Below are 66,669 nucleotides of genomic sequence, written 5' to 3' on the forward strand. Positions count from 1 at the left end.
CCACAACATAGAGGCAGAACCCAAGCCCACGCCTCTAGTCCCCCGATGATGAAAAGGGGAAGGCGGATTTAAATCGTATAGGTAATTCCATCGCACACTCTCCGTAATTAAATCCTGTAAAATACCGATAAGCTGGCAACTTTACGGCGGTGTTCAAGACTTGGATATAAATAAACAATAATATTAATGTACATAACGTACCAGAGAACCATATCAATTACCTGGTCTCTAATTAGAGAATTCCTTGTACTGTGAGTACCAGAGCACAGGATACCTGAGAAAAGTTCATTTCCCAAATTGGTCCTAGCGTTAATCGAACCCTTGGACCTCTTTGTTCAGCGTTCACTGTGCAAACCGTTGGGCCACCTAGCTAGTGATCATAAATTGGTAACACGGTACTGTCTACATACATGTATAGTTATTATTGCGTGAAAATAATTAATGTTTTTTAACTTGTCTACCGAGCGAAGGGTTTACTAATTTCAAAATACAAGCTTAAGAATTAGCTGCATAATGTATTTAAATAATTATAGTAGGACATATGTTGTAATATGGACGTGATCTGTAGCGTATCTAGAGTAAGTTTTGTACCTTGTAAAATAAATTATTTAACTGCCGTCGTGGCCGAACGGTTACCATGCTGGACTGCCACACAGAGGTCTCGGGTTCGATTTACGGGCAAATACTTGGGAAATATTTCTATGTTCCACATTTATTTCTTTCATGAGTTTGAGTGTAGTGTGTGGATGACTATGTGTGTGTCCGTGGCATTTTCTAGCAGGTTTTTCTAGTGCGGGGCTTTAAAAAAATATTTTAGGTATAAAATTATTATTTAACTTGGCCGCAAACATTAAATAAAACTCTACATTGTAAACTATAAGACATAACTGGTTTGATGACTTTAACATCTCAGTCACCCGTGACTATGGAACCTGCAAAGGCCCGAAACGTTAGTTAGTTTGAAAAAACAAATGTATTCGATTTAGATTCGGAAATTAGTTTCTTTTCCTGTAAAATAATAACACAGTTTCATTATTAAACAGAGATCGAACACCTAAAGAAAATTTCCTTCGATCCGGGTGGTTTCGATACAACGTCTCCCAGCAAACCATGCCAAATGCTATGCCAACTAAGCCATGGACCGAACCAACAGATCTCACAAGTTTTTCTGTGTTTCTATCTTTGTGTTATAACAAACAAGTGGAGTAATAATAACTGCCTCTGTGGCCTAACGGTTCCCATCCCGGACTGCCACGCAGAGGTTGGATTCCCGGGCCGGGAGAAATAATGGTATGGCCTACATTTATTTCTCTCATGAGTTTGGGTGTAATTTGTGGTTGTCTATGTATGTGTCCATGGCACCCGCGACACAGGGTTTCCTCGTGCGGGGCATGTTGAATTATTATTATTATTACAATTTCACGAAAACCAATTTATTATAATTCTGGTGAAATATCCTGACATTCAATTAAAGAAATATACAAAACTGCTTAATTAAAAAAAACAGTTTCATATTTAATTTACAACTTCATTATGACTGCAATTTTTGCAGTCGACCGCACTCAGAGCAGACTTTGCAAATTAAATTACTCTACTAAGTCGGAAAGTCATACTTTCAATGAGGAGTTTAGAGTTTGAATTGATCTAGCTATGGCCTACTGTTACTACCTACAAAATGATATACAGATAAGTATCCATCGGACAAGATGAATAGCCGATTTCCCGAGCGGTGTCGTGACGCGTAGCTATCTCCTCGATGCGAATCTAAGGCGCGGGCGCACAATTTGTGGCTCGTGCGCGCAAGATAACGCGCTTGAATAATACATTCGCTCTCATTGTGTTTATACAGTCCTAATCTACAGTCACTGGAAGAAACGTCAGATCAGTTGGTAAAAATATTTTTTGGAAGTGGTATGGAACGTATAATATGTCTGAATTTCTGTTTAAATTGTATGCGTTGTTGTAAATATGCGGCTCAGACAGGAAATCAGAGTCGCAAATGTCGGTGGCGGTGGCAGTTCACGTTGCTCGAAAGCATGGCTCCTGGTGGAAGGCGGTCCTCGAATGGAGCCTTTGGGGAGAAAAGTGCCCCAGAGGGAGATCGCAGACGCGTTGGAAGAATGACATAAAGAAAGTGGCTGGGTTGAATTGGACACAGGTGGCACAAAACCGAGAGAAGCGGCAGAAGCTGAAGGAGGCCTACACCGATATGGCTGAGAACGTCTCGAAAGAAGGAAAGAAGAAGAAGATTGTACTTATCTACCAACCTATGGTAGCCCAATGGTTTGACTTACTGCCTCTAAAGTAGAGGACGTGGGTTCGAATCCGGGATCGATTTCGGAAATGGTTGATTTGAAATTTTTTAATCTGCGTCATGTTAGCCTACATGACGATAAATAAGAAAAACCAACGAGGAGTCGCCTTGAGCGTGAATTTTGGTCGAATATTCTGCGTCATCAGCGGCGACGACCGTTGGGTCGCTCACCCCGCGTCTCTCGCTACCCCCGCGGACATCCATTCAACTTTTACGTTTGAATCAAATTTTAGTGGCTATGAAGGAAAGCAATGGCAAAGTTTTGAACTGCCGTAGTATATAAAATTTTATTACTAAGAAACTTTTCACGGTTTTTTTTAAAAAAAACGTTAATTATTTACAAATACTTGTAACGATCCGTTACAACATCTCTGTATTTCTAGAAATTTATGTGCGAAATTTAATTTGACATTTACTATGAGCTTGTCAGTAAAGGAAATCATTGTGATCAAACCTGCACGTCGATGAAAGTTCACAACCCTCAGAAAAAGTGTAAAGTTCCCAACCCGCATTAGACTAGAGTGGCAAACTATGAGCTAAACTTTGGCGTGAGAGGAGACCCGTGTCCAGTAGTGGTACGTACCTATGAAATGGTTGATGACGATGATTGTAGTTGTCTATTGTAAGCAGCTTTTTAAAGATAATTTTACATACATTTCAACTTTTTCATTATTGTCGAGTATCGTGGACATTTCCTAATTAACCTTTTTTTAAATACGCTGATAAGTTATTGAGAGCGACTGTACCAACTTTATTGTATACGACAGACTTAACTAAAGCTGCTTATAAGGCATTTTAGTTTTGAAATCGAGACTGCTTTTCTATTTGAATCACCTGCTATATGTATTGTTGATGGTTATACATATGTATGTACATTAAGTTTCATTTTATAATTCTTATGCTACAAATGCATTGAAATGTAAATGCGAGATACGTGCTTAAATGAGCATCTATCAAAGAATTCTTAGAGATTCTCAATGCAAGTCGATTACTTAAACTAGGTGTCCCACAGGGTGTTTCACTGTACCCTGTGTCTTTTACACTTACTTTCACTCTCTGTTTATCTGTCTTCCAACCAGTGTTGTCTTGAACACGACTATTAAATCGTACAAATGCCTAAAATCGAGTACCTATAAGACAAAACAGAGATCTGGCCATAAGCGTTTACCAAGGCAGCTACTGATCCCAATTGGTCTTCCCACACCCAAACTCTACCATACTATTTAGATCTGTTTGGTGGAAGGTCTTTCATTTAAATATTGAATTGCATACATGCAAATTGAAGTGCAATTTTTTTTATTATACCAAGTGGAGGGATGAACAAGTCGTGCACCTGAGGGTAAGCGACACGCCTGTTCATAGCAGTGACAGTTTACTCAGAGCTTTAAATCGCAAAGACCTGAGGGGCACTGCCTTTGCGCCTGTCGCCCTGGGACATAAATTGAAAAATCCCTTGTGCTTGTAATTTCACTAGCACCCTTATCCTTCAAAACCGGAACACAGTAATGCTCAAATTATTGCTTGGCGGCAGAATAAGATAAGATGGCTGTACTTCCCTGAACATACTTTTACAAGGAGCTTTTCTACTACTAAAAATATAAAATATTAGCTGTTTTATACATTTTTGTCGAGTTAGGCGTATATAATTACAAACTTAAATAGGTATATTTTTTTTTAAATGCACTCATTGTAAGAAGAATTATCTCATACACAATAAATTTGCGACAATCATATCGCCGTAATCTGTCATGCTTCACCGATTATACAAATTATACTTTCATATTGTGTCCATGGCAACACACGATTTGTCTGGTTTACATTTAATTTAACTTCAAATTTAATTTCACCGTATCAATCAACAATCAGGATATTATGCAACAGCACTTTACCAAGTTTCATAAACAATTACGTTTATTTTTATATTCTTAACGAACATTTTCAATAAAATTGTGACTACTATTGACAAAAACCTAGTCCGAAAGTTTATTTTACGCTAGACATAGTCTGAAAAGGAGACCTGAAAAAATCGTTCAAAGTCTTTATGCAATGTTATTTACATACGCGACAATAATTACTTTTTGTGTTGAGGAAAAATTTTCAAGTGAAACACGGACTAACACTTTAGTGTTCCGTACTCTACACACAATAAGGCCTATAATCATATAAAGGGAGCCAACATTATTTATTTCATTAGCAGTTTACATTTAAATGTACATTTATCAGAGATAGAAATTATAGTATTTATCTAGAATGTAAACGTAATACATGTACACTATTAAACATAATGTAAATATGTCAGTGTAAAGAAGAAATTTATAACATAATACAAGTGTTAATATTAATTGAAACATAGATATAAATTTTATTGAACTGTTTTTCTTGTGGTATTCAAACTGGCATACCATTAGATAGCCCGCCTAAGGACATTTGCGATACTAACGCTACTTCCTTAGTTACGCAAATGTCTAGATTTACAGTTTATTTATATAATAACGCTTTCAGGATGCTATTACAGTGCATCAGGCACGTTCGCAGAGGCGCAAGTAGACGGCTTCCAAGCGGTAATGCGGAAAAAGTATCCCTAATGATTCGTGTCAGAAGTAGCCACAACATCATCCTAAAAATGGTTGCAGGTTGCAGCCAGATTTGATTGTCCAATTCTAAGGCACTGGGTTGGGCAAATCAAATCTGTTTTTAAAAATATATTTCATAAATATTATGTTGTGCTTACTAACCTATTCTGAAAATTATATGTGCTTACCTAACTTAAGTGAAAATGTTACTAACAAATTATATGAGTCTAACCTGAAATAAATAATTCTATTCTATTTTATTCTATTTATATATGGGGACCAGACCAACGTATGTGATGTTGTCTAATATAATATAGTCCATTATTTAATAAAAAATAAATGAAAATATCGCATTCAAATTTATAGCGCTATATATTCTTTAAGATCATAGGATATCTAGAAGGGACTTTACAAAATTTTGGTTCCGTTTTTATACAAACTTGAGTGCATCCTTTCTTGGGCCTAAAGCATGTTATTTTATATTTAAAACATTTTAATGTACATGCATTTAGCGTTTTAAATATTGCTAGTAAATTCTATACATATAGTAGTACTCTTAATAATAATAATGTTTATTTGCTTTAAAACAATAATGTACAGACTGTATACAAAATAATCAACTATAAAATAGGGCCAAGAAAAATTGTACATTGCAGTTTATAAGTTTACATAAATTGCAATGCCATCAGCATACAGCTCCTTACCATAGGAACTACATAAATTGTAGCCAATTAAAGTTGGTGATCAATCCGTACAAGTTACTAAACTAAAGAATTTGGAAGGTAAAAATAACATTAATATTAAAAATATTGAACAATTGCCAAAAAAATAATACAAATAAGGTTTTATTCTATCATCCTGTATGCATATCCCGATTCTGGGTAGGATTTCCATTAAATAAAGACTTCGGGTCTTCGAAATGCAATTGAAATAAATGTTGGTTAGAAGTTTCTTGTGGAACACTAAAAAATGTGCGTAACGTAACGAATGTTACAGTTGATTTCTTAGTAAAATCAATCAGGCGAGACCCAATCGCGGTTACGAAAAAACCTATTATATTATAATATTGTGGTCGCCTCTCACTCATCACTGAGGCTATTGTTGTGTCGGAATATTTCGATTACCATCGCTTGAACAGTTTTGGTGATCACGCACGACTGTTCAGCAGGTGCAATGGATAACCTGGTAATAGTTTTATTAACTAGCACTTATTATATTTATTAACAACAAATTTTGGGGAAGTAAAGTACGTCATGGACGTTATTTTCAAAGGTTACAGTCTTCTTCTTATCGTGGCCATGGCATACACTATAATTTTTGTCATCGTCGTGAAATCGGCGTAAGATTACTTTTGGATTGTGTACAATTATAGTTCTTTATGTCGAAAACAAAATCAGCTCTTTTGCCTCCTTTTCTACTGTTGACTAATATTAACGAGCCGCAGGCCGTCTTCTTCTTCTTTCGAGCCTAGGGCTGTGGCTTTCATTGACGTGCAGGTTTCATTACGATATTTTCCTTCGCCGACAAGGTCATAGTAAATATCAAATAAAATTATATATAATAAAAAAAAAAATTTCGGGCATAAATTTCGAGAAACTCAGAGGTCTGAGTCTGGATTCGAACCCATGTCCTCTACTTGAGAGGCAGTAAGTCAAACCATTAGGCTACCGCGCTATATAGGCTACGATCTTCTTCTTTCTTTCTTTTTGGATGTTGTCTACCATATCGGTGTAGGCCTCCTTCAGTTTCTGCCACTTCTCTCGGTTCTGTGCCGCCTGTGTCCAATTCAACCCCGCCACTTTCTATATGTCATCCTTTCAACGCATCTGAGGACTCCCTCTGGGGCGTTTTTCACCGAGCCAAACGCCTTAGGCAAGCAGATGAGTTAATAAAACCTTAAACCCTTCAAAAATTTGCAGAGCCCCAAGCCTGCACTATACAAAATATTAACCGTCTACATTTGAAATCTACGTATAACAATATTGACTGCAAATAAAAGTTTGTGAATTGTAATCTGATCCTAAAACACTTTTAATTCCGCGGCAGCCTTCAGCCGTCATTCACGCAGTGAAAGATGAACAATCTATTTAGCTACTTATTGAAGGGTTTCTGGTTCAAACCTTTATTATTGTAAAACTGTATGAGACCTATTCAAAATTAAAAAAAAAATCTTGCTAAGGTCCGTGATAATAAACGAATTTTTATGTTATGTAAGATCGTAGTTCATAAAAACTTCACTAAAACATTGTCGTCAACTGAATTTAAAATTTCAAAAGTTAAATATTGCCAAACTCTCATAACACAAACTTGAGATATGGAAAATTAATGTCAACCTCACAAAATACTTTTCACTATCTTCTTAATTACAATATTAAAGTCGCTAAGTGATAACAATTAATTTGACGGTAATGGCCGTGTGGTGCCATTTTGGATTATACAAGGTTAATTTACAAAACGAGAGCAAAGTGCAAACGCGGGGTGGTAAAACGGAAATATTTAATTGTAGCAATGCAATTTCGATCGAGGATAAAATGTGAAACTGAAATTTGAAATACTCTCTACACTTCAATTCTATAGTGTGAGGCAAAAGACAAAAACCACGCAAATTAAAATTTGCGTGGTTTTTAAATTTTTTATGCGTTATTTGTCGCGTCATTTCCGCTTAGATTTGATCCTAGTGTAACCAAAATTATGTATAAGCTGACCACGTGTTTTCTGTCACAATCATTTAACACTTACGGTAACTAATTAAAATATGGGAAAAATGAAACAAAAAAAAAGAAAAACAACATTACATAATACACACAAAAGAACCATTAACTAAAACAATAAATAATCAAGTGATAAGTCATAAAGTGTGCATGCTGTGCTGTAACAGAATCCGTCATCTACTCAGCTTGGTCTTATGACCATAGTTCACAATACTGGTCTAATTTTGAGAGTATCAGATCGTCAAAGATTTAGAAATAACGGTACGAAGAATTTTTGAATCATAAATATCCTGCCTAAGGCAAACAAAGCGGAATACCAGAACAATCATAAACAAAACGTGTGGAACTAAAATCCTTAAATCAAAATGAATTATAATAAAGTTAAATTTGTCTTTATTTTTAAAATTTTTTAAGAATAGCAAATGATCTAGATTAGTTAATGTAGTTATTTTCTTAAAATTTAAATTTGCATTTCCCCATATTTATGGTCTTTGAGTTTAGTTTCTTAGAGATTAGTACAATTTCGTATCACGCTACATCCAACTACTAAATAATCCTAAAACTCTAATAGCTTTTATCGACACCCCGATAAATACAAAATTACCATAAAATTGCAACACAGTATTTTAACCTCTAGACCTAACCTACCCGTATGTTGCTGTTCCGTATCACAGGAACATTTATTTACCAACACATTAATCGCATTTTAATTGCACCTACGTGAGCGTACTGCTTGATAATTAGTTGCTAGAAAGAGAAATCTGATAGCGTCTAATTTAAGTTGATCTGTTTATTTCTAACCAAAGTCGGTTACCAAAGATTACCAAGTTTATTTAGACCATTTACCAATCTCTTTAATTGGTCGGTAATAACAAATTTAAAAGCAATCCATTGTATATCTATTTCTTGACAGTCTATTTCTTGACTTTGTGTATATTTCTTCTAGTAGCAGTAGAGCTCCTTGTGAAAGAGTTTGTCCAAGGAAGTACTGCCACCTTACTTATTTCGCCAAGCACTAATGTGACCACTACTGCGTTCCAGTTTTGAAGGGTTGCTGGTGAAATTACAGGCACATGGAACTTGTCAAGTTATGTCGTATGGTGACGAGCTCAGTGGCAGTGCCGTCAGATCCTTGCGATTTGAAGTTCTGAGTGGCACTACAAATGTTATGGACAAGCGTATCTCTTACCACCAGGCGCACGACTTGTTCGTCCCGTAACTTGGAAACATAAACTTTTTTATTGTTGCAGTTCAGTATTTGGTTTCGCGTTGTATGTTATTAGTAACATTGACGAGGTCTACCACAGTACAAAGGTGTTAGGGAACAGAAATCAAGAAATCACATGCGCCATTGTTTGTGGGTTTCTACATCTCAGACGTTTATTTCTGCCGTAAATATTTAAAATTTCTACGTCGGATTAAGTAGTAACGGCGTATCGAGTGGTAGGGTCACCGGTACATGTGGGTGCGTCTAAATAAAAAAATATAATTCGATTTATGCAAGCATATCCTGTACATATTCGATGAAGCCATAATTAAACTCTTATATACCCATTCAGCTACTCAGCTGTATAATTTGTTTAACAACCAAAGATTTTCAATGTGGCGCTCATGAATAATCAACACTATTTTAGCATGCGTTTGTGCAGTTTATTTTTAGATTTGACGCCCTCGGTGGCTCAGCGATTGGCTCTGTGGGCGGTAAATGAGATCCCGGATTGAATTCTCTGTAGGACCAATTTGCAAAACGACCGTTTCTAATTTAGTTCTACTCTGAATGTTTTGAGTAGCAACCCGGAGTCAATTTCGTTGGTTTTGGTATTTATAGTACAATGATATCACCTAGTTAGAGATTAGGTGATTGCTGTAGTCGACGAGCACTCTATTATTATTGCTATAGTTAATATTGCATTGATAATAAATAGGTACTCAAGTAAATTGCTAACGAAATACAGACAGCTAGTATTAAAGAAACCAGGTATGTACATACCGTACAGTTCTAATTGTTACGCTTTACCTATTTAGTTCTTCTATTTACTATTTTAGAACCACTATGGATTTCTCTGTAACATTCCCAACTTCACGCATTACTTATTTAGTTGCTGTATTGAGTACTTTATTCTACTACTTCACACTACCATCTTAACCAAAAGTTATAAAAGAGCCGCAGTAAGTGTGGGCAGCTCAGTCCTGGTCCAGCAGTATACTCATGAATGTAACTTTTAGAGAATAGTCCTGAATTTTTCAGTTTGAATACATTATCAAATAAAGTGAAGAGAAATTGAGTTCGGATTTTATTTACTGTTGACATAATGTAATTTATTTATTATAATTGTTAATACAAAGACCGAACACTTAGAAAAAATTCCTTCGATCGTGCCGGATTCGAACCGACGTCTTCTAGCAAACCGTACCAGATGCTATGGCAACTAAGCCATGGAACGAACCAGTGGACCTCACAATTTTTTCTATGTGGTTGTTGTTGGATCTTTGTATTTGGCTTTCAACCACTTTTTAGCCATAGCGCAGTTTGCTAGAAGACGTCGGGTCCAATCCGGGCGGATCGAAGGAATTTTTTCTAAGTGTTCGTATATAAAAATCTCGAGCTTTATATGATTTCAAGATAACAATAACTGCGAGAGCACATTACCTGGCACACTCCGACCAGCTTAGAGAAGACGTATTATTTACTACTGTGCCTAATCTTGTGTTGTACGGATTCCCTGGACTGCACATCGCACGAACGTATCCGTGCTTGAGGAATTGCAGATGAAAGATCACTAACGGTTGTCCTCTGTCTATTTGCTCTGCATTCTATAGTTCTTTGGCCACATAGTACACAGAAGTGCTGACAATCTTAAAATACTAATTGTTACAGACTAATTGTTCAGGGCAAACGACCACGGGGACGAATTTCGAAACGATGGTGTGATCAGGTAGCTGAAAATCTGGCAGTACCGCTGAATGTCGCAATCGAGGAAGATTAATTGACGGTGTATTTGCTCAAAGTCACTATCCTCAGCAGTGAGGGATCCACGGAGGAGAAGAGAGAGCCTCATCTTGTACCGTATATTCTTAAGCTGTTTCAATCTGTTTTTCTGGTAAAAGTAGCAATAGTGCCTTCGTTTTACACTTATTCTATGAAATTCCAAGGAATTCTTTAACGCCAAGCGAAACACCATTGCTTTATTTTTAATATCAAAAATTTGTCGCTGTTGCGTCTTATTCTATTCACTCTGGAGGTTACGGATTGTAACTCTCTTTTATTTATCTTTTTGTGAACGAACACCCGTGAAGCGCTCTTCACGTATTCTTTGCGCAGTTTAACAATTATCTATAGTTTTTTTTTAGAATTCTAGTCTTATTGTGCAGAGTTCATATAACAAAATAATAATAAGAATAATGTGCTAGACAGCCACACCAATTACGTGGTCTTAAACTAGGGAATTCCTTGACTACGAGAACCTTATAATTTACAAATTACGTGCACATTGGACTTGTCAACTTATATAGATTTTAAGACAGATATGTCTGCTCTTAAAGCTGTCATCTGTCGCTGTCCAGTCAACCCGTGACCATGGAGCGTGCAACCATTCCGAAACATCGGGAAAATAAAAAGAAGTCATACCGTGGTACGAAACCAGATATTAGTGATAATCATTTTGTTAACTTATGTTTCAGGGTGATGGGCGCAGTGGCAATGCTCCTCAGATCTTTGTGATTTAAAGCCCTGAGTGGCACTGCAACTATTATGGACAATCGTGTCGCTTTACCGTTTGTGCCGTCACAAAAAAAAAATAGAGCAACAAAATTCGCTTCCGAACACTACCCAGAACACTCAGATCAGAGCTAATTTAGAAATGAAATTTGTCCTACCGCCAATCGAACCCAGGACCTCCTCATCTAGAGCCCACATGGCAAATCATTGGATCACCAAGATCGTCAAATAAATATATTTAAAATATATGTAATAAAAATATATAAATAAAAGGGCACAATGTATAAAATGAAATAAATAGGTTTTGTACCAGATTTTTTTGTAGAATTTATTTTTAAAAACGTTTAGTTTAAAAATTATCAGTGTCGTAGAAAACACACATCTTTCTGCGTTCATAAAAATAATCCTTTTTCAGCTCGTACATGAAGCAGCATTTATATTATAAATTAGGAGCGATTGTGATATTATTACATTACTATGATGAAGTGGAAGAGAATAGTCCAGAAGCGAGGTCAAGAGAGCGGAGGTCACGCTATCTGCCGTATCATGACTTCGCTGCCACGCCTGCTTTCGGTTATGATATTACGTACATACCTTATTGATGGTAGCGCCGTCTGTCTCACAATCCGTTTGCATAGGTACAGCTACCATACTCAATTTCTACTCTCTCCTTTGGAGCCCTGTTAAGTTTAATATCGAAAGGGTATAGCGAGCCAGCGCAATCACAGACACATAAGATTTCAGATTTTACACCGGTTTTCATAGAGTCGCCATCTCTGAGGTCCCGGGTTCTGTCGCCAGCCAGGTAAATGTAGAAACTTATAAAATATAAGAACATAAAAATATTTTCTCGGGTCTGGGTATTTGTTGCATCGTCGTTGTTTCCGATTTCCATAACACAATTGCTTTTTTTTACAAAATGTTAGAGCGCATTTGACCTCCAACTCATCTGATGGAAAGTGACAATGAGGTCGACGACGTAGCATGCACACCTAAATAATGCCTATTCAATCTCGGCCTTAAAAGGATCCAAGTTATAGCGTTCGGGGAACAAGTCCGCAGGCAGGGAGTTCCACTCCCTAGCTGCTCGCCATATAAATGTGGAAGCGAAATGCTTCGTGCAAATCCCGGGAATATCTACAACATGGGATTTAGTTACTTTGAGATTAGATCAACCGTTTGTGATGTTGTCTAATATTTACTTATTTATTACGTCATACAGCCGGGACCGTCATATTGTATAAAAGGTGACAGGTAATAAAATAAGTAAGCGTCACTGTGCCCGGCCAAACAGTGGGCATACAAAGCTATTGAATATTGAAGCACTATTGTATATTTACTCAACACATAACAAATTATAATCATCCGACTAAATAGACTCAAAATACGTTACATCTCCTTTTTTTTTTTATAAATATCACGTGTATGAGCATGCATACATGAATGCAATAAGTCTGTTAATAATTTACTTGCGGTGAAAGTGATTTGGGTCAATTTTAATCGTACTTACATGAACAATTATTTATTATAAAAAAAGGCATGCGATAATAATATTTAATTAATGTCAAAGTATGCTGTATGGTCTTTGCTCACTGTACAATCACTGTATTTAAAAATTTACTTAATTTTTAATATTTTCATGTTTGTTTTTCATGTTTTGTCAACTGTACATTATTATATATTATTTTATTTCATTTCTTGAGCTGTATGCAAGTTTTTTTATAATATCAAGTAACGGGACGAACAAGTCGTGCACTTCATACTAAGCCACTCGCCTGTCCATAACAGTTGCATTGCTAGTCAGAGCTTTAAATCGCAAAGATCTTAGGGGCACTGTCACTGCGCCCGTCACCCTGAGACATAAGTTCACAAGTCCCATGTGACTGTAATTGCACCAACCTTTGTAATTTCACCCTGGCCATTCAAGACCGAAAAACAGTAATGTTGGCATTACTACTTGGCAGCAGAAATAGGTAAGGTGGCAGTACTACCCTGGATGAACTCAACTCTTTCACAAGGAGATTTACTGCTACTAAAAGTGTAAAGCAGTCGTAAAGGGTTGTGCTGATAATGTTGTTTAAAGTAAATATAATTTCTGTATCTGTGATATGCTACATTAAATTAATAAATTGGCAAAATTACAGATACGGGACTTGTCAACTTATGTCCGACGGGCGTAGCGATAGCGCCCACCAGTGGCATGATTTGTTCGTCTCCTCACTCAGTATATAAAAGAAAATATTATCATTGCCCATACACGAATATAAAACTTGAAAAATATAATATTAGAACTTTCAAAGATTTCGATTTCTCGGTTATATATATTTTTTTTTATAAATTATAAGTGCGCATTTGACCTCCATCTCACCTGATGGAAAGTGATGATGAGGTCGACGATGGAGCATACACACTCCATATTTTCCACATATTAGGGAATTCCACTCCATAGCCGTTCGCCATATAAATGTGGAATCGTAACGCTTCGAGCGAATCTTTGGAATATCCACAACATAGGGGTGAAAGGGGGGAAAGGGGAAGGCGGAATTAAATCGTGTAATTCCATCGCACACTCTCCGTGATAAATCCTGTAAAATACCGATAAGCAGGCAACTTTACGGCAGTGTTCAAGGCTCTGCAGCTTCGCCTCCACTAATTCGGAGTCACCTATAAGCCTCTTGGCACGGTTGCCAATTGAATCCAAAGTGGCCAGTTGGCATGTAGCAGAGCCATACAAAAGGTATACACTGTATAGTACGTGTTATAAGTCAATGAATTGTTTAAATTCTTTTTAAGTATTCTAAAATTTTTCTCAAACCTTTATTATGGTATACTTTCGGTAAATTGTTGTATATTTTTGGCACCATAAGTTCTATATTGACATTTTTGTGGATAGGTTTCATAACAATAATTTTTGTTTTTTCTAGAAAGGAACCCCCTTCAAAGAATATATATCACTTAAATATAGGTGATATTGTATCACCTTAATATTTTAGTACCTTCGTTCAGGTGTCAACGCATCCTGTACTGTTTGTATTCTTAATTACATATTATGTTAAATGTCTTGAGAGACTGTAGGTTTCATACAAAACACTTACATGGAGAATAATTACACGTATTTTAATATTTTACTTTGGAATTTGGTTGTGCTTCTTGTATTAAGTAGTTATTAAATTTTTGTGTTACTATTTTAGAAACTGTTACTGGAACTATTTTATTATCCATGCAGTTTTACATTTATGAGCCCTTGATACGAAGGAAGAACAAAATAGAAATAGAAAGAAGTAATAGTAGTAGGAGTAGTTAATACACACACAAATTTTGGTAATTTTCTATCCTCGACAATATCGTTACTTGACATTAGGCTAGATTGTGGTGAAATGCTTATTGCTGCTTAGTTTTACATTTGAGTGTGTTTTTGAGATTGTTCCTAAATAATTCGATAATATAACAAAAAGAAAAACTGTTTTCAAGAAAGTTTAATTAGTCTGGAAAAATAGTTTGACCACCGAATAGTGTCCAAATTAATGTGAGTAGGTTCTATAAAATTCTGTATTAAGTATTTAGACTTCTGCATTAAGTGCTTATAATATTTGCAAAAAATCTCGTCTTCGCTAGAAAACTACCTCTAGTTTATCCCAATTACTATGTATATACCGTCAAAGACAAGTTTCCTCGCTTCACTTTCGTTTTCAATCAAACCTAGTAACCTATAAGAAAAAAAAAGGAAAAAATAGATCACTCTCTATAGGTGCGCGTGCGGCGAATGGGCGCGGCCGCCACTGGCACGCTTGCCTATGCATCGGTGTACTACGACAGCACGTTCTTGGTACGATGACATTTGTTTTATAGAGTTTTGAACAATTCTAAAAGGGTTCTAAAAGGTAATGAGATGTTAATCTCATGAAAATATTTACATTGTGGAGGAAGAAATAGACGCTATGACGTCTTGTTACAGAACTTCTTAACGCCATATCAGACGAAGGAAAAAACAGAACTATGTTGATCATACGTAATATTGTGGTGCATTCTTAACGAATTCAGGAATATGTATGTTCTAAATTAATTCTCGTCTGCCCCAGGTGCTGTTATTGTTACTTTGCTATTTATAGAGCTGACACTTTTTTGATAAATAAAAGATGTCTGAAATTTCACTGGGTGCCCTACTTATAATATTGAACATCCCTAAGGAATTCGTACCAATTTGCAAAACAATCAACATAAACTTTCCATTCGAATCGATAAATCAATAGATTGCGTTTTGCAATGGGGAATGAAAAAATGTGAATTCAATTGGTTGTGTGACCCCATGAAATCTAAAAAGTTCTTTTTTTAAGGCTATTTCAATATCCATAATAATGAGTAGCTGGGTGACGACACATCAAACTGATCAAAATTTAATACCGTTCGCCGAACTACGGTGTAGTACGAAGTTTACGACCAAGCGTTCTTGGTACTTGTTCGAGTTTATTAACTTTCTTGGAAATTGTACTATGATAGTGGAGGTGAAATTCAATGATCTAACGTGTCGGTAAGTAACATTGGACACGTAAGGCCCATAAAGTGCTTTATTAAAATAACTGCGATAGTCTGCCGGTCTTATGTTCCCCTGGTTATGATCCCCTTTAAGATATTACGACATAAACTATCCTATATTTATATAGTTCGACAAAAATTTAATTAATGAAATGCTTTTTAATTTTCTAGAACATTGTCATACATCGACGAAAATGTATGTAATTTTTTATCCGACTACAACAACGTGGAAAGTAAGGTAAAGTTTTCAATCGCAACAAATATGAGAATGGGCCAAATTGAAAATTCTTTCTGTCGCACATTCCTTTTACTACGCATAACGCGTAAGAAGAGACAGTCGACAATCAGGTCACTCGATAACGTTTGATTGAGGTGTAAAATATTTTGTAACATTTCTTGTTGTATTTCAATGTACTACCTATGTACTAAAAATGTTCTTATTCGCAATAGGAATATTATTTACCCAGGATTCCTTCTTTGTTTTTCTCAGAAAGGAAAATTTACCGTAATCGCCATACTAGTAGGTAGATTGACGTTTACTCATTTAACAGCCTTTCGAATTAAGAAATATTTCTCAAAACAAAATCACCTGTCAGTTAATATCGACATCTTAACCACAACGCATCAAGTTTAATGTTCTTCGGTACGACAATTGTTCAAATAGATGACGTACTGTGGAAGTAGACCAACTTATTACTGCAGTTACTTGTGGTGCCATTCTCAAAGTTCACGCGGCAACTTTCCATAATGTGTCAAAAGGCTTAAAATACGTTCAGCTGCATTTTTAAGTTGGTGAGTCTATACCACACGCAGGACGCTCCATTTCCATGACAGCAATAGCAGTTTAAGCGAGCCCTAGCTTTCAGCCTAATAACACCGCAATCACGCGTGGTAAAATGTAACCTGACAAAATTGCGGGGTCATCTATGCGGGCACTAATTGAGACAGTTAGCTTAAGACACTGACCAGTCTACAGACATCCGTAAATTGGCCGTTTATGGTGAAAGTCGAGGCCATCAGGCATCAGCCCTGTGTGGAAATGTTAAAGGTCGGTTGGCTCCTGATATTACCGTCATGTTATGGCGTTGCGCTCCGGGGCGCTGCTCGTGCGCATATGTCCGTTAAGGCTATTAGATTGCAACCTTTGCTTTTGTTCGATATTTTTTATCAGAAAATGGAGCATCTAATGCTCTTCTTTGGTGATTATGGGACCGTTGTTTATAATAGATGTTACTTATTTTGGTTTATAGAACGCCAGTATGAATCACTTTTCAAGAAAAGCTGATATGTTCATAGTTGTAGCTTTAGTATGGCAATAATTTGTAAATCAATGTGATTAAGTCATAGTAATATATAATAGTAGTTGTAGATCAAATAAAAAACATCTAAAAATAACTGCACATAATAAACTTCAATTTAATTGTTATGTAATGTAATGTAATATGTAATGCCAAATTTATTAATGGGTGTATACCTAAATAAAGACATATTGTTTTTTTTTATTACAAAAGCATACATTTGTTCCACCTACTAAGTAAACAAGATTTAACCATAAACGCTCTCTACAATATAACACTGTTACAAGAGATTATATCTATACCGCTAATAAATAACAAAAGAAACACCAAAATGCCCAGAACACAGTAACCGGTATGTACCGATAAGGTGAACTGTTCAAAATGGTTGTAGTGTCCATACAATCTGATTTACGCCTGGTACAGTACTCGGCCCGAGGTCCACCATAAAGTATACGATTACCTTTTTAGGAATACTAATTCTAAAACAGATTATTCACTACGACGTCTACAAGAATTTGTGTAAGAAATTTTGGTCCTTATCCTTTGTCATTGTATTCGATGAATGTTATATTGCTTGTTTATGGTGCTTTGTATTGAACGTTTGGCAATAACTGTTGAAAAATTAGTTTTGTCTTGATCGACCATTGAGGAATGTGAAGACAGTGCTGCCTTTTCCGCGACGCCCACGAAAACATAATGTCGTGACATTTGTCAACAGAAACCAGGCCAATAAATACGAAATAAATCAACCCATACACGTTTCACTACTGGAATCTACTCTTAAGAGAGGGTTAAGGTTAATGCCTACCATTCTGGCTCATTGTGGCTTGAAAATTCAAAGAATAGAATAGAAGAATAGAATCATTTATTTCATATGATCAATGTCACAATATTACAATTAAAAATAAAATGACAAGGAATAATATGATCGTCACTAATGCAAACAATAATAACTAATATAAAATAAAGTAGCATAACTTCTGCTTTTCTAAACACAACGCAGGGAAGTAAAACAAAATTACAGTTGAATAGAATAGAATAGAATCACTAATTTAGAAAAAGAAAGAAGAAAGAAAATACATTAATTTCATATTATCACTGTCAAAAATACAATGTCAAGCGATAATATGATCGTCCCTAAACGCAAACATAAAAAAGTACTATATAATAAAGTAGTTTAACTACTGCTTGTCTACACACAACGAAGTCATATGTATTTGAAGAGTTTTTTTAATTTTTTTAAACACAACATGTAGTAGACTGGACTAACATTTTAAGATTAAATTAATAAGAAGTAGAAGAAAAAGGTTCAGGAAAGACTTAGGAGGGCACGCCAGATCAACATCTAACGCTAATAATAATACTTAGCCCATATATATAGTCCCACTACTGGGCACAGGCTTACTCTCACAAAGACAGGGCTTGGGCTGTAGTAGCACTTGTAGTAGCAGAGCTCTTTGTGAAAGAGTTCGTCCAGGGAACTACTGTCACCTTACCTAGTTCTACCGCCAAGCAGTAATGTGAAATTACAGGTACATGAGACTTGTCAACCTATGTCTCATATGGTGCCGGGCGCAGTGGCAGTACCCCTCAGATCTTTGTGTCACCGACCTCAGGCACACGACTTGTCCGTCCCGCCACTTGGTATCATATAAAAAAAAATCACTGACATCATTGCAGTGCTTTGCAGGTTTCATCTCACGATGTTTTTATTCGCCGAAAAGCTCAAAGTAAATTTCAAATTAAATATCGTACATAAATTCCAAAAATCCAGCCCGGATTCGAACCCACGTCCCTCTGCTTGAGAGGCAAACCGTTAGGCTATCACGGCCGTTTATGTTATTACATTATTGACCTGTAGGTATTCCGAAGGTTACATTTACAAGCCAACTATGAATTAGGCTATCAAATATTCTAGGTCTTTTCATTGTCATTAATAAACTCAGTGACAGATTAATCATAACATCTCAAAATTGTGATAGTAATAAAAATTTTATTGTGATAACTAACCTTTATGTCGCACCAATGAATGCCAAGGCTTTTTTAAACTACATAAGGTTGGACCCCACTAGTCAGCATACAACAGCATTGCGTCTACACTAGACGTATCTTGAGTATGTTGTTTTCAGTTCTTAGATTTTCGCAATTATTACACATTGGAACATCTCGTCAGACTGTAAACGAGTTTGAGCACTGCATGCGATTCGTATACGGTCGGAATGCGAGACTATACAAATCTAGAAATACGAATATCGCTTGTACACCAATATATAAATTGATCCATTTGCCATTTAAGACCGTCATTTTTCGGATTAGAACTGATACGAACCGGACGTTGTGCGCAAACGGTCTTACGGGAGATGTTATTGCAAAGAGCTCCAAAAGTTGGTTTGGAAAAAATAGCTTAATTTCCAATGGGGTTTTGAGTTTTTTATGGGGCACGCTCAACATCAAGCACGCTGACAATGCTGACAACACCCCATACAAAACACACGTTTAGTATAGACACTGTGGTGATGCGTGCTGACAAGTGGGATGGAAACCTGATTCATAATTTAAACATCTTTTATTCTGTTTCGCCGCTTCGTATGTTTTTAATCATTCTAATAAAACTGACCAGTATAAAAAGTCTTTGAAGTTTTTAAACGAGAATATCTTTTCCTAACTGTTATAGTTTTTAGCGGGTCTTGTTTAATTTGTGTAGTTTTCAACACTGTTATTAGAGTAAACTCGTTAGGTTATTAACGAGAATAAAATTACGAGACCTCACGCTGTGATGAATTTTAATGCTCGCTTTTTTCTAAGTGGCTAGAGTTTTTTTTATGTAGACGATTTATTTAAATTAGAATTTAATTGAAGTGTAATGGACGGGAACAATTTATTATGATCTAGTTCTACTGTACATTTGACTGGACATCAACTCCATAGTGATGAAAAATTCCTTTTAATTTCACACCTTCTACTTTATAATTTTATTTCGCATTAAGTAACTCATTTAATCACCATCATCATCAAAAACTAAAGAGTTACGCTCTTTGTCGGTGTAGTCAACGTCTTTGTGTTATCTCCAAAGCTTGTTTTACAACCTCACTACACAACGTGGCACTCATTTTTCTTCACATACATATATATCATCGATCGATTGGACGTTAAAAAAAGGTTTTTTTTATAAGTAAATACTGCACATTTGACCTTCATATTACCTGATGGAAAGTGACGATGAGGTCGACGACGTAGCATGCACACTTATTTTTTTTTAATATCAAGTGACGGGATGAACAAGTCTACACGCCTGTTCATAACTCAGAGCTTTAAATCGCAAAGATCTGAAGGGCACTGTCACTGCTCTCGTCACCCTGAGACATAAGTTGATAAACCCCAGCCCTTACCCTTCAAAACCGGAAAACGCGTTGAAAATGCCCAAGTTATAGCGGAAACAACTCTGCAGGCAGGGAATTCCACTCCTTTATATATCACTCCTTAAATCCATGCCCTATAAATGTGGAAGCTTCGTTCGAATATTTGGAATATTCATAACATAGGCGTGGAACATCTGCCTACGTCTTCTTAAAAGTGTCAAGAATAAACACGGGCACGCATGAAGAGACTAATGGGAGTGGAGGAGGCAAAGGAGATTTGGCAGGAGCGTAGCAGGTTGAGGTCTACAGTCTCTGTTTACCCGGATGGGAGACTTTTATTTTCTATAAATTATTTTCCCTTAATCTTCCTCGCCACTAATTAGATTTGTAATATGGGTCAACTACCTGCACAATACATCTCTTACTTGGAATAGCTTTTTTTAAAATAACAACGTTATTTCAAGAACACACTCATAGTTCAAAACAGCACAAAAAGTAGTTAAAAAAATAAAACAGAGAATAAAATATTGCTTAAATTTAATTATGAGTGAACATAAAATATAAATAAATGTGAATTCTTAAAATTGAAAATTAAAAGTAAGATTTCAAATTAGTAATTAGTATTTTATGTCTTTTTTAAACACTTTCTCCAACATTTTCATTGGTCATTTACTCTGTCCAGGAAAACCTTCCATCCTCCTCCAACGCTACATCTATATAACCTTCAAAGAAATAGTACTGTAACCGGTTTAATTATTGATAAACTTATGAATATCTATCTCTTAATGCATCTGGCACAACACAAGATTGCATTCGATTTTATATAGTAATATTTATTATTTTAACAAATCCTGGTCGTACACACTAACAAAACTCAAACTGGAGTACTCCGCAATTTATGATAGAAACTTGGGTAGTAGATCCCACGACGAATTTAAAACAGAGAATACTACTCCATCCTTATGGTAAAAGGTTAATTGAAAAGCTTGGTTCGTAGAAGAATAGATTTGGAATACTAGATAAGAAATCTTTAGAATTTATGTGTGTATGTACATAAGGCAACAAAAGTTTATCACATAGAAATACTACAGCTTCACAACATGGCACCAAAACTTAAAACGTGTTACTTAATACGAATCTGGTAGATTGTTCAATTGATAAGGTCAATTCGTGAGTAAGTTCGTAAGTAATTTTTATATCTGTGCCCCTAGTAACGTATATTAAAACACATATACTACGACTCTAGCAACGTTGAATCGAAACTTTGGTGGTAGTTATTTCGAATTTAGAACAAAGACTGCACCAAATGTCCTTAAGCTAATAGTTTAATTGCAAAGCTCGGTTCGGCCCTATTAGATACGGATCACAGGAGGTCAAAACGCCACGGTTTGCGCTACTATTCATCAACTTGCATAACTTGGAACATAGCTATAGTCAGGTGATATATCACGTCTATCTAGCACTGAACACTTATACAAGAAGAAATTTAAACACACCTTTTATAGCAGAAAGTTGTGATTCATTAAAAAAATAATTTTCTTGATGAATACAAAGGTCGGTAAAAGAATTTTATTATATGTAATATTTTTATTTACAAGTCATGTAATGGAATGAAAGGAATTTTAAATGTTTTTCGCAATCACTGTCACAATTGAATATAATAAAAATAATAATATTATAGTGTAGTTTGTAATTTTCATGATAAGGAAGAAAATATTAGTGAAATATATCTTACAAGAAAACTCTCATGATGATAAAAGTATGTATTTATTTAAAAAAGTAATGTCATTTTAATGTTTTTCACAATCACTATCACAACTTAATATAATAAAAAGAATAATATTATAGCGTAGTTTATAATTTTCATGATAAGGAAGAAAATATTAGCGAAATATATCTTACAAGAAAACTTTCATGATGATAAAAGTATGTATTTATATATGTTAAATCTACAACATTTCTACTGATGTACAACACTGATTTAAATAACTTTTAATTCTGTAAGAGTCTAATACATAGTACTAGGCAAATTAAATACATTGTTTTGTCATACCTTCAAACTAAAAAGTATGCCTATCATATTTCACAATATACCAATATGTCCGAACACAACCCTATTCGAACATAATAGCTGCTTTTACCTTTCTCCCTCACTTCAAAACCTATTACAACTCAATCATTTTAAAGCGAGGTCGTGAACTATGAATAGCGCACTCATTTAACGTCAGAGCACCAATGAGTTAATCATATTACATGGAATTATCTCAAGGTACCCATAAATAAAGTCATTGTTAACATCTGACAAGTTTCTTTTTCGCCCTACGAAATTGGAAAAGTATTAGTGCCCCGGTGGGAAACGGCACGGCGTGTGCACGTAGCGAAATTATTATCGAATATTCACATTACAAAAATTTCACATTACACGTTTACAATTGTAACTTTTTATGGAAAAAGCAGCCATCAAAAGTTAGTGGATTTACGTCTATTAGTCAGTTAATTAACCAAGTTTTAGTGACATCGGTCAGCGGAAAATAAATGAAACCCAATAATCTGGATTCATCCCCTAATTTGTCACCCTTATAGGTGGAATGTTTTCTTCAAATTTAAATGGGATCACTACTACAACATACACAAAAAAAATACAGTCGAATAGATTTAAAAATGGACAATTATTTTGCCAAATTATTTTGTGATTAATATTTCCCACGAAAATTGAATTTAAATGTTGCTATGAGTATATAAGGTGTCGACTTAATTATGCTACACCCCATGGAAGTAATTCCACTTATTGTCACCATTAATATGAACATCTTTTGACTAAAGAGACTTTCACCGAAATCGCGAAAAAGTCAGCATTTTCATAGTAAATGTTCATACTCTTACTTCTTTTTTTATATTATATCAAGTGATGGGACGAACAAGTCGTGCGGTTGATGGTAAGCTACACGCCTGTCTATAAGTCCTGTTCCCTGGACGAACTCTTTCACAAGAAGCTTTACGGCTATTAAGCTTTTCTTATTTAAGAGCTCAGTCTTGTCAATGGAGTAATCGCTAACCGCCTCTGTTCGCATACTAACTTTGTGTTTCAGATACGACACCACATTAACTTTTATCCTCGTCTGATTTAAATAATACCCTCTAGGTATTCTCCTGTCTTTCTTTCTTTCGACCTCTCTTTCTATAATGCTTTTAAGAAACTTGTCGAAACGTATGAGATGCAAACATTTTTCCCCTTCGTTTCGCTATTGCCTTTAATTCTTATAGCTTCACTTTACTAATTGACATTGCTTAATTAGATTCTTGCATGCTATTTAATATATGATGCATCACATCTTCTGTTATACCATGTTTTAAGGAAAAAAAACAAATTATCATTAGTTTCTTTAGCACTCGTTCATATTTACTAGCCAAAATGTATTGTGAAGTATATGTATATGGTAGAATCCATCGGCATATAACAAAATTAATAAACACCATGTATATTTTACCGCACGTGACTGTACATGTTGTCAATGGAAAAAAAATGTTCCTTAAAATTCCGTAACATGGCGAGGGTCTGAATCTATCATCAGTCTTTTAGTTCTTAAGGTCAAATACTCAAGTAGCATTTTAAATAATAGCTTCGCTGCCAGTAATTGATTGAGTTTGTGTTTGTTCTTTGTGTACACCGAGTTTGTGGTTCGGCCTTGGTTTTTATTGTTATGTGATATTTTATGTAGCGATCATGTTTTATGTACAAAGATTAATATCTATATATCCACTTATTAGTAATGTAGATTATCATTTTGTTTAATACGTTCAAACTTTATTGAGCAACATTTTGTTATAGGTATATTTTGGAACTGGAAAACTAATTTATCAAGTAAAATACATTAATGTCGTAAGATTGTAATAAATAAATTTAATTAATTTATAAATAACTATGTAACAATACCTAAATCTTACTTCGTGCGTGTGTAACATGCAATAAAGAAGTAATGTTTATTACTTCTTTATCACATGTTCTACATTTTTTGGTATTTTAATCTGTAACCATTGTAAATTTCCATCGGCTGATTTCGGTTGCGCTCGATCCACGTTCACGCCTGAAATAGAAATTTTACTTAGAAGTTTTTTTATGGTGTTCAGCTTGGACGACACAAAAAGAAACGCACATCTTTTTCAGTCTTATTGCATACATAATAGACATAAAGCATTTCGTGATCGCCGCAAACCAGTTCCGCATCGACAAGTGTGATAACTACCTATTACTTAATCAGGCAGATTCTACAGACAGAGAAAAAAAATAATTTTGGATGAACAAATCGTGCACTTGGTGGTAAGCGACACGCCTATCCCATAATAATAATAATAACGCACACACTCAACATAGCCCCGCACTAGGGAAACCCTGTGTCGCGGATGCCATGGACACACACATAGACAACCACAAATTACACCCAAACTCACGAGAGAAATAATTGTAGGCCATACAACTATTTCTCCCGACCCGGGAATCGAACCTGGGACCTCTGCGTGGCAGTCCGGCATGGTAACCCTTCGACCACGGAGGCAGTTGCAGTACCACTCAATGCTTTAAATCTGAAAGATCTGAGTGATACTGCCACTGTGCCATAAGTTAACACGTTTCAAGTGCCTGTAATTTCACCACATCGAGTATATAATCAGAAATAGAGACGAAATGTCATTTAATTTGTTTGAAAACTATTCTGCCATATCATTACTGTGAAAACTGCGCTTCGATTGGCTAGCCCGAGTTCATAACAATTGATTGTTATCATTCATATTAATTGGTCAATGGGTGTCGTCAACTGTTTCACTTCAAATAGACCAGTTAACTTGAGCTTTGCTATAATGGTCGTAAATTACAAAATTACATATTTAATATTAAATTACCGATGAAAGGTGATTCCGTTTTGAAATTAGATGTTTTGCTGTTTTTCCGACACTACCGAATAGAACAGCACGGCATTGTTAGAGATATTGTCTTTATTATAATAAATACAGAATATTTTTTGGAATATACGGAGACGTACACACAGGTCAATAGTTGGTCTGTCTATATTACAGTGCAAAGGAGAGGTGGTATTTATAAGAGCTGTATCGCTAATGTGTTACCAGGAATATATGGACCTTATTTCATCTCTATTTCTGGTTATATACTCGATGTTTCACCAGCACTTTTAGCGCATTTGCTCTCTGCATCCGATTCAATTCGAGAAATGACGGTCCGATATGTCACAGGAATCGTTTTTGACTCTAGGTGTACAAGCGATATTCATATTTTCTCGGATTCGAATGGACTTAGTGCACAAGCGACATCCGAAGCAGAAATAGATAGGGTGGCAGTATTTCCCTGGACGAACTCTTTAACAAGGAACTTTACTGATATCACGCGCCGACCTTGTTTATGAGATATCATTTGTGGAGCAAATTTTAGTAAATAACATTAACAAAGAGCATGTAGCGATTGGTGAAATGCTACAGTCTAAACTAACAATGAGATTATTACATTGCATAGGTACAAATATTTGCTAATTTATTTCAAAATTTACCTATTAACAGAATTATACTTCAAAATGTAAAGTTGGTTGTATCATAAGGATTACATTGTTTAAAAATAGAAATTCTTTGTTTAAGTTTTGGCTTATGTTGGATGTCAAAGAATGTTATATAAATAAAAGGAAACAAGATTCCTAACCTTTTTTAAGCAAACTCATAATTCGCTCCAACTTTCCAGGTTTTGGGGGGTAGGAATTGTTCGGGTGGAGGCGGTGCAAAACTTCGTCCTTCCGTATTCGCGCTCTCAACATGGTTGTTTGAGTGGCGCTCAACATATTGTGGTTGTGTTGACATTCTGGAAACACGAATAATACAAATTACACTCCAAATTATTCATTGAATCAAGAATCTTCGTTGAAGTGAAACATAGTATGTATAATATGTAATATATAAAGATACTTTGTATGGAAGATTGAAGATAAGTACATGTACGTATTTGTAAGAATGATGTAGATTGATGAAAAAAAGTTATGATTTCGTGGGACATAACTTTTTCTCTATATCAAACGTAAATGATCCGTACCGACGACGGCGCTTATAACGCACGTTTAAGTTTTACAGTTTTGAAATTTGTCACATATAGACGCGTGGACATTGAAACCGTTATTCTACCTATAATACTTAACAACTTTTAAAGCTGTTCATCGATTTGTATGGTGTTTTAGCAATAAAAATTATTGTTATAGAGCTTTAATTTCAATTAGAAATACGGCTGGAGTTTTGAGCGTTTTGTGTAAAGTATAATAAAGATACTTACCCGTCATGTACTTCATTCCTGTATTAGGAATTAAAAACCGAAATTAAACGTGGTGAAGTTTATTTTGTACACTTTAAATAAGATTACTATCACTATATTATTACCCAAGGCCATCCAAAGATCTTTTTTAAGAACTGGCCTCTTGGCGTCTTCTAGTGCGTCTGTTAAAAAAAATATACTAAAAATAAGAGAGAGTGAGTGAGTGAGATATTGTGTGTACAACCTGTCCAAAATTATAGTATTAGATGCAAACCTCTAAAAAAATTACACCTAAATATATACACTAATAATGTCTAAGGACTAAGCACGTTTTTGTTAATTACTGAAAATCCGGTTTTTTAACAAATTTTTTTAACACCTATAGATTTTTTGGTCAATTTCATTTTCATATTATAAAATTATTATGATATTGTGTGTACAACCTGTCCAAAATTATAGTATTAGATGCAAAGTTCTAAAAAAATGACACTTAAATATATATATCAAAAATGTCTAAGGAATAAGTACGTTTTTGCTAATTACTGAAAATCCGGTTTTTTAATAATTTTTTTTAACACAATAGATTTTTTTGTCAATTTCATTTTCATATTATAAAATTGACTGACAAATGCCCACCAGTGTTAAAAAAAATAATTGTAAAAACTTGATTTTCAGAAATTGGCAAAACGTGGCTGATCCCTAGACACTTTTGATGAGTGTACCACTTTTGCTATTGTAATTGCTGTAGCAATGACACTGAACGGGCAAGTGGTATAAGACGAAGAGCGAGGAGATTCGAAATCCACAGATATTTCAGTCGGGTTCTTGTAGTTATTAATAATCATTTTATTTAAACGAGCAAGTATTATTGTCAGAAACATATACAAAAAATTTTTAAAACTAAAGTAACGGGTAGCTTATGTATTTAGGTCGAATTTTTGCGCGACATGTTTCGAACCAGTCCGTGGTCCTTAATTTACGTTAGCGATTAGTGTAGATGAGACTTTAAAACGTGACTTTGTTAGTGTAGTGTGCAATCCTGCATATGTTTTTAATAGGAATGAAGAAAACAAGGGTAGTTGCTAGCCGTCCGCCGCCGCCTGAGACACATACCACAGTGAAATAAGAAAAGTAAGGTAACTCCTCACAAAGTAACAGCACGGCTTCTACGTGGTGCGATCGCCGCGCACTGTGTACGGATGCACACATTCGCATAATAGTCAAAGGCGCGTAGGGATGGCCGGTGTTGAGCAATGCAAGTACACAGCGCGAGGCGGGAGCGCACACATACAAGTTGCATATGCAACGTAGCACCGTTTATATGGAGTTTATGAATTTATCATACTATAGAACGTACTGAGTAATCGGACTGTCAGGGCCATTCGTCGAATCACCAGGGTTTTTTTTTTTGTCATAAAACCCAGTACATCATGACACATTAGAAAACACACATATCACACTGAACGACCGTGATACGTGTGGTTTCCGCATGATACAGATATAAATCCAATGTTCGACTATATTCAATCATGATAATAATAATAACGCACATACTAACATAGCCCCGCACCCTGCAACCCTGTGTCGTGGGTGCCATGGACACACAAGTAGACAACCACAATTACACCCAAACTCACGAGAGAAATAAATGTAGGTCATACAAATATTTCTCCCAGCCCGGGAATCGAACCTAAACCGTGACGTGGCATAATTAACCCATTTATACGTCCCACTGCTGGGTACGGGTCTCCTCTCAGGCGAGGGTTTAGGCAATAGTCTGCTAAACTTCACACGTTTTCCGAAGGTCATGAGCCTTGTTAGATGTGCAGGTTTCCTCATGATGTTATCCTAAACTGAAAAGATCATGGTAAATTAGACAATTAGACTACTAAGGTTTTTTTTTATATTCAATAATTTAAAAAATATTTCATACATAAAAATAAAAATATTATTAACATTACCCTACATACCTGCTGGTGCAGTAGACACTGCAGAAGACGATGCTAGGGAAAAAAAATTGTTCATTAAAAAGTTACTTTCATTATACATTACATTTGAAATAAATACCTGTAGTTGACGTTGTATGAAGACCGGCATGCATAACATGCATCTTCTTTTCAAAATCATCCAAGACCTTTTTCAGATCTTCCATATAGACGGGTCTCTTAGTCGTGTGAGTAACTCCTGCCCGTGCATTGTAAACTGCGTTTACCAGATTTGGTAAGCTTATAGCATGTTGCTGAGCTAAAATAAAAAAAAATTGGTTTAAATTAATTTCAAATACACATCTCTAACGTTGGTGCGTACATCAGGTTCATTAATGTATAGTCATCAACTCTTAATACGACTAGGTACAGCGAGTTTCAAAAAGTATAAAGCGTGGAACACACAGAGAGTAGGTGCAGGTCGGGCGAGTCGCGTGATGAACATACGCGCCCGCTTTTGGTGTGTTGTCGTCCGTATAAGTACACAGAATTAGACCCGCCGCGGTACCGATCTCGACCCGATACGCACCCAACTCGCACCCGCTCTCTGTGTGTTTCACGCTTCAATAATATGTTATGATTATTAATACAAAGATTGAACACTTAGAATAAATTCCTTCAATCTGGCTGGATTCGAACCAACGTCTTCAAGCAAACCGTGGCAGACGCTGAAATGAAATGAAATGTTGTTTTATTTCTCAATCACAAAACAGGCTTAAGAGTAGGGCACTTAAGGTTAATACAAATCTAAAAATTGGTCAGACTGTTTTGTGAGAGACTGGTGCCCGAGATAGGTATAGAAAAATTTGAATTACGGGTCACCAGGCTTCCACTCTGCAGGTGAGCAATGTGGTTGTGGCACTGAAGTTGTGACAAGGATAAGACGCCACGCCAACTAAGCCACGGAACGAATCTTGTACGTTCAGAACCGAACCGTAAATTTGTATTAATAATTATAACAAACTAGTGGAGTAATTTCACAAAAAAATATTGAACATCATGATAGTGAAACATTCTGACATTCAATAAACTTATTAGACTTCCTATGTCTTTGAAGAATTGACGACCTTGGTGGCCTAAAGGTTTACAATATGGACGCTGAATGCGGAGGTTCCGAGTTCGATTGCCGTTAGAAATTTAGGACATGAATTTGTCTGTATTCGTTCTTGTCTGGGTGTTCTGGAAAGTGCCCCAGAGTGAATTCCGTTGCTCTGGTACTTCTTACTCAGGTACAGGGAATTCCCTAGTTTGAGATCACGATATTGCTGTGGTTGTCTAGCATATATTATTAAATGTATGTACAGGTTTAATCAGCAAGTCATTAACATGAATGTATTTCATATTTCATTACTTAAGAAATATCGATTGTTCCGAATATTTTTTCGATTAAAAATAATTAAAAAAAATGAATATAGAATAGCGAACAATTTTGGGCCAAGTAGTAAATTGAGCGTTACTGCATTCCGGTTTCAAAAGGTGAGGGTGCTGGTGAAACTACAAGCACATAAAATTTGTCAACTAATGTCTCAGAGTGACAAGTACAGTGGTACCACTTAGATCTTTAAAATTTAAAGCTCTAAGTGGCACTGTAACCGTTATTTATAGGCGTGTTGCTTACCACAAAGCGCACGACATGTTCAACCCGTATAATTGAAAATCATTAAAAAAATACAATATAATTTTTGAGCAAATTTTATCTCTTAGAAACTACTATACGCTTCTTGGAAAAACATTAAGGTAAAGGGTTCGTAACAAAAGTACGCAGGTTCATTATAGACGTATGGTGTACAGGTGTGTTTTTCCGTACATACTTGCGTTATTAATATTATTTTATTATAACGCGCACATACTCATAGCCCCGCACTAGGGAAACCCTGCATGGCGGGTGCCATGGACATACACATACACAACAACAAATTACACCCAAACTCACGAGAGAAATAAGTGTAGGCCATTGTTTGACAAATGTTTCTCCCGGCCCGGGAATCGAACCCGAGACCTCTGCGTGGCAGTCCGACATGGTAAACGTTCGGCTACGGAGGCAATTAAGAAAAGAATTCGGGTAAATATTCTTCTAGTCAACTGATTTAGGAGTAGCTGGATTTGTTTATATACATTTATATATATTTATATGAGTTAATTTGTGTTGTTACTTAATAATAAAATAATAAAGCATAATTAAACCTTACGATAGGCATGTGCAGTACTAAACTCGATTGAGGAATGTTGAAGCCACGTTTCGGTGGTAGAAGAGGATGCAGTGATGCTTTCGGCAGACTGGTAATCTGGTAGTGTTACTAAAAATATTTATTAAACAGTCTTTCCTTTCAGTGCATAATGGAATTATCTTCATTTCTACGTAACAAGTAGAGGTGTTCGTTTTATGGTTTTAAAAATGGCAAACAGAGGGTTCACTTGACGGAAAACAGTTACCAGTAACCAGTACAGACATTTGCAATACCAGTGACATTATATATGTATGTAGCAATATCTTACGTTTCCCGTGTCTATAATAGAGGTTCGTTTTAACCCAATACACAACAGTACTGTTGCGCTGAAGAAATAGGGATGGCAATGGTGTACGGTCAAGGTCAAGTTAAGCTTGACACTTAAGATTTAAATTCAATTCTATGCCCTACGTGGTGGCCGAAAGGAGCCTCCCCGCACGATGCACCATTCCTTTGCTGTACGTCTGGTACACCTTGGGACAATCAACAAGCGGTGAGTACCTTAGACCGATAGGCAAATCCTGTCATCACGATGGTAGGTACTTGGTCTGTCGTAGGCACTATAGCGTGTGCCGTAAAAAAAAAAAAAAAAGAACAATTAAAAAGTAGAACTCTATGCCGCTTGCGATAAGTTCGATTCAAAGTCCAAAGTGACAGGCATAATGTGCTCTGTTCTAATCCACGTTGTGCAGTTATCCTTATTAGTAAAAAAGTTTTTATTGAAAAATATGTTTTACTACCTCTTATTTAGTATTAGGTGGCATATTGTATTCTCATCGATGGCATGGCATGTAGGTCTCTCAAATTAAATTTATGGAATTAAGGAAAGGATGTTGGAAAATAAATTTTAGCTGTAACGACATCTCTTTATAAATTTATTTGCGCGATTATGGGTATGACGACTGGGCTCTATTAGCAGATCTCACCTAAGATAGCTACCATCCTATCTATTTCAACAGCAAAAAAACACTACTGTGTTTCGGACTGAAAGGAAAGGAGAGCCAGTTACAGACGCAGGTAACTTAAGGTATAAAAGACAATATCCTAAAGCTCGCAAATGTTTTGCCGGCAATGGTAACTTTCACAGTCAGAGTGTATGCATATACAAACAGTAATAAATAGTCATAAAAGTTTTATTTCTTCGTACTATGATAAGTGTACATTTATTTATTAATGTTGGCAATATTTCGGTGTTTTGAAATAATTTTGTTATTACTTACATTCAGCATGACTTGATGTTGATCTTAGAATAGGTACACGTCCTTAAAAAGAAAACGGTTATGAATAGTGGGCGTTGTGATCATGCCAGAATTAGCATTAATTGAAGAAAAATCTAAGAAAATTATATATTCTTTGCTAATTTCATAGTCTGAAACAATTATTCACAGCACTAGGTAAGGGGAATATTGAAAAAACACAATATAAATAATACACATATACACATATTATGTTTGGGCAAATTGTACAATAAATTTAACATATACAAAGAAACCAATGCAATTAAGAGATAAAGTTACCATGTCAATAATTTCGAAATTTAGTGCGCGTAATATTCAAAACTACATGATTTAACTTACAATAATTTAATAAACTGACGAACTACGATTTTAGTTATGCCATTTTTCAGTACTTATTGACTGAATATCATGAGTGAATACCCAAAATAGAATTAAACGTCTTTTTTTCCGCAGGACTGTTTTTAAGGGAGGCGTCCTTTGGTGATTAACTAACACTTAATCGCAATTTTTTATTTTCTACAAAGTTTGAAATAGAATAGTATCTATCTTACTGTCTGCTTGATGATCTGGAAACGAAAAAAAAAAACAAAGCTGTAATATGGTTTATTATTCGATTTAAATACCTAACTACTTAGCATCGTGATTATAGCTAGAGTTACACGATCTCTTATAGTAAAATTGTATGTTATGTTATTTACACAGTTTTGCCTTTTGTACAGTAAATATGATAAAGATACTGTAAAGATCAAAGTACGTTGCTGAGCTCATCCAAACGCTGATTGATGTTTACGTTGAAACGCTGGGTACGCGCGCGTAGCGCACAAGGTCAAATGCTTTCGACAAGTCCAGGATGTTTCCTGGACGGTGAAGGTTCAAATTAATTTTTCCAAGACATAAAATACCGAACCCGCATTGTATCAGCATGGTAGGTACACTGTACCTCACAACCCTCTCCTTAGAAGAGATCAGGGGGCCTACCACAACCTCTTAATACAATATTACTTTAACCTTACATTGACTTTTCGTACCAAGACGCGCTTAAAGTATTAAGGTTAATATAATGTTAAAGCTATGATGTTCTATTGGCAGCTTTGTGACTATTCATTTGGTCGGTTCGTACTATGACGCGACTTTAACATCAAAGTAATATTGTTCTTATGCCAAATTTAGGCATTTTAGAATACACACAATGAAGAAAGTTACAAGGATGCAATGGAAACAATATTATTTTCGAATTTACTGTCTAAATATTGATTTGTAATGATTAAAAGTTAAGTTGAACTTATTTATTATATATCTCTTCAATATTTTGTTTATTTTTTTATTTAATAGTACATAGGAAATAATTTATTAAACAAAAATACGCGATGTTAATTTCGTAAAATTGTGACACCGACATCTATATTCTCCTTGGCGACACTAACAGTTGACACTAGACTATAATTCCGAATTCACAACGTGATAATCAAGACTCAGTTGTTTTATTTAGTTCTGTTCTTGAAAGTGCAGAAAAATAAGAAAACAACGTAATTTTAATAGATTTCATTATTACATACTTTTCTTTTTTTGGCAATCAAAATTCTCTGAATGTAAATAACATTAAGTACTTTAGCATTATACTACGATAGGACGATTCGGAACATCAAAAAAGAAAGAGATGGCTTTATACAGTTCATACAACGTTATTTCTTTGCTATTTTAGTAAGGAATAGACAATATTGGGAAATCATTCGTTCTTTCCATTGACTTACAAATAAATGGACAACGGGTCTAATACAAAATCACGAAAAAAATGTCCCTAGTCAACCTATTTAAACGTAGTGACATGTAAAGGAATATGAAAAAGCTAAAACGTTGAATTTAAATTGTAATGTCATCGCAGTACTGTCTAATTTTGCTTGCTTCGCTGTCAGTCGAACAAACGAAGACTAAAGCGTGAATGACGCTCTGTATACCCGCTCACGCGATGCGCTCCTCCTACCGCAAAATGGCGGCTATTTGGTTTCGCAAATTAGAAAAACATTCAGTTTAAATACAAGTTTTTATAAATAAAAATTATTATTCTGCATTGCTAAATAAATACCCTCCGTACTACCAACAAAAACATCTCAAATAAAATGCAGTAATACACCGCAAATCTTGCACTTAAAAAGCACTGAGGAAATTTTTGGTGTACTTGGATAAATATGATAATATTCCGTTTTAGTGGTTCTAACGTTTACCATGAAATTACTCCTTAAACTATAGTTTATAAACATTTATATTCAGGGTAAACTTAAAGAACGCTACTTACGGTGTCTTTTCAATAAATAAACACCGAAATCACCAGCCCAAACAATAACACACACGATTGTCGTGACGTATTTTTGAAGTTGTTTATTTTTTTTAAATGACAGACCCAGGCATTACAAACTTTATGGTTTGCTAGAGTAGTTACCGAAATAGCAATTAATATTAGTTCTTTTACTTGTTATAACTTCGATATCCGATAAATCGGTATAAAATCATCACCGGCACCTCTAGGTGTGGTATGCGTCTACGGCTGCATGTATCGCGTGAGCGGTTAGGATTTTAACGCCCTATAAGTTCGGACACTTTTTAGCGCGGACCCGACGTCCATATAATTAAATTGTAATTATAATTAATTGTAAGTCAATGGTTCTTGCAGGCACTTTAGCAATAATACATTACTTGGTTGATAGGTTTGTTATGATACGACCATGAGTAATATTATAATAAGCTTACTATAAGCTTACATTGAAATAAGACGGTTTTTTCAAAGGTTATAGTAGGTCTCCATGACCTAACAATTCACTCGAAAGCTCATGGTAAATTTCAAATTACATTTCGCATATAAATTCCGCATAAGGAGCCTGGATTCGAAAGACTGACCTTATTATACCAACGGAGCGATTTATTAACAAAAAAATTACAAGTATGCCTCGGGTACCGCGATAATTTATTTTTTATGATAAGTCGTGATCAAAATTAAACTTGAATTGTGATTTTGACGTTCATAGAAATTGCAAAAAAGCTCAACTGCATTGAAAAATTAACCTTTAATTACGAAATGGTTTTTTTTTTTATACTCACTTTGATCTTATGAAAATAAGAAAATAAGATTTAGAAAAATAAAATAAATATATTTTGACATAACGTTATGCTCCTTCCTACATTCGATACTAGCACAAAAGTTCAGTCGTTTAAGAATGAATCGATTGCCACCACACTTATAAAGTTTAATGTAATTTTTATATGTATGATCTACGTAGCTATTAATATAGATAGGAACCTACAACTACCTACTTAGATCTCCGAAGCAGAACTAAAGACACGAGAAATATCTTAATAATTTTGAAATTATTTCTGGTATAAGTGATGTCACGGGTCACACTCGTTGCTGTGACATCCACTAATATCATTATCAACTGGGCTGGCACTTATGTAGCCAAGCCTTTTTATTTAATTCATTATTTAGTTAGAAACTTTGCTGATGAAGAACAAATATCAAGTGTTTTTGCCCATTCTGTATGGAGGTTGCCCTGTTTAAAGCCCCTACGGAGGTTCGATTATCACCATCGCCGCAGTTGCTCATTCACACACTCTAGTAACAAGTGATGTACATTTTCCACTACACTGCATAACTCGAAATTTGACGAATTGATTTTTTTCATAATGAAAGTAAGTCAAACCTCGTAGACCTTTACAGGTCACAAAAATGGGACCTGTAAAGAGCTCATTTTTAGCCCGAAATGTTGGTTTTTGAAAAAGCAAATGTATGCAATATCAATCCGAAAAAATAGTTTTATTTGCTATGAAGTTTGACTTGCTTTTATTATGAAAAAAAAAACAATGTGTATAATAAATAATCACAAAAACATAAGAACTCGATAAGTCAAATCTCTTCAAATTTCAGCTTACAGATTAAATAAATATTAGCTCTAGTATCTGCTTCTAAATTATAACAATCATAATTATACTGGTTCGTAAACGTGTAATTTCTAAACTAAAAGGTCAAACTTAATTTCGACCTTCTAAAGACTGAGATTTTCTAAAGGTATCAAAAACCATTTCGTATATACATTAAAGTCAAAATTTGCGACAAAATGCCAAATAGATCATTCGATTGGCCTGGTACCACGCTCTTGTTTTGTTTTATAATTAATCTCATTAATAATAATAATAATAATCTTTATTTTTCTCTTTACAAAGGGTACAAAGTGTTATAATATAATTTACATGAAAATGCTTAAGTATTAGAGAACCTTTGTAAAAGACTGGAGTCTAAACTAGGAACTAACCTGTGTGACAGATCTCCAGGCTCTCACCCAGCCTGATAAAATCGTGTTTGAAAAAGCAGTTGCAATGAAAATAAATTACAAACATCAAGTTTTACAAATATTGTAAGCTATTACAGAAAATTATATTATAATAATACTAATAAAGTGATAATTTAGTGGCGTAAGTACAACTAGTAAAATGAAAGAACTAGCAAATATGACACATGAAAAAAATAATAATAAAAATAAAACAGTAAAACAGTGATGCAGGTATGTGCGTGCATGCTCGCGGAGTACATAAATTCCAAATCAATGTAGAAGATCTTCTGTAGTCTGATAATCGAGATTGAGTAACCAATTTGTTATTTTATTCTTACACTCATGTTTAGTCAGAGGGTAAAAGACCAGTACATTATTTAGTTTATTATATAAGTAGCTTCCCAGAAAGCAAAAAAATTCCCAGCGAATTTTGTTCGAAAGGTCACTGTTGAGTAGACGATATGTTTTCTTCTTTTGTTATTATAAGATGGATCAAAAAATAGTTGAGAATGCTTAAATAAAATGACATATAATATAAATAATTGTCAGACTGTTAAAACTTTAAAGTCATTGTAAAGCGTAATTGTTGGATACAAGCGTGGGAGAAAGTGACTAACTTTCAGTATCGACCTTTGAGCTCTTTCAAGAGGCAGTAAAGTAGATGTGGGAAAAATTTTGTCTTGTCAGTATTCAATTGAAGCTTATTTTTCTTTAACCAGTTTGACACTTTATCAAAGCCCTTTTGAGCCTCTCTATACAGATCCTGCCAAGAGTCTCCTTTGAAAAGGAGAGCAGTGTCGTCTGCAAAGGATATGATCCTACCCTCCCCTAATTCGAGATCACAGAGGTCATTTATGTAGGATAGGAAGAAGGTAGGTCCCATTACACTCCCTTGTGGTACTCCATAATAAATAGGAAGATCATTGCTGACGCAATGCTCAATCTTAACTCTCTAATATCTATGGCTCAAGTAGCTCCAAAACAGTTGCAGTTGCAATCCCTTAACTCCCAATAGTTCTAATTTTTGTAGTAAGAATGGAACAGAGACTGTGTCAAATGCCTTAGCTAGGTCTAAGAAGACCGCGATCACCTTTTTCTTAGCATCCAAATTAGTCACTATGTAGTTTGTTAGTTCGTGAATAGCTAGATTAGTTGAATGTCCTGATCTAAACCCATGTTGGGATTGAGATAACAAGTTATTGTTCTCCAAATAGTTCGTAACTGGTCTGTTAGTAACTTTTTCAAGACTTTTTGAGATTATAGGCAAGATAGAGATAGGTCTATAGTTATTTACACAGTCCCTGTTACCACTCTTGTGAATAGGGAGGACTTCGGCTAACTTCAAAACATCCGGGAAAGTACCCGTGGATATGGCAAGATTACAAATGTGTGATAGATAGGCTCTGTCAATATGTCCCTATACTTTTTCTAGATTGTACCCGAGATGTTATCTCTACCTACTGAGCAATCAGATTTCAAGAAAAGTAGAATCGATTCAATCTCAGAACAATCCGCATACAGCAAGACCAATGACCGTGGATGTGATTTAAGAGGGAGGTTTATAGCTGGTGTTGGTTGATATGATAGTGTTTTGTCCGAATTATCTTTACCAACATTGACAAAAAAGTATTGACTTTATTAATTGAAACTAAAGGATCAGATGAGAGTTCGGTCGCACTAGATTTGTTTTTATCGATATTAGTTGCAGCAGTAATTGCACGCCATAATATTTTTATTATATTTGTTCGCAGCACTGGAAATTTTGGTTTTATTATATTGAATTTTGAGTTTTTTAAGTAGTATATTACAGAAGTTTCTGTACCTTTTACCTGTCGTGTACCTTTTTTCTGTTTTTTTTTCTTTCTGTAAGTTTCTACTAATATAGTATTGTTAGGATCTTAACTTTTTTATGCATATTATCGCGGTTTGTCATGCATCTAAGTATACCCGGTGTGATCCATGGTTTTTTAAATTTTTTTGCGATTAGAGTTTTTGATATATAATGTATTAGCTAAAATTACATTGTTAAGTGTGTTTACTAAGTAAGATGTGGCTAAATTAGCATCAGTCATAGTATAGATTATTAGAAGATTACAAGATTTAAGAGCGTTATCTAGTTTTTCATAGTCAATGTGAGATATTGTCTTACAGGATTGCTTGAATACCTGAGCATTTGTTCGAAGAGTCAGAAAGGTGCAATAATGGTCAGTTATAGTGGTATTAATATTATTAAATAAACCTTCGTATTTAATCAAAATAACTTACTGTAATCATCATATTTCACTTAAAAAAAGCCAGAAACAAAATATTATGTCTTCGTATAAACTATAATATACATTAATTTCTATAGCGCCACTATTTGTAAAGGAATTACTTACTTCTGTTGATGAACGCCTCAGGTTCAATTATATCGTCACCTAATGAGAAAAGAAATAATATGTATACTGTCCTCCACTTTTACCAATCTTCTACATATCTTCGTTATATATAAAAAAATGCAAAATATAGGGTAAAAAGGTGCTCTTCGATATTATTCAGACGACTTCTGTGACCCTACGATTTATACAAAGGTCGACCTCGGCGAGACCTCTTCATCCAGAAGTGGTCCCGGGTTCGATTCCCGATAGGACCAAATTGGGAACTGAACTTTTCTAAATTTGTTCTGGGCCGGGTGTTCTGGGAAGTGCCTCAGATTGAATTTCGTTGCTCTATTGCGCATAATACAGGGTTTCCTTAGTCTGAGATCAGATAATTAGTGTAATTGTCTGGCAGGTTATTATTATTCTTACTATTATTTTAACAGTCTTTATAAATATTTGTTCCATTTTAGTAAACAGGGCCCTGTTTATGATCAGGGATATTTTTTTATCTAATTGTATATGCACTTATTTATACAGTAATATATGACTTTCTCACTATATGCAGGCAATTCGCGTCGTTCTAGAGGCAACTCTTTCGTGTGTATTTTGCGCATATAAAGAATCCTCTTGCTCGTCGGCTTGGTTCGAGATGATGTTGCGGGAATTATTTCCAACTGCACTTCCACTTTGTGTTCTGGAAAATCCTCTGAAATAAAAATATAATATTCGATATAAAGTAGATTTATATAAAGATTTATATTTCCATAGTGAAATTTGTACCATATGTCATTCAAAACGTTAAAATTTATCCAAACTAATATTATAAATGCGAAAGTAGCTCTGTTACGTTGTCACGACTAAATCCCTAAACCAATATTGATGAATTTTGGTATATAGATAGATGGGACCTTGGAGAAGGAAGGCTACTTTTTGTCATTAAAATAAGTTTTAAAGGGGGTTAAATTGGGGATGAAAGTTTGTACAGACAACCAATAAAACTTTGATAAATTAGTTTAGCACGGTAAGTACTACTTGAAGTAATACTAGTAGTAGACTTATTCTACGCAGACTAAGTCGCGAGCCCCAGCTGGTAGTTTATACTCGTAAAAGTGACCCATGGCAAAGTCAAAAAGCACTAGTTCTGCCGGTAATTCGAACATACCATAAATCGATTCTAGAGTCGCCAATGGTGATCAAAATGTCTTTTTACCAAGCCAAACCTACTTCAGTTTAGTTGACTTCGCCTTTACAAGCTTACGATTAGTCCTCAATCCTGAGCGTCGTTGTGATAGATTTAAGTTATCGATATTATTTCACCTGCTAGTTTTCGTATTGGCTGAAGATAACTTTGTAACGCCTTTTCGTAATTTTCATTTACCCCCATTACATGTGGTTGTACTGCAAATAATAACATACTCAAAATTTATACAAATATACTACATCTTATTTTATTTTTACTGCACAATCCAGGGTATTTGCCTCGGCTTCCATCGTATCATTGCGATACCACACGATGCGTTGCGTCGGCGTTGCGAAGCCCAAGAGGTGACGCTGCGTTATACTACATATAAAATAGAACTTCGTGCCGATAGTGTGTTGAAACCGAACGCGTGTGCATCGGACAAGGGTCCAGGAGATGAAGCGGGGAGCAACGCATCGGAAGCGCCCATGTGGCATCGCTCTAAAGAACCATGAGTTAATTAAAAAACTGTTAAGAAAAGTTATTCTTAAAAACATAAAACGAATCTTAACTTACGTGAAAAAGAAGAGCATTCATGCTGTCCAACTATTAGTTTAAATATTGTAAAAAACACGAAAATAAACATTTCGTTAAGACTTATCGCATCATTAAAATCATTTTACGTAATTACTTTACAGAAAACATGCGAAAGTGGGTTACCATCTATGAGAAACAATAAGAAATAAAAGAAAAACGTGACTCGAAAAATAATAAACAGTAAATGTAAAAAATCGATAAATTTTATGTACTTTTTATCAGCGGGATGAAAACTGCTAGATACGGGTTTCCGTGTACACCCCAAACAATATTTAAGGAAATACGCGTATTCGGCTAGACACGTCATATTTACTGAACCATCAAGTCTCGACGTAGTATTTAGGTTACCATAATTTTGCTGAATTAACATATCTGCTCAACTGTTTCTATCAGGGATAATGAATAATAAGTGTTATTCTAGCAAATTATTTGTCTAAACATTTCAGAATATGTAAGTTCTAAACAGGGGAATATGTTGTGAGGATCACTTCCGCAGGCGGGTTGGCGATCACAGTTAAGCTTTTTCTTGATTCTTCCACTACTACAAAAAAAAAAAACAATTTAAGTATACAAAAAACTTTCCAATTTTCGAACATTAAGAAATTCAGTCTTGAGTGTTATTTATTTCAAAATTGTTTTAAATGAGCCATTACTTTTAAAACTGTATAATTTACAACCATGACAGTTAAATATGCCAATACGGTAAAACCTTACAGTAATTCAGCTAATGCGCGTTAAAGAAATGAAGATGAACCTGATTTTATCCTCAGTTTATATTTATAAGACGATCACCATTCGCGTGATTACAGACAAAATCAACATCATGTCTTTTAAAGTCTTAATATATAGCATTACAACAGTGATGTACCTTTTCGGATTGTAATCCACAATTACGAATTTACGATAAATGATGTGTTCCTTATAACACAAAAAAAATGTAAAGGACTTAATTTCAAGAGTTACGCAAAGCAATAAGGACCTTCTTCATTTGTTTTTAAGTCTTTCTCGCTAGAGGCAATTGTTGGATGTAAGATGTTCCGTTGTACCGTGCTCCCGTTTTCAGATTATTCCAAAAGATAGGTGGCAGCCGCATGCAAAGCACTTCCCGTTGAGATATGGGGATCGTCCGCTACTCCTATATTATTTATCAACGGATGCCACACACGACGTTTCTGCATACTTCAGAAATTTGCAGTTAGTTTGCATTATTATTCAGAACTCCTTGCACTCTGGAAAGTTTAAAGACTTTTATTTTAGCGTAGTGGTTAAGATATTTCTCTTTTACAGCACGTTTCTGATTTTTGGAAACGATTTTCCTAACACACCTAATACAAGTTGAATAATTTTATGTGACCAGAAGCTCTAAAAGGCAGTTTCAAATCCTATTAAGGCAACGATGGCGCGCAAACGCCACTCGCTTAAACACCTCCTATCAGTACCATCATTTCCTTATAAATTGTGCATTAAAACTCTCACAGGTTTCCCAAAAATGGTCACCAACGGGACCACACGGACCTCGGAAGCGGAACCACCCACACCACATCACGAGTTACCTATCACAGCTTAATCTTAATTATGAGCGTGTCGATCATCATCTTAAATTTTCTACCTTAAAAGGTCTATAAAGAGTCGCTAAGTGTACGCAATTTATTCCAGATTGTGCGCGCCCGCCGGAGTTATGTCACGACTTGCTCACTGCTCGACCACTTTCGCTAGAGCTTTTCTACTTCACATTTTAGTACCTTCGTAAGTTATTTTCAATAAGCAACGGTACCACGGGGTGTGTCTAGGGTCCTGTTAATCCGGTCGTCATGCTTACGAGCTGCGCGGACACTTCTGTTTTACTAAGCTTGGATTAGCCAGCACGTGCCGTGAGTTTCGTAACTGCGCTTTTGTCCGAAGAATAGGTGCGGTTAACTTTTTGCTCCACTTTAGGAAAATATCTCAATTGATTAAGTGCTCATTTCAAAGCTTTGTAAAGTAACAGACCATTTAGATAAATAGTTAACGTTTTATTTGGGCTTTTATTGGCACTCGAATTTTACTGCGAACAAATTGAACCACATGATAGTGGAAAGTTACGACAGTAAAGTTAAATGTTTCTGTAGCTTGTATAAAATCTATTTATCAAAATAAACTTCTAACTATTAAACAATACCTGGACTGTTTTAAATAACTTGAAATGTACTCCCAACACCCCATTCATAGCATTTATCTGTGGAGTCCGAAATGACATAGCGAAGCAGTGTCCCGCTATGGTCATATCACGCTTCGACTATCACTGTTATAACGCACCCGCGGGTGAGCGCTGCCGACTATCCTCACAACGGAGCCATCATATTTGATACTTGCCTAGATATTAAGAAACATAAAAAAACAAACGCTGTTAAAATAATAACCCTCCTATAGAAAAAAAAGAATAGCCATGTAACACGGTTTTTCGTTTTTTATTACAGACATCTCACCTCCAAGACACTCAACCCATCAATAAATCTGCAAAATTTTGCACAACAAAAAACGCTTTTTATGATAATCATCGAAAAATGTAACAGAGTACTTTTTATTCTTTATTTTCATACAATTTATGTAAATTAATTAAGCTTGCTCCATATGTACACGTTTTCTTACTTACTTGCTTATTGACTTAGCTACTACAGCTTCATAATCTGAGATGCGTAGTCGATTTTCAATGAAGTTATTTGCATGCCAAGATATTAAAATTGCCTAGTACATGTTCTTTATCTGTTCAACGATACCTGTATTACTAATAGAATATTAAGCATCAGTAAAATACCAAAACGTATTGCTCGGAGTTGAGATCGGGAGCGGTTGTGATTGCGGGTCCTTACAGATAAGGCAAATAGCTCATACAATTGTTGGAATGGGGAGCTCGGAGCCTCTTTTGTTAAGGAAGTGGTATCTAATGGGACTGCCATTGCCAGTGGCTAGACTTACATGGTGCCAATTGCTATGCAGCGTACGGCCAAGTTGGTGATATCAAAGGGGTGATACTACTTTGTTATCCTCGGTACTACTTTAATAACATTTTGCTACCAATACGGAGTGACGATTGCCCACTCGGCACACGATTGTACGCCTACGTTCTAATTTGAAATTCGTGTAGTGTGTTATTTTCGCTTTATCTGTAGTCTCATTGACTTGTTTACGATTTTACTATTCGATACCTAATGACAGATAGGTAAAAGGGTCCTAATGTATTGGCAAGTAAATAAATTCGATTGCAACAGTTATCACAACGGGCAACTTAACAAATTTTGAAGTTCTTTTGAGATTAAGACTATGCTGTATCTACGTGTTTTGGGAGATATTTAAGCGGTCTGTAAAAAGGAATAACATCTTAAATATGAATACCAAATACATTAAAGCGCATACGTAGTACTACTCAATCTGCTGACAAAAAATCACTGTTTGTATTTTTTTATTCACGTGGAGTACAATAATAAATGACTGCAATAAATACTTTGGAATACTTAATCCGCACGATTCAAATAATGTGTTACCATTTTTCAGCATTAAGCTATTATTATATATATATACTTACGTAACAAGTTATTTTCATTTCACGTGGTGTAGAATCTGAACTTATTTGATAATTATCCTGGTCTCATCATTATCATCATCAATCAATTTATACCTCACACTACTGGTCACGGGTCTCCTCTTACGATGATCACGATATTTTCCTTCACCGAAAAGCTCATGGTAAATTTCAAATCAAATTTCGAACATAAATTCTGGAAACTCAGAGGTGCGGGTCCAGATACGAATCCACGCTTATTATCTTTTCTAAACTCCCAATGACCCAACGGGTTGCAATACGAGCTGGATGATGTTTTAGGTTCCATTCCCGGTACTTTTCGGTTCGGTTTTCATATTTTTTTTTATAATACCAAGTGATGGGACAAACAAGTCGTGCGCCTGGTGGTAAGCGACACGCCTATCCATAACACTTACAGTGCCACAAAGATCCGAAGGGCACTGCCAATGCGCCTGTTACCCTGAGACATAAGTTGACAAGTCTCATGTGCCTATAATTTCTCCAGTACTCTTACCCTGCAAAACCGAAACACAGTAATGCTTACATTACCGCTCGGTGGCAGAAATAGGAAAGGTGAGAGTATTTTCCAGGCTGAACTCTTTCACAAAGAGCTTTACTGCTACTAAAAACGTTACTCTGGTTCTCATAGTACATAGAATTAACTCATTTGAGACCAGAAGGAATTCTATAGTTTGAGACAAAAAGATTTGGCGTGATTATCTGGCACATGTATATACATGTAATAAAATGTATTTTTTTCACAAACACTACCCTGTGGTAGATCTAGACAATTAAAAAATGAGCTTTACTGTAAAAAGATCGGTGGGTCGATTTTTGTGATGGCCAGTGCAGTTCCCTAGTTTGAGACCAGGGGGTCGATTCAGAACCTTACGGTAACGCAGTTGTCGACCGATTTCTTTTCATTTTCATTCACGACACCTGAATCGAACGTCAAACTGTCGTATTCGAAACCGAACCGAAATGACGTCACACCCTTACGATTACTCGAACTTCTCGACCGGCAAAGGCTACAAACGTTATTCAGAACGCAATTATCGAATGAAAGTTACCGAACGTCTTATTGTTTATAGAGCACGAATGTAATATGGAAATCTCTTGTTATTTTAAGTTCAATTTTATTAATTTATTTTAATGCAAGGCCAATGTATTTCTATATTTTAGGCCTTTAAAGTTTTAAAAATGTATATAAAAGGATTTTAATTTTTCTTATAATCTATTTCATCGACTAATTTCGTAAACGCTGTTGGATAATGATAACGTATCTGAATCCTAATCGAATGTTTTAATTAGGAAAGCCCCTTCGATTCGAGAACGACATAAAATCGGTTAAAATATCGAAGAGTTCTGAATTGTGATCCAGGTGTGGGTGTTACAGCTGTTTTGAATTTTCAAATTGAATCTATAACTTCGAATTAAAATCACCTGGTGACATTCATAATTCAGTAAGGGACGTTAAGAAATGGTATAATTTCCGCTCCCTTTCTCAAGACAGGAAATCTTGTTAACAAATGTAAAATCATAACGTATATCGGTTCATTTTAATAGGGCACTTCGTTAGTGAACACTGAACACTAACAGTGGTAATTAAATTTGCATAGAAATCCTTCTAAATTAGCCGTAAGCAATAGCGGTAGCAGATTATAGAATTGCTGAATGGAAGATATGCAGAAGTTAGCTATAAATTTTGCGTATGGATTATCCACGGAACTTGGTGCGATTTTATCGGAGGAGAGTTGGCGACAATATTACATTAACTATTTTGTGTTGCATTGATTTCATACATAGCTTAGATGGGTTTCACTGTAATACAATGGACAGCATAATTAAATTAATTACTCATAATTGTGCTTATTGCGTCAATCATTTTGCCCTCCTTGTCATGATAAATAACGCGTTTTCATTTTGATAACTTTCGAGATATTTAATTTTTTTTCTATGTATGAAAAATGTCATTGACACTGATTTATCTTAAGAATAAAACTGAATTTTTATGTTGATTGAATGTCACGATGTTTTACTTCCATGATATCGATATCTATTTTGTGAAATTATTCCACTAATTTGCCATTATTATTACAACAAAGATCGAAACACTGTGGAAAGTTCATTCGATCCGGCTGGATTCTAACCAGCACCCTTCAAACACATCATCAGAAGTTCAGCAGACTACTATTAATGTACCTGGAAAATCATTAACATTTTCTTTTACCAAGTTGTCCTAACGCATAAAATATTACTTTGAATGAATATTTTTTTTACTTTTCCTATTATACGTCTTCCACTCTTTAGTCTATTATTATTTCCTAACATTGTTTGAGAAAAATACTATATAAGCCTCGGCGTTTACGGGGATTGCTTGAGTCGTGTTAATAATTCCTCACTTCCCGGCCTCTACAATAATGTACTACAAATGTAAAATTTTGTAACTCTCCTGTTTATAGTCTGTCTTTTTTAAATAATAATAATAACGCACACACTCAACATAACGCCGCACACTAGGGAAACCCTGTGTCGCGGCTGCCATGGACACATACATAGACCACAAATTACACCCAAACTCACGAGAAAAATAATGTAGGCCTAAGAAATATTTCTCCTGGCCCGGGAATCGAACCTGGGACCTCTGCGTGGTAGTCCGGCATGGTAACCGTTCGGCCACGGAGCAGTTAAAAGAAGACTGAGTAAAATGACATTTGTGGGGTTGCCAGTTTGCATAAAATTTTAAATAGTTATGTAGTTGTTGTCTTTGTAAAATCTTTAAACCTGTCTCCAGAAATATTGTTCTTTTACACATGTTGATTACACTAAGGGTAAGAATTATAAAAGTCTGTACGCTTTTTATTTATTTTTCCTACGTCGTTTATTAAATAGCCTGGGCCTCTACCACGAGTTAACTGTGACAGTTGTCGCAAGTGACCGCGTAAAATTACTTCACAAATTTGTATGGCAAATTACATAGCGCCTCTAGCGGTCACTGGAAGAAACAACCGTTTTGTATACAAACATTTTACACGGTCGCCAGCGATAACTGCACTGTTATCTCATGGTAGAGGCACACAAGTCATATACCATGACGGGGCAAGAGCATAGTTAACAGCTTGACTTCATCTGAGGTTGTTCGGCTTGTTCATGATCTACATAAGAATTAATTGATAGATTAAGTACTTTGCGGAAATCCATGTTCAACAGAATGGAAGTAAAGTTTACGTTGTTTACTTAAGAATTCGCGTCGTTGTAATCACCTTTTATTTACAACGACGATTAATTAATTATTGCCATCATTTAAGGTGCGGTTTTTCTTTTCCTATTTGAAGTGGGATTAAACTAAATTTTATTTTCCACTTGTAATTATCACAAAAAAAAATATTTTATTTCTATTTTTCAAAAGGACCCTTCACATTTATGATTATTATTTTCTCTGTTATTGCAGCTACATTATTTACGAATTATATTAAACAATTGCAAACATATTTCACAAGAAATAATATTACACGATCTCATGTTTTCTATCACCATACATTGTAGGGGTCTTTAGTGGTCACGATCTTGACCACGACCGTTTTGGATGCTCCTATCGCCTATAAAATGTCACTGATAACCATAACTATGTGCTAATGTGGTGCGCGGGCGCAACTGGGCCCAACATTGTCGCAAAACTATATTTTAGTGTCTGTTGTATTACCAGGTATTACTAGAGTACGAATATATGTACGAATCAGTTCAAATTACAATTTATTTTAATTCAGACGTCACAATTAACTAGCCTGGTGGTTAATATTTATCAATATTGGTTGTTAGAAAATGGTAAAACGTAAAATATTAAGTTCACGTCCTGATTACTTAGGGTACAATAACAATATCTAGGCGTCCACACAGGTCACTAAGAATTCCGATAAACCTAACCGTTACAAAAATTTAATTTTCTATAAAAATAAGTTCAATAACTTCTGATCCCTAGAACAAATATACTATCTCAGTGCACATGCTGCGCAACTCTCACGATTGTCGCGCTGCGCACGCGTCGATAAGCCGCACATTAGGTACTCTCAAACTATCGCGATCCACGATGCCAATAATACCTTTTCGCTATAAACTTTATCGATACACTTATTAAATTTAATATTTCCTCCACACACGATTTTGATATTTGCTCTTATAATATGTACTATTTCAAATAACTTGCTATGTTGTGAATTTTGGTACAATACTTGTTTGTTTAGTATGAAACGAATTACAAAGTTAAAGAGAAAATGATAATTTACACTTTTGTATTAATGCTGAGTTTAATCTCTAGTATTCGCGGTTCGATTTATGTTCAAGGTAAGCTAATTATGGAATTTTACCTTTTGTACATATTTTTACATAATTTTTGTACATAATTTTGTATAAAAAATAAAACGACTCTATGGAAAATACCTTTTATAATATTAAGCTATAGGCCTATAGTTTGACCTACCGCCTCTCAAGCAGAAGGCGTGGGTTTGAATCCGGGCTCGCACCTCCAGAATTTATTTAGAAATTTACCGTGAACTTTTCGGTGAAGGAAAAGATCATGATGGAACCTGCACCTGTATGAGAATGTTAGCTTAAAAAAATGTTTGTAGTTTAAATGATTGTGTGCCATTGTTTTACAGCGCCAAACCATGTCCCAAAGAGTTATTTGGAGACATTATTAAGAAAGTTCGCTAAGCCCTTACAAGACATACAAGGTTCGTGCAAACGGTATAATATGATTTCTTGGGCTCAATTTATGTTGCGGCGGGACGAAATAGAAGCGAATTTTTGTAGCGGTATTGTATACAGCATAATGAACTTTATGGTATTGACCATTAAGTTCATTATGCTATGTACAATATCGTTACTATATTTACGGAGGTGTTCCTCCGCAACATAAATTGAGCCTTAAAGTTTTTAAACTTAGAACTTTTTAGAATGTCCACTAAACTTAAATACGTCATAAACCAATGCCTAAATAAATAAGACACTTTTAACACTGTCTGTCTTTTTTGTTTTTTTTTTAATGGTACCACGTGATGGACGAACACAAGTCGTGCGCCTGGGGGTAAGCTATACTGCCATCATAACGAAAAAAGGCACAACTATGCGTACTTTATACAGCAGTTGTGCCCTTTTTCGTTCTGAGTATACGCCTAGGTAGTATACGCCTGCTCTTAACAGTGACAGTTTTATTCAGAGCTTTAAATCGCAAGGACCTAAAGGGTACTTACTGCCACTACGTCACCTTGAGACATAAAGTTGACAAGTCCCATGTTCCTGTAATTTCAACAGCATCCTTGCCCTTAAAAACCGTAACGCAGTAATGGTCACTTTACTGCTTGGCGGCAGAAATAGGTATGGTGTCTTTTGCATTGCAAGGATTGGTTTAAGTCATACTTTAGTTTGGTGCAATTGGATAGTACGTTTTTACCTAGTCAAGATTTGAGGCAAATAATTTTGTATCTAAAAAATGAATTTGATCGGAGAGGTGAACTTACACAAATGACTCGAAAATACATCTAAGCTTATTCATTTTCAGAACTAGCAGGAGAAGGGGTACAACTAGAGTTTTCCATTGGATCACCTGATAAAACACCTATGGATATAGATGAGAGTGGCGAAAAATCGTCAGAACACGAGATAAGGAGATTGTTAAGAGGGAAAATGATAAACAAAAGGGGACCGTCCAGAATAAGTAATTCTATTATACTATTAATAATTCCGTACGAACAAAGCATAAAATATGCAAATTTTCGTAATAAATTGTTATATAAGTCAAGTGCATAACTAGCAGACTATTTCGTAAGAAATAAACGCATTTCTATGAAGGGTTTAACGATTAGTTTTAATCACACGCAACACAGAATTCATGACAAAAAACACATTTACATTCACGTCTTCACGTTCATGACTCTCAGCTAATATATATAGATAACGCACACACTCAACATAGCCCCGCACTAGAGAAACCTTGTGTCGCAGGTGCCACGGACACACACATAGACAACCACAAATTACACCCAAACTCTCGAGATAACTAAATGCAGGCCATACAAATATTTCTCCCGACCTGGGAATCGAACCTGTGACTTCTGCGTGGCAGTCCGGTATGGTAACCGTTCGGCCACGGACGCAGTTAAGTTAAGATAGTAGCAGTAGAGCTCCTTGTGAAAGAGTTCGTCCAGGGAAATACTGCCACTTTACCTAGTTCTGCCGCCAAGCAGTAATGTGAGTATTGCGTAATACTCATATCTACAGCTTCGGTTTTGAAGGGTAAGGGTGCTGGTGAAATTAAAAGCACATGGGACTTTTCAACTTATGTTGTTGATATGTATGGGTGATGGGCGCAGTGGCACTGCCCCTCAGATCTTCGCTATATAAATTTTTGAGCGGCTTAGCACATGTTATAGACAGGCGTGTCTCTTAAATAGATGTACGAATTGTTCGTACCATCACTTGATATCATTAAAATATAAGATAGATCTTCATTTCATAATAACTTTAACTTATAAACCATAGCCGTATTTTTAACATTAAACCTATTTTTTGCCCACTTTCCTTTAGTTTAATATCCATTACTTTAAGAAAACCTAAATGATCAGCAACTTTTGAATGAACATCAACGGATGATCTCGGTAGATTTACGGTGAACAATGCGATTCCCGGTATAAATTAAAGAAAAAATCTTTATATTAGGGTATTCGGGGAAATGCCCCGAAATTAAAGTTTCGTTGTTCTGGTATTCACAAAATGTAAAAGTCTTAGTAAAAAGTTATTATTTTTTCGCTAATAAAGAATATTGTTTGATATTCCAGGGTCTATTTCAAGGCTTCCACCAACAGTTCGTATACTTTCGCAACAACCATCTCATCTACAAACAATTAAACCTCGAGGTCAACCACCGATCAAGCAATCCAATAAACCACAGAAAAGGCCACCGTTGAGATTAAATAAAATGCCAAATAAATCTTCTTTACTTACAAAACCAGTAAATAAACAGAGAAGCCGGCAACATCTCGTAATTCCACAGAGTCAACACGGTCAAACTTTGCCAGAGGTATGATGGTGTCATTGTCGTATACTACACATCTGAATTTGACTTCTAACAAGTTTGATTCCAACCTTGGCTCATGCGAAATTTTCAGTAATAATTTCTTCTACAAAATATTTCGTAAATTGAGCTTTTCTTCCATATCAACTCATGTCTTCCAAATTAATATCTAACTGTTGGTTCAATTGTGAATGTATTTTTTGCCTAATTCACATATAATTTACTCACTGTTTCGTGTAAAAAAGTTGACCAATCTCTTTTACATTTCCTTGATTCTGTAGTAACAAAAACTAAGTAAATCTCTCGTAAAACATTTCACGACAGTAAAATATCACTCCCCTGTTGTAATGACGCCATCTGCAAAATGACACTTTTCAGAAGACAAGTCGAAGGATTCTACGAACGAAATTAGGCGATAACTTTTTGTGCTTAAATAGGGTAGTTATATAATTTCATATACATATATATATATATATATATATATATATATAGTTTGTTTCATGTAGTGCGTATTATTTTTGTGGCTTCCATGGAATAAAACCACTTATGTGGCTTTATTATACAAAGGGTACGATATTGTGTAATTGTTATCACGTGTTATGTTGGTATTACGTGAAATGTCTTTTTACCTTTATGATTGAAAGGATATGTATTCATAAAGTTACATAATAATAATAATAATAAGATGCACATACTCATAGCCCCGCACTTGGGAAACCCTGTATTGCGGGTGCCATGGACACACACATAGACAACCACGACTTACACCCAAACTTACGAGAGAAATAAATGTAGGCCATACAAATATTTCTCCCGGCACGGGAATCGAACCCGGGACCTCTGCGTGGCAGTTCGGCATGGTAATCGTTCGGCCATGGGAGCAGTTATAGTTATATTATATAGAACCAAGTTTTCAGTATCTCTCTTTACATTTATTTTCTTTGTACTTTAGATACATGAATCACAACAGAGAGCGCATCAAGAAAGAATTGCAGTGACATCCCATACTGTACTGCAGCCAAGTAACCAGCCGCCTCTGTCATCCCCGCTTCCTAACTTGTCTGCATCAGCTGCCGCCTCACATCCAGCTATGCCACCAGGTCTATCACACAGTACAATAATGAGATTCAACTATCACCCACAAACTTTGAGATATGGTAGGTCTAACACTTTATCTAGAACTACCAAATCTACTACCCTTTATGGAACTCGTTGTGCAAAGAAACTAAAAACATCAGCTACTAGTAAGTTGGTAAATATTACCACTGGTATACCTCGATATTTAAGTGATAAATTGCAAATGTAAAAAACGACGACTACTTAGGTTTTCGCGATTGTTACACATAGGACATGAAACTTTTTTTCGAATCTAAATGGTATTATATTTGTTTTATCAAATAAACCAATGTTTCGGGCCTTTTACAGGTCTGACCTTATGGGAACAAAACGTTGGTTTGTTTAAAAAAGAAACATATACGCAATTTGGATCCGACAAAATAATTTCATTTCCTATGTAATGTTATAATAATCATTACAGTTTCGTCGCTGATTTTGTAACAGAGACAACAAAAATAAAAAATATAACTAAATAACTAACGAAAAAATATGGAGAACCATTTTAATTAATGCATAAAAAGATTTTTTATTTGTTTAATGTATTTGTCCTAGCGAACCAATTTGTACACTTCAGTCTTTTAAAGCTAAAATAAACCTTTTCAACTGGTTATTATGGATATTGTTTTACTAAAAGATTCCCAATATTGCTTAAAAAATAACATCACGTAGGTACGTGATGGCTATTAAGAAATATTTAACATAAAACTTTAAATTTCGATATTGTTTTTTAGACAAAAAAGAGATAGATTTAGAAGACATCAATAAAGCATTTGTTGATATGGAAAAAAGGCTCAGGTCTGGAATTGTGAATGAAACTGAAATTGGTAATAATTTTTTTGTAATTACAATTGTATTTCATTTATCTTATATCTATTTCTATCATTCTAGCGTAAATGCTGTCTTTATCTGCTGTCGTCTCTCTTAGCATAGCGGCTTACCTTAAATATGTTTTCCACAGGAGGGTTTTCCTTTTAATTTACTGTTACTGCTTGTGTAGTAATCATTCGAAAACTCATGTTTATTTTTATTATATTTTAGACTGTTAACTGTTGCAGATTGTTGTATATTGATTGCTAATATTGAATTAACGTTTTTTTATAGATGACAAAAATGTTCTCAACAATGACGCACTTAATAAGACATTGCAAATCTTCGAAAAGAGGATCTTGGATAGTATAGGTAATTTTTTTTTGTGCTTTAGTGCTTAAAATGTCGCTGTTAGCAATATAACCTTGCAATTACATAAATCTGTTTTCTACCTAGGAGGCCTTCATCATGATGAGTTGAAAGAGCCGGTTTTAAAAAAGAAACAACGAGAGAAATTGCTATGTGATGACGGTAAGTTGAAATTTCTCGATTACATACGCATCCAAAAGGCACGTGATGTCCCTGACGATTTTGGTACTCTGGCGTCCTAGAGCAACACGGTATATCTAACTCACAGCTGTGTTTTTATCCACCATTAAAAATATATATAAAATTAAAATTACCAACGTTGAGACACCGTATCTCTTGTACTCGTAACGGGTTAATGGATTCAGCCTACGTAGCATGCCGCCGCGATAAAGCTACTATATCCAGATTTAGCTACTATATCTGACATGGCGGGAACCGTGACGTCACATGTTACTCACATCGCGAGGGCCGCAACCATTGGCTGCAAAAGAATATCGCAGTGTTAAACACGGCCGCGAGGTCACAGCTGATTTTAAAACATTTTGACAGTTCTGCACAGTAGTTTTATCAACGTAAAATTTGAACGCAACAAACGAGATACAGAGAAGTAATAAAAATAGTGCGGTATCTTTCCGATTCAGTGATCGCAATAAAAACAAAATAATGGCAACACAGGTTTATTAACTGAAATAAATATGTCATGAGGAGGCATATCACACATTGCATATGATATACTGCCACGCTACGGCCACTGATGATACTTTGCGGAAATCCATATTAATAAAAATGGAAGTAAATTAATTTGTTACTCTGGGAACCCAGTAACGGTAAGATAAACTGCATAAATAAATCAACTCGCAGCTATTTTGAGCGATTTAACCTTTCACTGGGTTCGCTGAGTAGCGCACGTCATCCCCTCCTTTTTACGATATGGGGTCTTCCACATAGGGTTGTAGCCATGCAGGATGGAGGTGGCTAGGGCAGTGATTATATCAACATTGCACTAGGCACATTCACGTTTGGATTTCACTTTCCATTTAAGATCTGGGGGGGCTTACTATGAGCTCTTATAGCAATCCTGTTTAAGCCCGTAAGTTGGATAGCCTGTCAAATTCGTACTATGACCTCACAAAAACAATTCACTGTCCATGCAGTTTACGTTCCCCATCCGAAATCCGTTCACCTTTTCTTTCATAGTAAAATCGTATCATAACGTGTCATTTGCCATGCACATGGCGGTCTCATCTGTCAAAATAAGCAATTCAAAGAAAGTTACTCCGAGACCAACTTTTTTTTGAAAATGTCGAGATTTTATTACATTTTTAAGAAATTTCGTTTAAGTTTTATTATGTTTTCAGTTTCATAAATATTTATCTTTTTATAGCCAATTGGCAATAAATAAATACTATTAACTATTGAATTTTTTTTATTAGTTTAGTTCGAGACAAATTGTAAATTATGATTGAAAAGTTGCCGATATTATACTTATTATTAGTAATGAGTATAATCAATAATAAAACTATTAAAAAAATATAATTATTCTCATTTTGAACACAATTGGTCCTAGTCCTTGAACGCTCCCAGGGTAGTACATCTGTCTATATCTTTAATATGATTTAGTATGCAGTTTCATCTAGCTGTCAACTAGCCAGCTAGAGACAATAATTAATGTTTAATAATCTCAGTACAGAGTATATACCTCAAAAGTACGTGTATGTCCGTAAGTTCGCCACTATACACGACTTAACACACGAGATCATTGACTTACAATTATATGGACGTCGGGTCCGCGCTAAAAAGTGTCCGAACTTATAAGGCGTTAAAATCGTACACAGAGCGTCATACACGCTTTAGTCTTCGTTTGTTCGACTGACAGCGAAGCAAGCAAAATTAGATAGTACTGCGATGACATTACAATTTAAAATTCAACGTTTTAGGTTTTTCATATTCCTTTACATGTCACTACGTTTAAATAGGTGAACTTGGGACATATTTTTTCGTGGTTTTTGTATTAGACCCGTCGTCCATTTATTTGTAAGTCAATGCAGGAGATAATAAAAATCGGGTCTCACTACTCAAAATATATTAAGAGAGAAAAAACCTTGAAAATAATTGCTCCTTATGGTAAAATTTAGGCGCTATTTATAAAAATGAATGTTCATGCGTGATCAGCGACCCTTAGAGGTGGATAATTTTCTTCAAAATAAAATGAGACCACTATGGAGGCACCCTCTTTCCAACAAAAAAAGAATCATTGCCTTGCCATTCCAATTCAACTTCGTATATTTACGCCAGAATACAAAAAAAAAACAGACAGTCGAATTGAGAACCTCCTCCTTGTTTTGAAGTCGATTAAAAAGTAAAACTCATCATTTTGCCTTGCCATTCCCGTTCAACTTCGTATATTTACGTCAGAATACGAATTTAAGTAATTCAGTTTTACTACAACAAGAGAATTGCATGTAACTTGGCTGGTTGCTTATAAGCTCATAGTCTCTCCGGTGCACTAGAGTCATCTGCCTGTCGTGTATAAAAAAATAAATAAAAAAACTATTTCTTTTTAAATTTATTATTATTATTATTATTCCAAATATAATATTATAATACACCAAATCCAATTGTAAAAAAAAATTTCAGCTAAAATATTGCAAGAGGCGCTCACACCAGTTTCCTTTGAAGAACTTTGGAAGTACTTAGGTAACTAATTCATACTTTTGAATTGTACCTTTAAATGTTTTTTTTTATATACAAAGATGGTGTAAAAGACATGTTAACGACAAACGCTATTATTCTTTATTTTCAGGAAACTACAAATGCGAAGAAGGTAACATATTATTACCTTTTTGTATTTGTTGTTATATCAAGCCCGCAACCTTGTTTACATTAGGGATAAAGGAATACGGTTTATCTTCTCTACCTATATATTCACGTAGTAGATTTTAAATTCGTTCAGTCGTTAAAATGTAGTACAGCATTTATGATGTTACTGAGGTAAGTCATAATACATTATAGATTATTCGCCGTCGGTGCTTTAACCCAAAATTAGCCAAAAAACACCCAAATCTGTGCAACTTAAAAACATACTAAACGGTATGTAAACTCGATTTAAAGGTGTAGTAATAACAAAGGAGTGCGGCGGTTTACATAAACAAACAATAAAAACAAATACAAATATATAATCTACTATTAGTGGAAAATAATGAAAAAAAAAATACAAAATCTTCATACTATTTACTATTTTTTTTTATTATTTACTAATATTTTTTATCGAGGGATTGAAACGAGCTAATAATATAGCTAGTTTCGATTGGCTTTTAGTCTCGAGGTGAAAACTTTACTTTTCTCTGCGATTGCGAGGAAAAAAAATCAATCGTTTTCGCACTACAACAAAATTACGAATCAAAATTGTGAAGTTTTCGCGGTATTTCTTGTTTCCAACCAGGCACAGATATAACAAACGCAGTAACGCGGGAAAATAATATGGTGCCACCGTCTATGCGGAAAAGGCGCGGAATTATAACCGAGAGTAGTACTGGCTGTTTGACTTTGTTTCGAGTGAACAAGTAAATTAAAAAATAGCAAAAAAAAGTATATTAGAAGTAATTTAAAAAAATTATACTTGTTATCTCCGAAGGATTAAAGGATTCAATTTACACCTGCTATGCAAGACTATACTGACTTACTTATGTAAGTTAAAAGTAAAATTTCAGCTTTATGAAATATAAAGCAAAAGTCTTGCAAAAGTATTCATATAAAAGAAGGGTCTTTGATTAATTGTTAGGTTAGATTAGGTTAGCTAGTTAAATTGGCACTAGCCAATTTCAGGCGTGATGTTAGGTAAATACTAAATTCAAACAACTTTTCCATAATACGCTAAACTTAATAAAATATCGAAGTTATTAATACGAACTTGACACATTATCGGGTGCTGGCAGTCTTCTTGATTGTGCTGAATTAATTTTAAAATTAAATACCTTCTTAATAACTTATTATGTATTTTTTGCAGACAACGATCGCGAAGACGACACGAATGACAATATCTTTATTCATACAGGAGATCATTCACCACCGTTGAAGATACCACTAGCTAACGTTTACAGTAGGCTAATTTACTGACATATTGTTTGACAACTGTTAATAATAATTTAGACTTAAAACACATGTGCCGCACGGCACATTAAAAGCTTATAAAAAGGAACATAAGTTACTCAGGTAAGTGACGCACGAGTGTTTTTAGCACAAAGGCATAGTTTGTCATGTCTCATAATTATGAGTTGAGTTTCATACAAAAATAATAATTAAGAGCTGTATAAAAATAATTTTTATATAAATTAAACTTTAAACCCAGCCTTATGACCAACGTATGACACGAAGTAATCCTAAAACAGGCCTGTAGTGAATTACAAGATGTCGCTATAATTTTTGTTGTATACATTTTTCATAGTTTTTTTAGCTGTTTAATTTTTTATTAAAGTTCCAAATTTAAATGTACTTGTTTTTGGCGCTTTTTTCTTTGTCATTGTCATTATTTTCTCTGTGTTTCGTTCGTCTTTAGTTTGTTGGTTTTAATAGACTGTATTTCCGCGGGTCTAAAATCTAAAAATCTCTAATTAGCACCTGAACCCCGTTGACGCAGTCCAATACAGGGATATATTTTAAGAAACAGTATAATTATTTACTGGTGTACAATGTACACAGGGTAGACGTAAGCTAAACGCCGTAAATGCATTTCGTAAACTTACCTTTAATCAAAATTTATTAAGTCAATAAAAAAACAATTCGTTATTTCAACCGACATTTTTGAAAACATAGCTCATATGGTAACAACGCACGGCATCTATTAAAATTGCGATAAATCTTCAAAATACTTATAATTTACACTTACACATTCCAAGGTTAAGAAGATCATCCTAAATGATGCTCTAGGGCAGTTAGTCGAGAGATTCATCGCTTCATTAAAGGCGCGACGAGGTCAGGACACAGCGACACCTCTCGTGCTAATGTCCCTGATGTGTTGGACTGATTGCTCTACCTGCTTTGGTACTTTGGTTTAGGGATGGCACTTTTCAAGTATTGTAATTCAATGGGCCAAAAGTCACAAGACCCATCTAATGAAAAGTTTTTCTCCGTCAATAAATATTTGCAATACTAAGGAAGCAGCTTGATTATCGCAAATGAGTCGTTGGCATGAGACGACATATCTTAAGTTTCCTGCAACGTTAATTGCACTTACTCTCACCACCTCCAATCTGAAAAACACATACTGAAACAAATGATGATTTTGCTTTGAGCTTTTTTATGACACCAAGCGACAGAGCGAACAAGTCGTCCGCCTGGTAGCGAGCAAAAACCAAAAATGTGCAATGCCAGCTTTAAATCGCAAATATCTGAGAGGCACTATCGCTGCGCCCGTCACCCTGAAACATAAGTTGACAAGTCTTATGTGCCTGTAATTTCACCAGCACCCTTCAAAATCGGAACTCAGTAATGGTCACATTTCTGCTTGGTGGCAGGAATAGTTAAGGTAGTACAGGCAGTACTTCCCTGGACAAACTCTTTCCCATCGAGCTCTACAACTACTAAATTACCTTAGCTACCTTACGATAAAAATATGTAGGATACTTATATCTTACCTTACCAGGAAAGTTTTAACAAGGAGAAACCATTTTTAAAATCGTGAATCTGATTGGTCTTTATAAAATTTAAATGAGTTGCATTGTACACATAATGTTCACTGCTTACAAAGGTTTTCGTGATCGGTACACGTTGATGAAACTTGAAACAATAATGAAACACAAACGAAACTTGATTTGTTTCATTTTCCATAGTTAGCCTTTTACCGAGGAGGTGAGGCAGGAGTGCCATAGCACAGTGCAGTAGCATAGAATGGACTTAGACATAGTCTGGGCTCCTGTTTCCCAATTTAAATATGTAAACTTTGTACATTTTAGGAAAATAAATGGTTTATTGTCAGTACTTATTACACTTTTCTAACACCCAATAATCGTATGTATTTTCTATTATTAAGTTTTTTATTATTACATTTCATTAAATTTTATTTTTAACGATATCTCATATCGTGACAAATCCTTAACAGTTTTCTATAACAAGAAAAGAAGATCTACACGTTTGCACCTCAAAATCACCTTAAACTTTCAGCAATTTATGCACAACCTCAACAAACCCTGTTTAAAAACACCTTACAGTCAGCACCCTATGTTCTAGGGGCAATTTGCATTTCGTCGAGAGGCGAGAGGCTGTTATTTTGCACCTATCGCTTTACTAACCGTTTTGAACGTGCCTCGCTTTCTGCTGTGCTGGTAATTTGCCTCAACCTTGCTAAGTATTGTTTACAATAATGTGGGTAGTTTATTATTTTGTACTCTAATGAGTACTTTCATGTGTTTTTGTATGTAAACGACTTTGCCGTCTGACTGTTTAGTCTCAAGTCTCTTTTGCCTGTGATTAGTACGGAACACAGCAGTGTTGCTTTACGGTAGCTACCCAGGTGAGTTTTATACTTAGAAATACTTATAAGTAGTGTTATTAAGAAGAAAAAGTACAAGAGTATTGAAATGATTTAGATACTTCGAAAATACTAATGAATATTGAAAATTATAACAATTGATCTCGTATAACTGTACAAAAAGAGTACTTGTCATTTTAATATGTGATCTATTTAACGATATGGTCATTTTGATAAGATTATTTTGCTACCAAGTCATCACAAGTTATAGTCTTGGTGCATAGGTGGTCGTTTTGCGATCTAGTCCTTATGCTAATCAGGTCATTTTCAAGATTATAGTCATTATAATACCGAACCCTTATTTTTACAGTCGATATCATGCTAAGTTTTGAGGAGGTCTTCTAATTTTACGCTAATTAGCGCTTTAGAGACGCGGCAGCCGCGCATCTGTAGCGCTTCTGCAATTTATAATTATCTAATTGTGACTGCAAAAGTGGCCGGCGCGTGTTACAACGTTACTACTGTGACGCTGCAACTGTATGTATGAAAATTAGTTGTGGCTACAGTGCTTCTATAAGCGTCTAATTTGAAGAAAGCTTATGTTTAGTCTTTAGATACGTCATCTTTACGTGCATAGGTTTGAATTTAAAATTTTTAGTATAAAAGGAGAAGAACATATAGTATATATTTTTTTACAGCCCCGCATTAGGGAAATTCTATAAATCGCGAGTACCTTGCAAGCACGCAACCACAAATTACACCCAAACTCACGAGAGATATAAATGTTGGCCACGTAAATATTTCTCCCGGTCCGAGAATCGAACCCGGGACCTCTCCATGGCACATCAGCTTGGTAATCGTTCGGCCACGGAGGCAGTTAAAAATCTATAAGCCAAATGTTCTTTGTAACGTCTTGAAACACAATAAATGTTGTAAACTTGATCGCTTTTCAAAGACGGAAAAGCAAAAACTTTTATCTCTCCACTTCCCGGCAGTTGCTTCAATGCACCTGCAGCATTAATAGCTTCATCTATGTACTTACTTACTATACAGGTTGTGAAACTATTTTACTTTTGCACAAGCCATCAATAATATTTGTTTTGTGTTTCGTCCACATATTTTTTTTTTATAATATCAAGTGAAGAGACTAACAAGTTGCAGTGCCACTCAGAGCTTTAAATCACAAAGATCTGAGGGGCACTGCCACTGAGCCCGTTACCCTGAGACATAAGTTGACCAGTGTCATTTGTCTGTACTTTCACCAGTACCCTTCAAAACCGGAACGTAGTAATACTCACATTACTACTTGGCAGCAGAAATAGGTAAGGTGGCAGTACTTCCCTGGACGAACTCTTTCACAAGGAGTTCTACTGTTACTATAGTACGCATATGTATTTATTGAGACAACGTGAACGCTTTCGCGGAATTAGATTGGAGATATTTAGAATTTGCTTTTACAGTCGCGATGGTATAATTTTGCAGACAATGCTAATGATCTGGATGTTCTGTGTTGTCCTTCCGGTTGAGTCTATTACTCTGTTAAGCACGATATAGAGAATTATCTCTTTGTAGATCATATATATAATTAATGTTCTTATTTGGATCTTAATGTCGAAATTGATTTCACCAGATGTGCGAACTTGAGTCTCATTGTCATTACTAGCATTGTTTTTTGTATCAGCCTGTAAAGTCTATTAGATCTTAACCGGGTGTCTATTCACTTGATTTGTGCACTACTTTGAATGTTTAATTTAGACGTCGTTCACTTCCTCCAACGCAGTTACGAACACTTGAACTAATGGCCATCGATAAAGGTTTTCTTATTGGCTACCCTTTTATGATAGATGAAGCCTTATGAGTCTGATATTATTGGACTACCTTTTTGAATTACGTTTGTTTTATTTAGAGTTCAAATTTTTTCTTATTGTCTAATGTCGATTTATTTTTGTAACTACCGCAGATATACTTTAACACTAAAACGAGATAAAAATAGAGCTTATTAAACACCAACAACCAATACCCCTCAAACATTTAATGTTGCGTTCTGCCTACCTCATGTCTACAAGACATACGGTGTGTTCTGTTTTTTTTTAGTGGGAAGGAGGTAAGTCTCTTTGATTGCTATAGTTGCGGAGCAGAATGGTAAGTCCGACTTCATTAAGAGGCGTGTCCTATGCACCAAAACTTCCTAAAAAGTTTTTATTATCTCAGAAGAATCACGCGATAGAATTCCTCGGTCGTAATAACTCTTGCTTAGTACTACGCTCTCTCAGTGACCCCTTGTTTTGTACTTTATGAGGTACCGGAAACATAATTTCAGTAAAATTTGTTTAGCCAATTGTTATCATTTGAAATGTCTTTCAATTTGTTTTTTTTTGTTTAATTATTTTTTAATTTATTACTTTGTGTAATTACTTTACGATTTCATACTTACTGTCATGCACTGGTTCTGTTAAGATAATTATAACTTTTCTATAAAAAAAACACACCAAAAATTTGTTTAATTTCATCTCTTAACCAAGATTTATTGAAATCAATCTATAAACCGTCTTTATTCCCTAATTTGTACCCTTCGAGGTCGAAATGTTTTTTTCTAATTTGAATGGAACTACTACAGAGGTATTTACTCCCTTTCAAACAAAAAAGAATCATCGAAATCGGTTCACAAGTCGGAGTAATTATTTGCATGCGTAATATATATATAACCAAAAACCAAAACCTCCTCCTTTTTCTGAAGTCGATTAAAAACAAATAAATAAAACTACAGAAACATACACCACTGACTGTACTCAGTCTATTTCTGGACATATTTTACACATCTTGTACTTGTTTGTCGAAATAAATAACCCAATAGCTCTACCCTCTCTTTTTCCTTCAGCGACTGTAATCATGTAAAAAAAAAATAACGTTATGTAATATTCATCTTTTAGGAAAATCCAAAGGCAGAACTCAATACTAACAAACGTACCACAGTCAGTTAAATGGTATCACTTTCACTGCATATAACGAAGAGTGAAGGACCGGAGACGTGCGCGGGAGTGACACGAGGCCATTTTAATTTGTGCGCCGTTTCCCGCCATTAGATACGTCCGCGGAAAAGAACCGTCGAAGCCAAAAGTGTTTAGGTTTAATATTTTCGTAGTTTAGAACAGTTTGGGTGCCTTTAAATTAGACTACAACTACCCTTCTAAATATTGTATGAAAATTAGTAGTGGCCAGGCTGCAGCGGCACAATAGCGCCGCTCTAGCGCTTCAACACGTATTACCGTCTAATTTGTAGACGCCCGTACTCTAGAGTTAGAGTATCTTCACTGTATTTTTTTATTCTTCCTACGCGTGTATTTTACTTTTAAAATGTTATTTGTTATTAAATTTAACATTTGAAATTGACCTTGCCTCGTCGTTGTTTAAACGGACTTGAAGGAAAGTTTATACAATATTAAGACGTGTGGTATCTCTCTATTATATTTAAATCGTTTTAAATAATTTCTATTTTAATACATTTATATCTAATGGAAGAATGAAACCCATTTGAAGTTATGCTATAAATGCTCCTTCATCGATGCCTAGGCTGCCTACCATCGAGCTATCCTTTTTGACAAGTACTACAAGTCCGAGATGCATGCCGAATATTCCCAGTTACTAAATCACAAAAAAAAACAAGAGATGAGCATCAGTGTGTCGCTTTGTAGTGATTTGCAGCGTATCGTTAATCCGGCTATTACGAGTAGGTATAGCTAACGTAGTAATATTTTAATTTTTGGTCAAAGTCCAAAAGCGTATATATATAAAAGCGTAAATCACGCAAACTAACGTTTGTAAAAATTAACTTCTAACGAAAAAGCGTTAACGCTTTTCTTCGCGCGCATACAGCACCTGTCGATCGCGGACGCAGGCTAACAGTCCACTACCTGTCAGTAGGTCTTCGCGGAACCGCTTCCTGCTGCTGATCTATTCTATTTAGATATACCATCAAAGGCTTTTATTCAAAACACTATTTTACATTGTCTCAAGTTGCATGGACAGACTGTCTTATTTATCGTTTGTTTAGTGAATTATTATCATAGATTTTCAATTTTCAGGCAAGACTTACGGTTATTGTTTACGATTTAAATATTGTACCATAATATTATTTATTTTCCGCTACTAGACATAGGCTTTTAAAAAGTATTTGCGTAACACACATGACAAGCAGGTTGACGGTCCCAGTGTTATCCAGTAAAAGAGATGTTTGCAGTTTTGTCGAAAGACATTATTTACAACATTATACTGTTCAATATACACTTTAAAAATCCATTAAATTATATTGCCCTGTGGCAGGGACCGCCATTTCAACGGATAATCTTAACAGTTCGTCCACCTTACCTATTTCTGCCGCCAAGCAGAAATGTGAGCATTACTGGGTCCCGGTTTTAAAGAGTAAGAGTGCTGATGAAATTACAAGCACATGTGATTTGTAAACTTATATCTCAGAGTGACGGGCGCAGTGGCAATGCACCTCAGATCTTTGTCATTTAAAACTCTAAGTGGCACAGGCGTATCTAGTGTTGTAACTTGAAAAAAAAAACCAAATATGTTTGTTCACATTTTTGAAAAAAAAAACACAGCGACCTGGTTTTTTTCTAAATTTGGTTTTTTTTTTTAGAAAAAGTTAAATGGAATAACTGAAATAAAATAAGATACTAGCTTTTGTTTTATAACATGTTTATTAAAATCAATTACCATGATAATTATAACAAAAAATTAATCTTAATTTGTGGTGTTACTAGTGTTACTACTGTTACAGGTGGTACCCACACTTATAATGTCATCAAAACTTTCTGTGTCTTCGTTTCCTTCATTCAAATCCTACCGAATAATTAGATATAAGCGGCTTGCTAATAATTCTATGTAAATGTTGCTATATAGGGGATATGTGCCATGTGGAAAAAATGTTGATATCGCTCTTAGATAAATAAATAAGTAGTGTTTTTATCAGTAATCATCAAAGTAGCGATGCAACAGCAATCGATAGATTTAAAAAGGTACCATGTTAGAATCCCCGCATTTTCCCCACATAGCGTCAATCCCACAAAATGCCCAATCGAGTTGAAATTCTCCGCAATTTGGGGAATTCGCCACAAATTGACAACACTATGAGTGCTGCCCATTCATTTTGAGCAAATTGTCAACGAAAAATAATATTAACAATAAAAGAGGAAATGTAGTAAAAAAAATAGTTATATTTTTAATTTCATAGTTTTAGAAAAAAAACATTCTCCAGAAAAAAACGGTTTCTTTTCATGTTTTTTTCACCTCAGAATAAAACGGTTTTTTAACAACACTAGGCGTGTCGCTTACCACCAGGCGCACAACTTGTTCGTCTCGTCACAAGGTAATATAATTATAAAAAAAACGACCTCACAATTTCGTGAAATTACATTTATTTGCCAAGTTGTATTGAAATCGGTTACCACACTTACAGGTTGAATATTTTCTTCAAATTTAAATGAAAATAATGCTGAGGTACCCTCTTCCCATCAAAAAAATCGGAAATCGGTTCACAAATGCCGTACATATAGTACAGTACATACAAAAAAATACAGTAGAATTAAGAACCTCCTCCATTTTTTAAGTCGGGTAAACATAGAAGATGTCATTTTAATTTTGATACAAAAGTACATCGGACGGATATTTTCACGAAAGTTATTAAGCCAATCATGCAGTTCGCACGCTTAGACCAAATAAGGAAATATTTTTAGTTCTTCTCAGAACACAATTCTTCACTGCTTCACTTTGGTTGATAATGGTCCCTCAATTACCCATTATACTTATTCTTCAAACTGATACTAACTTATGTCCATAAGAAACGTCCTAGATACAGACGAGGTTTGGCTGGACTCCTAACATTGAATTACATAAAATGTGACTCAATTACATGACAAATTACTCAATGGCCAATATCGCACTTTCGAAAGTACCTACCTAAGTATATGATTGATTTGCTGCCATTCGACGTCAAACAGTACCGACTTGTCTCCCATATATCATGATAAGATAGAATTGCAGAGTTCAATCTTTTGTGAGAAATGCTATTATTATATTCATTGTCAAATTGTTTTGATATATTGCATGTTGAAAATAATACTGTCACTAACGAGACTCGCACTTTTTGAAAATTTAAATTCATTTCAGTAAATTTAATAGCCATTTTGCATAGATCGACGTTTTCGTTTAGTGATGATATCGATTTCAACGTGCGAAGTTGTGAGACGGCTACGACCAGCAGCGGCCAGTATTGGTTGAGCTGTTATTTAACCTATACGGACAAGCTATGCCATTCTCAAAAAAATTGCTAATATTTTGTTTTTCATATTTTGAGCTTATTATAATATGTAGGAAATGAAACTATTTTTCCGTATTTAAAGTCCGTATATTTATTTTCAAACAAAACCATTGACTTACAAATAAATGGGCGACGGGTCTAATACAAAAACCCCGAAAAAAATGTCCCAAGTCAACCTATTCGAAATTTAAATTGTAATGTCATCGCAGTATCGCGCTGTCAGTCGAACAAATGAAGACTAAAGCGG

At 35.2% G+C, this 66,669-nt stretch overlaps 2 protein-coding genes and 1 long non-coding RNA gene across 10 annotated transcripts; 2 read left to right on the forward strand and 1 right to left on the reverse strand.

Moving 5' to 3' along the window:
* Positions 1-23,849: 23,849 nt before the first annotated feature.
* Positions 23,850-40,828, reverse strand: LOC113231293. 8 transcript variants are annotated; one of them, XM_026465546.1, is made up of 14 exons: positions 40,691-40,828; positions 40,252-40,332; positions 39,491-39,640; positions 38,953-38,991; positions 38,840-38,857; positions 32,807-32,821; positions 32,238-32,279; positions 30,979-31,074; positions 28,872-29,048; positions 28,775-28,807; positions 26,930-26,986; positions 26,826-26,843; positions 26,208-26,363; positions 23,860-24,591 (listed from the first exon to the last, which is right to left on the reverse strand). In XM_026465546.1, the coding sequence occupies exons 1-14, from the start codon at positions 40,758-40,760 to the stop codon at positions 24,491-24,493; spliced, it is 1,053 nt and encodes a 350-aa protein (XP_026321331.1). In that variant the 5' UTR covers positions 40,761-40,828; the 3' UTR covers positions 23,860-24,490. The 8 variants fall into 8 exon arrangements, with proteins under 8 accessions (XP_026321337.1, XP_026321336.1, XP_026321335.1 ...); XM_026465545.1 differs by having other exon boundaries at positions 30,979-31,086; XM_026465551.1 differs by lacking the exon at positions 26,930-26,986 and having other exon boundaries at positions 23,854-24,591; positions 30,979-31,086.
* A 922-nt stretch (positions 40,829-41,750) lies between these two features.
* On the forward strand, positions 41,751-44,177 carry LOC113231466. The gene is made up of 3 exons (XR_003310562.1): positions 41,751-41,905; positions 42,368-42,457; positions 43,168-44,177. It is a non-coding gene; the product is annotated as an uncharacterized LOC113231466 (long non-coding RNA).
* Positions 44,178-48,900: 4,723 nt separating this feature from the next.
* On the forward strand, positions 48,901-58,562 carry LOC113231526. The gene is made up of 10 exons (XM_026465849.1): positions 48,901-49,000; positions 49,828-49,983; positions 51,104-51,345; positions 52,292-52,496; positions 53,187-53,279; positions 53,557-53,634; positions 53,719-53,793; positions 56,269-56,328; positions 56,435-56,455; positions 57,638-58,562. Exons 1-10 carry the CDS (start codon positions 48,901-48,903, stop codon positions 57,745-57,747), a joined length of 1,140 nt encoding a protein of 379 aa, XP_026321634.1. The 3' UTR covers positions 57,748-58,562.
* The last annotated feature ends 8,107 nt before the right edge of the window (positions 58,563-66,669 follow it).

Source organism: Hyposmocoma kahamanoa, unplaced genomic scaffold, assembly GCF_003589595.1.
Source record: "Hyposmocoma kahamanoa isolate Upper Pololo Valley unplaced genomic scaffold, ASM358959v1 65, whole genome shotgun sequence".
Classification (NCBI taxonomy): domain Eukaryota; kingdom Metazoa; phylum Arthropoda; class Insecta; order Lepidoptera; family Cosmopterigidae; genus Hyposmocoma; species Hyposmocoma kahamanoa.

Coding starts and splice junctions, on each gene's coding strand:
- LOC113231293 (XM_026465545.1), bottom strand. CDS start 40,760: ATGTTTATTTTCGTGTTTTTTACAATATTTAAACTAATAGTTGGACAG. Junction 38,992..39,490: donor ACGCGAATTGCCTGCATATA/GTGAGAAAGTCA, acceptor TTTTCTCATTAG/GTGACGATATAATTGAACCT. Junction 28,808..28,871: donor TCATACAACGTCAACTACAG/GTATTTATTTCA, acceptor TTTTTTCCCTAG/CATCGTCTTCTGCAGTGTCT.
- LOC113231526 (XM_026465849.1), top strand. CDS start 48,901: ATGATTGTGTGCCATTGTTTTACAGCGCCAAACCATGTCCCAAAGAGT. Junction 52,497..53,186: donor CCCACAAACTTTGAGATATG/GTAGGTCTAACA, acceptor ATTGTTTTTTAG/ACAAAAAAGAGATAGATTTA. Junction 56,456..57,637: donor AAACTACAAATGCGAAGAAG/GTAACATATTAT, acceptor TATTTTTTGCAG/ACAACGATCGCGAAGACGAC.